The 63,315-nt window shown below is 43.0% G+C and overlaps 3 protein-coding genes across 4 annotated transcripts; 1 reads left to right on the forward strand and 2 right to left on the reverse strand.

Moving 5' to 3' along the window:
• Positions 1 to 672: 672 nt before the first annotated feature.
• exosc6 (exosome component 6) lies at positions 673 to 2,489 on the reverse strand. The gene is made up of 2 exons (XM_034588875.1): positions 2,141 to 2,489; positions 673 to 1,388 (listed from the first exon to the last, which is right to left on the reverse strand). Exons 1-2 carry the CDS (start codon positions 2,419 to 2,421, stop codon positions 842 to 844), a joined length of 828 nt encoding a protein of 275 aa, XP_034444766.1. The 5' UTR covers positions 2,422 to 2,489; the 3' UTR covers positions 673 to 841.
• A 417-nt stretch (positions 2,490 to 2,906) lies between these two features.
• On the forward strand, positions 2,907 to 16,842 carry aars1 (alanyl-tRNA synthetase 1). Of its 2 annotated transcripts, none has more exons than XM_034588467.1 (20): positions 2,907 to 3,044; positions 5,335 to 5,492; positions 5,611 to 5,799; positions 5,959 to 6,104; positions 6,702 to 6,893; positions 7,353 to 7,497; positions 7,951 to 8,096; positions 8,232 to 8,340; positions 8,879 to 9,029; positions 9,897 to 10,021; positions 10,919 to 11,063; positions 11,147 to 11,349; positions 11,987 to 12,100; positions 12,188 to 12,394; positions 12,494 to 12,678; positions 13,638 to 13,746; positions 14,224 to 14,337; positions 14,424 to 14,630; positions 15,053 to 15,166; positions 16,059 to 16,842. In XM_034588467.1, exons 2-20 carry the CDS (start codon positions 5,349 to 5,351, stop codon positions 16,236 to 16,238), a joined length of 2,925 nt encoding a protein of 974 aa, XP_034444358.1. In that variant the 5' UTR covers positions 2,907 to 3,044; positions 5,335 to 5,348; the 3' UTR covers positions 16,239 to 16,842. The 2 variants fall into 2 exon arrangements, with proteins under 2 accessions (XP_034444358.1, XP_034444359.1); XM_034588468.1 differs by having other exon boundaries at positions 11,147 to 11,325.
• Positions 16,843 to 21,950: 5,108 nt separating this feature from the next.
• On the reverse strand, positions 21,951 to 36,869 carry st3gal2 (ST3 beta-galactoside alpha-2,3-sialyltransferase 2). The gene is made up of 7 exons (XM_034587278.1): positions 35,021 to 36,869; positions 29,256 to 29,315; positions 28,665 to 28,798; positions 26,403 to 26,582; positions 25,832 to 25,877; positions 24,860 to 24,979; positions 21,951 to 24,722 (listed from the first exon to the last, which is right to left on the reverse strand). Exons 1-7 carry the CDS (start codon positions 35,360 to 35,362, stop codon positions 24,549 to 24,551), a joined length of 1,056 nt encoding a protein of 351 aa, XP_034443169.1. The 5' UTR covers positions 35,363 to 36,869; the 3' UTR covers positions 21,951 to 24,548.
• Positions 36,870 to 63,315: the final 26,446 nt, after the last annotated feature.

Raw genomic sequence — 63,315 nt, forward strand, 5'->3', positions numbered from 1 at the left:
TTATGGTGTAACAGTATTGAAGCAGAGCTCCATAACAAAGCATTAGGTTGTTTCTTTTTATTCATTACACAGAAAAAGCACCTGATGTCATTTATTTCTTTACTTTTGGAAAATGTTTGGATATCGAGGCAGAAGTTACAGACATCCAAAAATGTGTCCACTGTATATTTGAACCAGACCTTCTCCAGTACTGGATTAAATATGTGACCATAGTTTGGCAGCTCTGGCTGAGGGAGTGGAGCGGTTGTCCTCTAACCAGAAGGTCGGCCGTTTGATCCCAGTCCACATCTGCATGCCGAAGTGTCCTGAAGATACTGAACCCTGAATTGCCCCTCAGCCAGACTCAATCTGACCCCTATAGAACCAAGATGCCTTGATTTACTTTATTTCATAGTGTGATGTTTGTGTTGAAGAGCTTGGAGCTTCTTTTATGACTCCAAATCGGTTAAGAAGACAGTTCTTCAGTCTCTTGAACCTCTACTTAACCTGTTTTGGCTGAAGCGTTAAAATGGCTAAATCCGAGATGCGGTCTGTCGTACAGCTTCAGGACAAAGCACCATTGTTTCAGAGGCTAGTTTCTAATAAGTTTAAACACATATTAAACTTTAACCTTCAGCAAAGCTAATGGCAGAGTAACAGCTCCATGTATTATGAATGTTTATGAAATCTTTGAATTTGCAAAAGAATGTGTTTATTTTCTTGTTGTTTTTTCACTTAGTATTTTTACATCATGACAAAACATTCAGAAAATATCCCACAAGGTCAATCAAATTTTCAAATGTGTGCTCCAGCAGTAAATATCAAAAACTATGAACCAAGCAGTTAATGGTTAATGAGTCTCTCAGCTCTCTGATGGTGGGGGGGCAGCCCTGCGTACAGCCTTGGCCAGAGCTTTTTGGATGACCGGGTACAGTTTGTAACATCCCTCGATGCAGGTCCGAACTCCTGCCGTCAGAGTCTCTTCAGTCATTTCTCCATCCGACTGCAACCCAGAAATCTGGTTCAGGCTCGGGAGGAAAGCAACAGTCAGATTTCCCTGATTCTCGCTGTTGACCGAGCTGCAGCTGTTCTGCTCCGTGTAAGACGGGTCGACCACATAAGAGTCGCCGTCCTGCCGGATGGAACAGCCGAGCACCAGATCGTACATTTCAATCCCTGCGTCTGCGAGAGCGAGGGAAGCGCACGTGACCGCATGGGCCAGAACTGAGCCGCTGTTCTCGAGAACCATCACGTTGACGTCGATCTGAGATCGGGGGTATTTCTGGAGGCACACCGCCGGCTGCAGACTCTCATGCAACATCTGGGATAAGTCTTTATCCTGGCTCCCCTGAATCCAAGAGCCCCTCTCTGGGCAGGAAAACGGAGCGAAACGCATGTCAGTTGTTAATCTGGAAACACAGAGAAACACAGAGGTTGATACAGTGGATATCACAGACAACACACATTGTGGTGATGTGAATGAATGAGGGTGAACCCAGCTGAACACAGGTTACTGTCAAAGCAGTAAAAGTTCAATTAAAAAAGGCACAATATGACATTTACTGCCACTTGTGGTCTCTCAATTAAAACAATGACATTGTGAGGTAACATGAAATCATGGGAGCGGTGCACAGAGCTCTCAGGATCTGCTCAGCTGACAACTTTTTTCTATCTGAGATGGACCTTTGATTTCTCTAAGTTTGAACACTGCTGGAAAAAAATTGGGATAATGTAAGTAGATTAATCCACAATATGTAAATAGCAGAGGTCAAGTTGTTTTTAGACATTTTAATATACAGTTATACATAGATTTGTTTTTACAGTACAGCAGCTTACGATACTTTTACTACTATTACTTCAGCAACTACTACACTAATGGCTTCTTATCATTACTGTGCATGTTTATAAAAGCGTTTACATATTAAAACAATACAAACACGACTATAACTTTGAATCATTTAGGAATATTGATATTTGTTTGGGGTCTTTAAATTGTGGCCACATGTTTAAATGTCTTTTTCAGATCTTGGGACAAAGTTGTTCTCACTTTAATGAAACTTAATGACCACACAGGACCACGTTAGGCTGCAGGTCACTGGACTTAACGCCTTTTAAAACGTGTGTAACTGTCTGTTGAATAAATGGATACGTGGCTCCAGACCTTCCACACTTCATGTCGGTCTCGTCCTTCCTCTCGGTCTCTTTGGGGCCGTACACGCAGCACAGCAGCTTGGTGCTTCCAGCCTCCATGTACGCGGAGCCCTTGGCCTGGCTCACCAGCCCGCACCGCACGAACACGGGCCGGACGTCCACCTGATCCCAGCGCCGGCCGTCCGCTCGGGGGCCGAGGGCCGGAGAGGCAGCAGCCGCGGGCTTGCTCACGAACAGAGACGGGCTCTGGGACGCCTCCGGGCCGCGAACACGTTTGGTGTCGGTCGGCATGATGCGGAGCAGGGAGACGAACACACTTCACGGTAACAACAGCGTGTGCGCGGGTCCGGCACGAAAACCCGTCCCATCAGAAACACCGCACGCAGAGTTAGTTCCGCCAGATCGTGGAGATGAAATTACATCAGCCGTGGAAATAAATTAAACCTGCGTGTTTTATAATAATTATTATTTATCATCATTAATAATTCACAATTTATGACAAATAAATGATGTGATATTTCTTATAAAGACTCGGCTGTAAACACAAACACGAATACATTTAAAACTATACATAATTACTGACAAAAAACATAATTCAACTCTTTAATATTTAACGAAAATACACTTTTATATCACATTTCTTAATTAAATACAACATTGTATTGACACTCAAGTCTTTTCCATTGCATCAGCCGAACGGGGGGAAGTGACTCCTGCAGCAGGGGCGGGCCTGGCCCTGATCGACAGCCCGCTCGTCCAATAGGAATAGGAGTATTCCCGACGTGTAGGCGCGCTAGACGAATCGGATGTGAGCCTGGGCGTGTCCTGGGCCAGTGTGCCGTCTCCTCCTGGTCGTGCAGCGTGGAGCTAACCGGGGCTAACAGCGACTCGTCCTGACACAAGAAGCGACGTCTGTGAGTATCACCCTCCTCTGACCCGCCGCTGGGATCCATGACCTCCTCGTTGAGGGTTAATAATGTGTGTTTCTGTCACGAGCCGAGCGGACACGTCTCCTCCGGGTGGCAGCTGCAGCCGGGCTGGCTAACTTTGAGCTGGCTAACGTCAGCTTGTCAAGCTAGTTGCCTCAGTTCACAGTCAGCTGGTGATTTAATGAGTCAATGTGCTGGTTTTCAGAAGCACACTCAGATTAATGATGTTTTCTAACATTTTATATTTGTATTGTGATTATTTACACCTGAGCTGCTGATTCTGCAGGAGAGAAATGACAGTTTGGTGCTTATTACCTGTGTTAGTCTGTTTCTGCTGCTTCCATCAAGTTCATGTTTTCTTTTAAACAAAGCAAAGGAATGCTCAGCTGATTAATCTGGATTTTGACTCATATAATAATGAGTAGTTTCATCATTTGTCAGAGCAGTGATTGTTGTTGTCTTCGTTTTGATTTGCATCCTTTAAAACCTGTATAACTCTCAGCTAATCTCCTGTTGGGTCCTGTTCTGTCTTTACTTCCAATAGTCATTTTATTTGTGTAGCGTTTTTTTAACACTTTTGACACTTTACAGATTTGAAAAGACAGAAATCACTCAACTTTATTGTCACTTCTGAAGTTCAGGACATAGACAGGATTGAAATGCAGTTTCTCTCTACGAAATACAATATACAATACACATCGTAATCACACTCTGAATTGAGTTGAGTTTCACCTTTACGACACAGTCTGTTCATTGCAGAGGCAGAAGTTTCCATCCCATCACCCCAATGTCTCGACTTCCTCTGGTTGCCATCAGGGTGGTTTGGTAGTCAGGATGGGGACGGCGCCTGTTTACCGTCCGTGTGCCGGCCCCAGAGAGCCCAATGTATCAGCTGGGTGGTTTCCTTCGCCAGCTAGTTCATAAACCAGTGCGCTGATGGGAATTTAATTCTGCTGCCATTAATAATTATAGGGTAGCATTCTGTTCTTGGTGACGCTGTGGTTGTAGTGGTTTGATCCAAGACAACAAATATGAAGTGATCTGAATCATTCAGGAGTGTTTGGGGTTATATTTGTGACAAATGAGGTTTAAAAATCTATCACATGCAATATCTCAGTGAGCTTTTCAACCAGACTTCTTCAATCTCTGAATTAGAAAAATAAAACGCCAACACCACGGCACACAGGGGAATTGGGGGGAAAAGCCAGGAGACACAAATAAAACACATTTTAATGTCTTGACAGAATTTTACTAAAGATATTATTTGAAGAGCTAAAAGATGTCACTTGTGAAGCTAGCGACTGTATTTCAGCTCTTTTAATAAACATTATTTATTAAAAGTTTGTTAATTTTACAGTAAGATAAAGAGGAAAGCCTTCATTCTTCAGAATGGGAACAGCAACGCTTGTCATTTTACCTGATGAATAAGTTCAGGTATTGATTGATTATCGTAATTGTTTTTGATTGCCCTCGACTGCAAGTTGCACTTTTCCTGCTGTTCTTCACAGCTGTTCATTCAGGCCTGTCTCTACTGGCAGCTCTTAGGGGCTCGGCACTAAAGCTCCATGTCACCAAACAACTGGTATCATGCAGCATTCAAGCCTCCAGGTCGTTTTTCTCCATTTCAGATTCAAAAGCTTGGAGATCAACCGTAAGCTGAATGATTCACTGATGCAATACTGCAGTAATATTACAAAGCTGTGTTGTCAGTCAGGACCAAAACTGACTGTCAGTTTGATTGTAGTGCATCGCTGCAAGAAAAGCCCCAGAGGCCTCACAGGATTCCTGAGCTGCTGCCGGTTTATGAGAGGAGCCAGAGGCCAGTTTGTTAGGAGGGAAATCACAGAGTAGAATATCTCTGCTCAGACGGCTTGTCAGAACACGTGCACTTGACAATAGGGCAGTGGCCAGCAGAGGAAGTCGATGGACAGGGAAGTAATTGACAGAATTTCAGATTTGAGGTCCAAATCGTTTATTCAGGAAAAAGTTTTTCTTTGTCTGTTTGGGTTTCGGACAAAATAAGACGCATGGAGATCTTACCTTGTGCTTTTGGATAAATGCCATGGGATTTTTAAAAATTATATTTGACGAATACATATTTTAGTTTTAATAGAATAATTGTGTTCAGCACTTTAGTATGTAAACATTCATTAAATGATCTACACATTAAATACACAAGACACTGAAACACACAATTTAGATTTTCAACATTTCAAACACTTAAGGATTTGTCTTTCTTTGTTACTGATTTGAGTTTTTTGTTCTTTCAAATCAGAAAGCTGATTCAGAATGGATTCCTCTTTGAGTGCAGTCGAGATCCGTGAGAAGTTCATTGACTTCTTCCGTGGCTATGAGCACCAGTACGTCCACTCGTCGGCCACCATCCCACTGGACGACCCCACGCTGCTGTTCGCCAACGCCGGCATGAACCAGGTATCCATGGGTCTCCATGTCTTTCTCAAATGTCTCTGCCTCTCTCCTACATGTTAACTGTTTTGACCCTGTCTTGACAAATCACAAATGAGCATTTTCTTCCTCTCCCTTCTCTCAGTTCAAGCCCATCTTCCTCAACACCATCGATCCCTCCCACCCTATGGCCAGGCTGCGTCGTGCCGCCAACACCCAGAAGTGTATCCGTGCAGGAGGCAAACACAATGACCTGGACGATGTGGGTAAAGACGTCTACCACCACACCTTCTTCGAGATGCTGGGGTCCTGGTCCTTTGGGGACTACTTCAAGGTATCGTGTTGTCATCCTTTCCAGCTTTGTCACTTCTGTGTCACCTTTTACAAAATTGTAATCCAACTCATACTTGTTGAGATTAATATTGATTGTAATAAACTTAATTTGGTCACATGGTCCGATCCTCTAACTTTATCCCCTCACCTGCCTCTGCAGCACCTCGCCTGTAAAATGGCCTTGGAGCTGCTGACCGAGACGTTTGGTATTTCCATAGACCGACTCTACGTCACCTACTTTGGGGGCGACGAAGAAGCCGGCCTGGATCCCGACCTGGAGTGCAAACAGATCTGGATCGATTTGGGGTGAGACCAGCTTGATGATGAGATGTATTTTTATTTCGGGTGCTATTTGAGTAACGTTTTAGATAATTATTTTTTATTCATTATATTTATGCACGAGCGCTGCACAATAGCTGCTGTATATCTTCTTAAAGTAATTGCATAATGTTGTGTGATCGTTGCCCGGGGGAATTTCCTTTCTTCTCCTACCAAAGTCCCACCGAGACACCAGACTTCATCCAGCAACAGCCTAGAAGATGATCTTTTTATCTCCACTTGTCTTCATCTCATACCTCATCTCAGACCTCATCTCATCAGTTTTAACTCTACATGAACCCTTTTTTCTTGGTGATTCAATGATGATTTTGTAATAACAAGAAGAAACCTCGTGCTTATGCCTCTGGGATTAGATTTTAGAGCATTTTACTTGTGTATATTCATCCTATAACTAGTTGAAACTCCTTAACACTTAAAACTAACAAGTTGTTAGGTCAGGTCAGGTCAGGTTCAGAGATATAACAATGTAATTACTGAAGCACACATGATCTAACTTGTGTTTTTACCTTTTAAATAGAACAGATATAATGAAGTTTTCTCTCTCTGTGCTTGTGTTTCTCTCAGGATGGACGAGGCTCGCATCCTGCCCGGCAGTATGAAGGACAACTTCTGGGAGATGGGAGACACTGGTCCCTGCGGCCCCTGCAGCGAGATGCACTTTGACCGCATCGGAGGCAGGGACGCCTCCCACCTGGTGAACATGGATGATCCCAACGTCCTGGAGATCTGGAACCTGGTGTTCATCCAGTTCAACAGGTAACAGACTCACAGAGAGAGAGAGAGAGATGCTGATGAGAATAAATAATCCAAACCAAATTTTAAACTGATAAATGTTAAGTCTTTATTCTGGGAAATAATTTGTGTTGTAATTCTTAAGATGCAGTGAAACGTTTCTAGTATTTCTAGTCTCCATACAGCTGATTGTGTTTTCAGCTCATAATTAGCACCTGCTCTGCTTGTTCTCCGGGCTTGTAACCAGTTCAGTCAGTTTCACAGCAGCAAGCCTAAATATACACCCAACCAGTTATAAGATCAGGAGAAGCTGGAATTTGGACTCACCTTTTTATCTGTTTTGTACAATGTGCAGAGCAGCCACTAAGTAAAATGTCCACACACTCCAAACATTTTTACAGTTCCTTTTAATTGTGTCTGAGGAGATGTTTGTTTTTGTGTTGTTTACAATCTGTGTCTGTGACTCGTGTCTTCGCTGTTCAGAGAGTCAGAGACGGAGCTGAAGCCGCTGCCTAAGAAGAGCATCGACACGGGGATGGGTCTGGAGCGACTGGTGTCTGTCCTGCAGAACAAAATGTCCAACTACGACACTGACCTCTTCGTCCCTTACTTTGAAGCCATTCAGCAGGTGTGGACATTACCGAGAATCATGTAACTGAATGGAAGTATAAACATGTGAATGCAGAATTTCACAGGAAACAGTAAAACCCTTAACTCAGCTCTTTCCTCAGCACTGGAACTTGGCAGCTTCAAAAAGAAAATTGTGATTAGAGTGCAATTTTCTTATTTTTTTAAATATTAAAGTTGTAATAAATAAATAAATGAGTTCACATGGCAGATGGACATAAAATATTTTTTGGTGTTCATATTTAGGATGAGAATAAAATTAAAAGTAAGTTTCGTACGTTTAAAAAACAGAGACCAAGCATAAACATTAACAAAACAAATATCAAGATGTCTGGTATACAAATATAACAATTTCCACTTAAATAACATCCAGCAACGTGACTGAAAGGCTGTAGGTGCATACAAGGGGGAAAAAACACGGTTCCAACACAATTTGTGCTTTTTATTCTTCCAGGGAACTGGTGCTCGACCTTACACTGGTAAAGTAGGAGCTGAAGATTCTGACGGTATCGACATGGCCTACCGTGTGCTGGCTGACCACGCCCGCACCATCACCATCGCCTTGTCCGACGGCGGTCGGCCTGACAACACGGGAAGAGGGTGAGACACGGACAGTTCAGAGCAGGACGTTGAAGAATATAAATCTATACAGCATCTGTAGAAAGTGGAAAACGAGTGTGTTTTGTAGTTTACTTTTAACGCTGTGTTCTAATTTACTGTTTCCATCATGTGTAGCTACGTGTTGAGGAGGATCCTGCGTCGTGCAGTCCGTTACTCCCACGAGAAGCTCGGAGCTAAGCAAGGCTTCTTCTCCTCCTTGGTGGATGTGGTGGTCACGTCCCTGGTGAGAATATATTTCTTCTTGACTTTATGTCGGTGTATCTATGCTCGTTAAAGTGTCAACAGGCCTCATCTTACATTTATATATAAATCTCACTTACCAACAGGATTTAACGTTGTGTTTTAAACCGGATGTTTCTCGGTCTCGATGGAGTCAGATGTTGTTCTTATTAAACTGAGCGGTCGGCTGCTCTGTGCAGGACGCTACCTTCTCTACGCTCTCTGAAGACAACGGGGGAGCAAACAAATCATTTACCAGTGGTGCTTCACACTCAGGGGAAGCAAATACTTGTTATTGGTTTTTGACAGTAGTTAGAATCTGGCTCTCAGAGCTAAAAGAATAGATTATGGAAAATCTGCCGTAGTTGATGATAATAATGGTACAGTATGTTGCACTGAATCCAGAGTTTCACCACTTATCTCTTTAATAACTTTTGTATAACGATGTGAGGATTCAGTGGCTGTGCATGAACGACCCCTAGCTGTGGATAGTAGCAGTTTCTATTATTTAACTATCGATTTTGCTCTCCTCTTTTCTTCAGGGCAATGCTTTCCCAGAGTTGAAGAAAGACCCAGAGATGGTGAAGGACGTTATCAATGAGGAGGAGGAGCAGTTTCTCAAAACCCTCAGCAGGGGGCGCCGTATCCTCGATAGGAAGATCATGAGTCTGGGAGAAAGCAAAACCATCCCAGGTGAAATGAGAGAAATGTTGTCACTCATATTAGTTCACATTAACATGTCCCACCGGATTGGGAGAGCTCAGATCAATGTTGTGTTTAGAAACTGTTGAGGGGTCGTTGGATAAATATCATTTCTCCACTGATTCAACACCAATTATGTATTTATTTTTCTCACCACCTACATCACTTTCTCTCTCTCGCTCTGTGCTCCTCTGTCTGATCGATTTGAAACTATTGAAAATTCGTGTTATATATATATATATATATATATATATTTGCAGATATGTTGGTATTGAAAATCCTTTACTCCTTAATATCGGTATCTGTGTCGTCTCCTAAAATCGATCAGGCTCTTACCTCCTATTGTTCTCGTCTCTTAATCAAATTTGAATGTTTTTGTTGACACTATGGATCAATCTCTTCCTTCATTCATCTGATGGTCACGTACAATGTCTCAAATCGTTCGTATTCAGGCTTAAAAATTACTCCAGTTATGATAAGAAAAGGCTAAAATCCTAATGACTGATCTTTCACACCATGAATTCAAATTCAAATTAATGCACGTCCAGCTTTCCTTGGAAACGACCTCCAGGGCTGTTCGTCGACACCGTATTGAATTTTATCTACCTCTGAATTTTTGTCTCTGTCCCGAGGGTTAGACCGCATCATTTGTGCGCTCAGCCAAAATGAGACGCTTCAAATACGAGCCTAACAGACGGTGTCCTTGCAGAGAGCGCGACAGAACCGATGACTGCATCGCTTTGTATCAATAACGTGTTCACTGTTTGACTGGAGGACACGAGTCTTCAAGCACTGTTGCTTCAGACCGACACCTGTCCTGAATATCAAGCAGCATCTTCTCTCTGTGTGTGCGTCCAGGCGACACTGCGTGGCTGTTGTACGACACGTACGGCTTCCCCCTGGACCTGACCTCCCTCATCGCAGAGGAGAAAGGCATGGCCGTGGACCGGGCTGCGTTTGAGGAGGTGAAGAAGGCAGCACAGGTGAGGAGACGGTGACGAAGGACTCCTTCTGACATCCGCTGATTGTTTGAATTTGGCCCTGACTGCTCTGTGAGGGGAAACTCCACCGAGCCGTGTTATGTGTCTGCTCCTGTGGGAACACGGTTTTGCCTTGTGTCAGCGTTCTCCAGTATTGCACTGTAAGTTAGAAGCAGCAGCCGTGCACCTGCTGCTTGGATAAATCCTCATTTACTTTACAGCCCCATTCTGATCCATTGTTGTTGGATTCAGCAGGAAGATGAATTTCTCTTCTGTAGCACTGCAGCCTCGTGCAACACCTCACAGTTAACTTCTGCCTGTATGTGCTCACCAAGCACTTTATTAAGAACCTGACTAATACTTGGTAGGGCCTCCCTCTGCTTTAGAATCAGCCTCAGTGCTTTGTGGTATGGATTCCACAAGACGTCCATACAGGGATGAACATGGTCATCAACATTACTCAGAAGGGGATGTGGAATTCAAACGTTAATTCATTTTCACAACTATTAAATCCAGTTCATCTGCCACAAACAACTATTGTGCAGTCAAAGACTAATTTTCTTCTCGATTGTGATGTTTGACTCGAACATTAACAAAGTGCGTGGTGAGCGCACATGCTAGCATTGCAATTCTGCTCCGATACTTTGCTTTTGCTGTGCATAGTTTCCTCCTCCTGCCATTTAGACTGAGTTACCAGTTTGTTAAATACACTTGTAGAATCTGAGGTCATTTAACACACAACCTGCAGTAAATCTCAACTTTATGAAGTTTATTTTTAATATTTAACTGTAAATTCAGTGTAATCACTCTAGTTTCTAGTTTCCACTCTAGTTGGTAAGTTTGATGACGTTGAGGAGTTTTTCGTTATGAGTGAGTAACAACACATGTTTGTTTGTGTAGTTGAAGTCCCAGGGTAAGGGAGCAGGAGACCAGGACCACATCATGTTGGACATCTACGCCATCGATGAGCTGAGAAACAAGAACGTTCCTGCTACAGACGACTCTCTCAAATACAAATACACCTCTGACGACAGCGGCAGCTATGGTGAGTGGGATTCACTTTCACTGGCAGACTTTAGGTCTGTGTTTTCAGGACGATAACGTACTGACCTTTATTCTGTTTGTCAGTGTTTCAGCAGGCCTCTGCTACAGTGCTGGCCCTGCGCCGTGACCGCGCCTTCTGCGATGAGGTGACCACAGGTCAGGAGTGCGGCGTGCTGCTGGACCAGACGTCCTTCTATGCCGAGCAGGGCGGACAGACATTTGATCAGGGCTTCATGCTTCGGGAGGACGACAACGTAGAGGACGTAAGTGCAGACTCGGTGGCGGAGGTGTGATATTCCCAAACTGCACTGCGGTCACATTGCAAGTACAAATATCCAAGTTCCTGCCAAAGCTGGAACAAAAACCCCTCTTTGTTGACTTTTAACTGGGGAGAGAAGATAATTATAATATCTTATCTTCAAAGCAGACACTCGGTTGGAGTTTAGCAGTTGTTTAAATGGGACTGCAGCGTCTGATAGCTCGTGGAGAATCGTGCCTGCAGGCAAACAGACTCCATTCTGTTCGACAAAGGCTGAAAAATAAAATACCTAATTTCTGACTGAAGAAGAGTGAAAAGATAATAAATTGTTCTCGTCTTTGTCCCGTGAGCTCGTATGACATGAAGACACATTCATATCACAGTTTCCAGAACGCTGTCTGTCAAAAAGGAACTGATGAAGTAAATGTTTCTTTTCTGTCTTGATTTGTTCTTCCTCCCATTTCTGCTGAGGATGTGAAGATTTGCTGAACCTTATCTGGCTTGATAAACCTTTTGTTCTCCCACTCACGATCTTCTAGCAATTCAAAAACTCTGCCTTTTAGTTTTAAGAAAAGTACATTTTATCTTCAAGTACTAGAACAAAAGGCACAAAGCATCAGCCCAGCTTTCTAACTACACTGACAGGGTTTATCTTCTGTTTGCAGAGGATGGAGTTCACGGTGAAGAACACACAGGTTCGAGGAGGTTACGTCCTCCATGTGGGGACCGTCTATGGAACGCTGAAGGTCGGAGACAGCGTCGTCTTACAAGTAGATGAGGTGAGGTATTACTTCTCATTTTCAGGATCTGTTTTGTTGCCCGAGTTGTTTCTCTGACAAACATCCATCTACGTTCTCTCTCTCCAGGCTCGACGCAAACCCATCATGAGCAACCACACCGCCACACACATCCTAAACTTTGCCCTGAGAGGAGTTCTGGGAGAGGCCGACCAGAGGGGTTCCCTGGTCGCTGCTGACCGCCTGCGCTTTGACTTCACTGCTAAAGGGGCCCTCAGCACAGGGGAGGTCCGCCGGACGGAGGAGATCGCTTGTGCCATGATAAGAGATGCTAAGGTCTGTTTGGGAAAATACACAAAATAATCACTCACCAGCGAATAGAAGTCAACCCTGACCTTTCACATGGTTTTACCTTTTGCCAAATCAACCATCCAGCCGGTGTACACCATGGACACCCCCCTCGCTGAAGCCAAGGCCATTCAGGGTCTGCGTGCCGTGTTCGACGAGACGTACCCCGACCCCGTCCGAGTCGTGTCCATCGGCATCCCCGTCCAGGACCTACTGGACGAGCCCACCAGTGCTGCTGGCTCCCTCACCTCCATCGAGTTTTGTGGTGGAACGTGAGTACGATGCTTTATTTCTTTTCTCGTGTGTTTCTGCTGGTGATAGGGGATGAAAACCAGCTCAGTCAGCATCTCTGTTCACTTTAATTCAGTGTTTCAGTGAACTGGAAAGAGCTGAAAGCAAATATCCAGGGTGAGATGGTGTTTACAACTTGATCTCAAGTTCTCCTGGTTCATAAATGGAGGATTTTCGCAAAAAACAAATGCTAAAGCTGAGATATCTAAGACACTAGTTTAATAATATATTTCAATATATAAGTTGTTTTTACTCTAATATTTACTTTTGGGTAAATTCATTTTATACATTTTGTAACTTTATGCCTGAAAACCTCAAACTTTCTCTTGTGTTTCTGTAGTTTCAGGCATTTGTGTTTAAAGTTTTCAGTGAAGTTTACAACATTTTAACACTGAGCTTCTGCTTTGATATAAACGTGTGCTGGTTGCTCCTGTGTACGTTCTTAATGTCCAACAACACAGAACATGACAAATAAAGAGTCTGCTCCTGTCTGAAGAAAACATGAATTGGATGAGCTGGTCTTTACAGCGGCAGACGAGACCTTGAACATGTTCTCGATTAGCTGAGCTCCACTGACTTTTACAGTGTCGGCTCCCGGCTGTGAAATTCACCTAAATGCCAGGACGTCTCTGCTCCGACACCGATTACAGCCAAACTTTTCATCTAATCTGATTACTGGGAAAAGTCCAAACCATTTTCAAGCTGTGTTTAGAAATTGAAAACTCTGAGAAACACACAAAGTTGTTTTAATTGCAAGTTTTATAAACCTGTTGTCGTGCTTCTAGATGTTTTTGTGTTTTTGAAATGTGCAGCCACTTCAAACGATCCCTGTTCCTGCTGCTGTAGCTTTGTAATCGTTCCTCGCCGCGCTGCCTTTCATCTGCCGCCCACTCTTGTGAAACGCTGTTGGTAATGTGTTGTTGGTGTCTGCTATCTACAGCCATCTGCAGAACTCGGGTCACGCTGCGCCATTTGTCATCGTCTCAGAGGAGGCCATCGCTAAGGGCATCCGCCGCATTGTTGCTGTGACAGGAGCAGAGGCACAGAAGGTGGAGAAACACACATCCAGCATTATGCTCGTATACACACATCCACCCACACTAGTAGACAAGAGTTTAGCCTAAAAAAAAAAAAGACATAATTTTCCCACAATGCATGTGTCGAGTTGTGTTAACCTGCCTAATTAAATTGAAAATGTCTCTCAGACTGAGGGACGACATGTTATTTTTGTCCCTGGTGACGAAACGCACTCCGGTAATGAAACTTTAATTAAGCTTGTTTTTGACTTTAGGTTAACTGGGAGACAGAAAGAAGCATTTTTCTCTTCAGGCCTGAGGACAAATTAATCTTTACTATTTTTAGACAATCGCTGTTTGATCCTCCGCTTTATCTTTTTGCCTTTTCCTCCTCTGCCTCACTCCCACCACTCCTCTTCTTTTTCTTTTTTGTCCTCACCTCTCCCTGAGGTTTTTGCTCTCTTCCCCTCATCCCTCTCTCACACTTCTGTGTCTCTGTCCATCCCTCAGGCCCAGAGAAAAGCCGATGCCCTGCTGCAGTCTCTGTCCGCACTGGGAGACAAGGTGAAGCAGCAGACGTCCCCGAACAAGGACGTTCAGAAAGAGATCGCAGACATGACCGAGGTAAGAGACATTGTTTCTTTTGTGCCAGGACAAACTTCAGAAGAGAGAAAAGCTTGACTGTGGCATCACGTCCATCTTCTCTGCAGTCGATAGGCACAGCAGTGATCTCCCAGTGGCAGAAGGACGAGATGAGGGAAACCCTGAAGGGCCTGAAGAAGACCATGGACGACCTGGACCGCAACTACAAAGCTGACATCCAGAAGAGGGTCCTGGAGAAGACGAAGGAGGTGATCGAAGGCAGCCCCAACCAGCCGCTGCTCGTAATGGAGATGGAGAGTGGAGCCTCAGCTAAGGTGAGAGTCGGGGCCGAGTCTAATCTATCGACGGTGCTGAAAACCAGACTGAAAATCAAACAGGTCCTCGTAAGAGAAGACCCTACACAGAGTAAATCCATAATTCAAACTCTAAGACTTCATCATCATCCTGAAGAAAAACAAATGAAAAGTGCAAACACTATTAAAATTCACTTAATGTCTGCAGCATCGCACATTTTCTCCGGCGGCCTCATAGCTTATCTCCTTGTGTTGTTGCCACAGGACCAAACGAGCGCTGTGGCCCATTAGTTCTGACCTTGAGACATCAATAGTGCTGATTAGGAGACTTGTTATTCTTTCTACCTTCCGTGTTTCTCCTCGTTCCCCCCTCCTCCTTCTTTCCTTTACATTTATTCTCTCTCCTCCTCTTCCTCCCTCTCTCCCCCCCCCCTCTCTCTCAGGCTCTGAATGAGTCACTGAAGCTGCTGAAGTCGAACTCCCCTCAGACCGCTGCCATGCTGTTCACCGTCGACCCTGAAGCTGGACGGATCACCTGTTTGTGTCAAGTTCCTCAGGTAAGACGTCCACTCGTTCATTCAGACCATGAATTGTAAATAAAGATGGACGACGCGTCTCCCTCCATCCAGAAATGAAGCCAAAATATCCCTAATACGAAACTGCCATGTTGTGGCAATGACGTTATTTGGCACCAAAGTCTGTGTAGATGGAGCCGCTCTATCAGGTCCCGTCACGACTGAGCTGTCAATCATATCATGACGTTTCACCCTGTTTCCATAGCATCAAATAACGAATTAAAACCAAACGTGTACTTTGACTTTTTGAGACTAGGTCAATCTACAGGATTTTAACCTTGATTTTTCAGTCACTGATGAGTTTTGGAAGTTGCCAACAAAAGCCTCAGATCAAAGGCAAATCAGTGGGTGATTCGAGGGAGGGGGGGGGGGGGGTCGCCAATACGTCGCAGACAGGTTGAAGGTGAAGAGGTGCTGCCAGGTTTTGATTTCAATACCAGGTAATAACGTGCGTATGAGGGACATGGAAACACTAACTCAGTGCAGCTTATATTACCTGCATCAGGTCCGGGCTCGGATCAGCCACCTTTAGTTTTCTCGGGTTGGGAAGAAAATCGAACAACTGTGATGTCCACTGAAGCGTTTCACCCCCTCGATGTGTCGCTCTGTCGCAGGATGACACAGAGGACGTACTCGTCAAAAAGATCGTGTTGTGTGTGACCCCCTGTCGCCGTGAGTCGAGCAGTGTGAACTCACCACAAGTGCATGTTCCATCTGCTAACATGGAGGAGGCGTGGTTTAGGATATATGCAGCAGCCATCCACCAGGGGATTTTGGGGGAGCCGTCATGTCGTCTGTCTTTACCTACGGTCAATGATTCAGTGTAGTGAACAGGCTCCTCTCTGATTAACCTTCATCACCTCCTCTCCCTCAGGATGTGGCCAAGCGTGGTCTGAAGGCCAGTGAGTGGGTTCAGGAGGTGTGCCCCCTGCTGGAGGGCAAAGGAGGCGGCAAGGACATGTCGGCACAGGCCACGGGCAGGAACATGCAGGGCCTGCAGGAGGCGCTACAGATGGCCAACGAGTTTGCACGGCTCAAACTGGGAGAAAACTGAGGAGAGAGGAGATGTCGTGGAAACAAGGTGACGGTTGAAGAGTCTTAACTGAGTTAGAATTAATCAAAATCAAATTGCTTGAATATAAAAGATCCTCACAGATAACAGATGATCTAAGAAATGTGTTTGTGTCATCATTGAATGCTCGAGGGAAAGAAAAGAACTTGATTTCACCTCCTGCAGCTTCTGCACAGCTCGGCTGAAGAAACAGAAACTCCTCAGACTCTCAGTCGGCTCCTGATTCACTGAAACTTTCATCTCACCCTCTTCATTTAGAAACAAACTCAGTCTGTCCTTTGCCGGCCTCTGATCTCTGAACAGTGGCTCCGTCCACCTGTGTGAGTTCTCTCCTGTGATTGGTTGAAGTCGTACAGTAGCTGTATGATAGTCGTTCTTCTCGAATATTAAGCCATTCTCTGACATGTGTACTAACAGGTTTAATTGAGTAAATTCATTCACTGTATAAAATGATCACAAACGTGTCCCAACGATGTAAAACTTCATTTAATATTGATTCAGTGCAGAATGTTGTGTCTGTTTTCATTGTAGCTGTTCCAGGTCAGAGAAATGTCACGTGATGGAATAAATGCAATGATAAATTCAACGTGTCTCTTTTGTCTCTCTCTCACACACACACACACACACACACACACACACACACACACACACACACACACACACACACACACACACACACACACACTCATAACCCTTGCACTAACCTTAACTATAACAACTACAATTATTTACCTGTTTTAAAATCATTGCTTAAAACATTTAAATTCCCTATTTTTAACTGGTTTTATTTGACGTTGTTTATTTTTTATATTTTCTTTCTTATTTTTGTTTAGTTCTCCATTGTTTTATTCCCATGTGTTTTGTAAGGCACTCACCTTATCTTAACCTAGACTTTACTCCAAATGGTCCTCACAAAAATACAAGTACACACATATACACACAGTTTACACTGAAGGTGGAGTACTGGATTAATCCTGCTCACCTGCGAGTTAATCAGACGTTCAAGCTGAAAACATGGTTCAGTTCTCAAGTGGAGCAAAGCTGTAAAGTCGAGAACTCAGAGCTGAGGTGGAGACAGATGTTGTTTCTCAAGCGGTTCAGTCACAAAAGTCTAATGTTAATTTAGAAAATAAGAAGCAGCTTTAAATGTTTGTTTTGCAGTGGAACGTATTAAATCAGTGATTATTTCCGAGCCTTGTTCATTTCTTAAGCTTCATCCTTCTTTCGATTTTCTCTCAAGCGAAAAGCAAATCTACAGCAGTGGATTAAAGTAAATGAACCAATGGGTTTAATCAAACAGGAGAAAAACTCCCATTCAGATGTTAGTTTGAGTAAAAATACAATAGTTTAAATGAAGTACTCAAAAGTAGACATTACGCAAAGCTCGCCTATTTTAACACGTTATACTTATCATATTTGAATATGTTTGGAATATTAGTGATAATTTCCTGCTGATTTTAATGTTATACACTTGTGTAGTTAAATTTACAACATAGTACATTTTATAAAATTACATTTTGTGTATGAAGCGTTAATCTGAAAATCAATGTATTGGAGTAAAATGTTTCCTGTAAGGTAAATACTGTGTTAGTCGTTGGAAAGATGTGGCTCATGAAGGTCAGGGAAGAAACTATAAAATACAAAATTAAACATGCCATTTTCAAGATTATTTATGAAACAAACCAGAAATCTGTCTTATGTTATTGTCATTTTTATTATGTTGAATAGATTTTGTCTGTAAGTTTCACACCAAACTGCTTCTGTATAAACTCACAAACACAACATCACGTTTCATGAAGCTTTTATTTACAGAAGCATTAGATACAAAGAGTCTGATCTCGTCAGACAGATGTTACGATGTGGTCAATACACACGCGTCCGTCCCACTGGAGAACGAGACGTTAACGCCGGGATGAGACAGATTCAGACATCAGGACACGATGGAGACATTTCAAACAAACTGAGACAACAAACTCTCTGAACTCCACGAATTCATTTCCCCCCGACAGGATCCGTTTCATGAGTGAAACCAAAACAGCTTCTGAACGTCTCGTTGGTTTTCATCCTGGTGATGATGGAGCAGCTCATCAAGTGACGGACGTGATCTCCATCATCAAAACAAACCATCATCACACCTCAAATGACATAGTTTGATATTTTGGGAAATTTACTTATTCACTTTCTTTTAGTTTAAGCTTGAAACCAGTCTGTGCCCCAAAATATGAAGCCAAAAGAAGGTTAGCTTAGCTTAACTCAGTCCAAAGCTAACATAATCTATTTATTAGTACCTCTCACTAATTAACACAATCTTTTGACGCCTTTTTATTGTACATTTTTATAATTAATACTAGATTTCATGACTGTCAAAGCTAACTGGCAGTGGCCTTGCACAATATGACCTCCATGTGTATAAAGATGGATGACGAGAAAGGTGAAGCCAAATCATCTCCATCATCAACATTATAGTTAAAATGATATAGATTCACATTTAGGGGAAATTTGCTTGTTCACTTTCTTTTAGCGTTAGTTTGAAACTCTTAAGTCTGTGCAGGAAATATGAAGCTACAGCCAGGAGAAGGTTAGCTTAGCTTAGCTTAGCTTAACTCTGTCCAAAGCTAACAAGAGTACATTTACTGGCACCTTTACTTCTTCCTAGCAAAAACATCTTGATCACCCCCTGGTGGTTGGCTGCAGTACAGGTCATAAACCCTGACTCCTCCATGTTAACAGAGGGTGCACGGTCAACTTGACTTTGCGAATGGTGAAGTGCGTGTTTTGGCAGGATCACTCCAGCGCCACCTCTGGTTCCAAACAATGTAGGAGGTGAAGATGCGTCGTCCATCTTTATAGATATTATAGCGGTATCAGTCTTCCACTTACTGGAATGTATTTCCTAAAATGTGAAACTATATTCCCATAAAAGCACATTCTCCCTCTGAGCAGGTGTGGATTCAGATTGTTCCTCGTTCTGTTTAATTGACCCATAACAAATACATTGAATGAGTTTAATAGTCGTCTTTTATTCCAGGAAAACTGAAATTATGGTTTTATATATATATGAGTCATTTCCATCTGCTGCTGTGCAGCTGTGCAAAGCTCTGAAGCATATTTCAGGCGAACAGTAAGTGGCCGACGTTTGTGGCTCTGCTGACAAAACGGTGGAACCTGGATCCCACCGATCGTCAAGAAGAACAGGGAGGACTTTTAGTGCGGGGGTGCTTTTACAGATTCAGGCCCAAAAGGGAAAATCAGTCCAGTTTCAGCTTTGAGGGAAACAAGCATCTATCACCACGATCAGAGGATTGAACCACACATTCAAACTTCCCCCGAGAAACTGCTGCTACCAGGACGTGAGAAAAAATAACAACAAACTAAGATTCATGTTTCCCAAAATGCTCTCAACCTGTGCAGCTCTTTATTTCACGATTTTACACTTTTTCAGAAGTTATTTTAAAGCAACACTACACAACCTTAACCAGCAGCTAAATACAAATTAATTTGATGGTAAATAGATTTGGAATATGGAGAATGTCTTCCTCTTTCATTCCCACTCAACATTCCCACATGAAAATCACGTTATCACTACACGTGGCTGCAGGGGGCGCTGTTGTCACATAGTGTTGCATTAAGCATCAACTCTGGTGGAGGAGAAAAAAGAAAAATCCGTGTGTTGGATCAGCGACAGGAGAAAAGAGCAGTTTTAGGTTATAAATGCTCCAGAGGACTCTGATATCTGTGTCATGTGCTGGAGGTGGAGAAGCCGTCCAGTCTAATTTCGGCTCAGCAGAGGGATCACCTCCTCTGTATCTGATGTTCAGCTGCGAGACAGGAAGCTGATAACAGCTGGAAGGTGTCGCCTGTGTGTGTGTGTGTGTGTGTGTGTGTGTGTGTGTGGGGGGGGGGGGGGGGGGGGGGGTCAGTGGACCGTTAACAGTTTCCCACCAACTGCAGGAATGTGTGGTTCTGGCCCAGTGTCCCCATGAAACCACGTTATCTCCACAACAAGGTCCACATTCATTCTGAGGCTGGAGGGAGCATCATGGGAAACACACATCTGTAAAACTCTACACTGTCCAAACCATAGTCTGTTTATAACATCTCCCCATAAGTCAGATGATTGCCCCCTGACAACAGTGTAGGACATCAACCTGTCCTCCTCCAAGTTAGTGGATGGGACACAAACTAGAAAGTTAAAGTACACTTCAAATACATTTTTCTCAAAGATTTTTCTAGTTAGTTCATATCACACTGATGTATGTTTGAGTTCTAATTAGATTTCCTATGCTAACGGGTGATTTGTAATGATTGAGACTGACTGGCAGCTTTTAAAATCTGGGATATTTAGGATTCATTTCAGCAAAGTGGGAGGTCGTCCATCTTTATTTACAGTGTTTGACCTTTAGATGCTTTGTCACCTTGTTGTTCACTTGATGGAAACAGATGTAGAAGGTTAGGACGTTTATCATGAGCTTTGATTTTTTAGCAGTTTTAGTAGATGACCCTGTGTGAATGTCGTCGTTATTCTCCTCCATCACCGTCTAGAAAAACAGAAAGTGCCTCAAAAGCATCGACCGTATGTTGAGAAACGTATCAACAGTGCGAACTGATATGAATTCACAGCACATCCTCTCCTTTAGCCCACAGCCGTCTTTAAAAAAACAGTATCAGTGTACAAAGCAGTAAGAATTGAAGAGCGAGGCGAGAGGCGCCTGTAGCCTTCCCCAAGCAGAAGGCAAAGTGTGTGTCTTCATGTAGACTGTGTGTGTGTGTGTGTGTGTGTGTGTGTGTGTGTGTGTGTGTGTGTGTGTGTGCAGCTCACAAGGCACAGCTCTCAGCCAGAAAACATGTGTATGTTTGCGTGTGTGTTTAAAAGAAATGCGATGGTAGCAGCGATGGAGCAGCTGCAGCTGTGTGACGTCCAGCAGCAGGACAAGGCACGAAAGCATGAATGATGTGTGTGTGTGTGTGTGTGTGCTGGTGTATGTGTGGCAGTGTGTGTGTGTGTGTGAGTGTGTGTGACAGAGAGAAAACACAAACATGTCCGCAGCCACACTGACTCTTAAAATGAGCCCAACTCAACACCAAAGCATCAAATCTGTTATGTGCAAAGTCGGATCAAAACACTGGAAGCAGAAAGTACAACGGTGAAACATGAGTCATGTGTGGTTACACAACATCATTAACAGGTAACACAATAAAAACAGCAACACAACTGAAAGTAGCATCGGAGGCACATTTCTACCCATGACCTGCTGGGGGCGCTGTAACGCCCCAACCCTCCTCACTATATGTATGTGAACAGAAGTGATTAAAACTTAAAACATTAATAAGGACGAGCGTCACAATGTCACGTGGTTTTATCCCTAAACTTCTGACGTCTGCTGTGTTTTTACATCTGCTGCAGCTGTTGACTCTCGAGCTTCCTACAAAGCCTCTATTCATAACTTACACTATCTCCCTTTTCTTTGTTACACATTATGAGTCAATAGAGCAATAAAGTGACTCTGTGGAGAATCTGTTTGTGAACAGCGTTTTCCAAAAAGGACTTAATAGATTTGTTTTAAAGTTAGTGGGGGGGGGGGGGATGACCCAAGGAAGACGCCATTAAATTGCGGATCTGGATCAGGAAGTGGTTACTTTCTTTCTGTGATAAAGGGCATTGAACTCAAACAGAGAAATAAGTGACGATGTTTCTTTTTCCAAACTTAAAGGTCCCTTGTGGAGTTTTTGTTAGATTTTGTTAGATAAATCATATTATATCCTGAATTGTTAGTATTCATGTGTAACATCTTCTTCTTCTCTACCTTTGGTGCATCGCTGCGTTTCTGCCACTTGCAGGTATGTGATATTAAATGCACATATACAAGAATAAATAAAACAGGCACCCACATAAAAAAAAAAAAGATCACTCCATAGCACTAATATTCATCGAAAACTCCACAGGACACGTTTAACTTTGAATGTCTTAAATGTTTGAATTCAGGTTTCCAGGCGATTTCAGTCAACTAAGACTTTTACCTTTTCTACAGTTTTCTGCTGAGCACATGAAATAATATGAAGAAAGTGTTGATTCATTCAAAAAGATAAATTTAGCGTAAATACTCAGGAAAGATATTAGTCATTGCACTTTGAAAACCACACGTACGTAGAACTTTGAACTGTTGAAACGCTGCTCTTCTCCTCTGCAGCCTGCGGCTCTGTCTTTACAAACACATCTGTCACATCGCGTTAACACGGATTTACAGTTTCAGCTCAAAACAAACACTTCTATTTTCCTGCTTCTCTACGGAACCGTCTCTTGGATATTTGTTTTCCGAGCCTGTCTAGCAGCACTTCCTTCACAAATATTTGTTCAGGCGTTCCAAGATTTAAATGACCAACAATGGAGGATACACATTTGTAAATGGATATCGTTTGCTGGTGGAACCGTTAATGTGCCACCTGGATGGAAAACTGAGCCAATAGTATGAATCCGGCCAAAGTGCAAACTTAACACTAAACAGTAGAAAACCAACAGCTGAAATCTGCAGTCTGCAGGAGGATGTGCCTTCATCGGGAGGACCAGAACAGGTAGTGCAGTTTATGCAGAACGGGGGTGGGGGTGAAGTCTAAGGCGTCTGGCGGCTACACCCCCTTCCAGACATAGCTGGCGTTCTAATTGGCTGAGCAGGGACCATAGGGCTGGTGGTTAATGACGCCGAGCTGCTGACTGAAGTTAAATAGGTCCCAGATCCAGTGGGAGTTTCTTTCACCTTAATCTGGGGCGAAAGCACTTCGCTGGGACACAGGAGGTTAGAGTGGGAGATGTGTGACAGGGAAAAGAAGCAGTGGTTTCTTTTTGTCTCAGTCCTTTAAGAAACCAAAGTGGTGAACCCAGCACTGTCTGTGTAGGAGTGTGAAGAGGATAAACAACACTGGGGAAACTTTTTAGTTTCATCCTATAAAACACTGGAGCAAGTGATGTGTTTCTAATGCTGGCTTTGTCAGACTGGCTCTTCATGCCCCAGCTCCCCAGTCCTCCTCCCAAATTAGACCCTCACAGACCACATGGGGATTTAACTCAGGTCCAGAAACCAGCGTGCCTCCATTCAAACATGAAATCCCAGGAGATGGACTTTTGGCCTCATTAGAGTCTCACGGAGTCAAACCAACGCTCTCCCAGTGAGTCAGGAGTCTGCTGCTGGACCTGTGGTTTCTGTGGCGTTGGAAATCAGGCCAGAGAAGCTGATGCTCGTGCTGCAGCCAACGTTTTTGAGTCAGAACAGACCAAAAGCAAAAGTCTTGAATAGATCTGCAAGGTACCGAAGCCTTGCTAATGCTTGTTTGGACCTCGGGGGGGGTTTAAAGGACACTCGCTACAAACCCACAGCAACCACCTGTCATCTCATAACCAATCGTTTTACAGCCCATCAGAGAAAGTCCTTGAGACGCTGTCTTCTGACATAAAGTGGAGTTAAGAGGCGAGAGATGTTTTACCTCGTATGTGATTTGAGAAGAACAATTCTCTCTCAAGTGACAGCAAATCAAAACAGGCCCTGGGGTCCTGGCAGAGCTGCAGCAGTCGTCCCGGTGCCCTCGAAATGTTTGACAGTACAATAACGTCTGAAAGCGCCACAGTTTTCCACAGTTTCCACAGTGTCCATAACCTCAATCTGGTCTGATCCTGGTGTTTGTTAATATCCACAGGTTAGAAGGTGATCTGTCAGTTCCCTGTCAGACACCATGTGGCCCCCTGGATCCTAATGGTGCAGTTAGGGTGGTATTTTCAGTATGTTGCATGGATTAAATACTAATTCCACTGGTTTGAGTCCAGAGGTGGGACATTTATCAGTGAGATCCATCCCTCTCCGGCTGTCTCGGCACTGTACACAGTCAAAGTCGGTGTTTGTGGTGAAGCTGCCCTGGGAAAGAGATCAGTGGTCTTTGTCTGTCACTCCTCACGCTGAGCCAGTTACCTCACAGTCAAACTTAAGGCTCAACACTCCCTTTAATGTCAGTTTAAAGTGAGCACAACTACTTATGGATCTACATGAATCTTAGGATCCCTGTTCCTTGATCCTACACCACGTTCTCCAATCAGAACCAAGACTGTTGAGCTATTTCCCAAACGTGAGGGAAAGAGAATTGGTACCAGTTCCCTTTTGACATTTCATCTTGCCTTCAGTTTGGATTTGATTGACATCGTCTGCAAACCAGAACTGAAAGAGCTAAGTGAAAGTGAGAATATCTAACACATTCTAAGTGTCTGTTTCCTAACATGAACCCTTGGATTCATGCTGCGTGACTTGCTGGTTATTTCCCAGGGAATACAGTGATTTTTTCGGCCTTGGCCAGCTGCTGGATTATCTGGGCTTCGTAGTCGGCATCGTGGACGCCCGTCTTCCTGAACTCTCCGGAGTAGCGGTTCTGCTCCCAGTAGTGGTGCCAGTTCCCCCGGCTGTCGGCCCCGAAACCGAACACATTCACCTGGAGGAGATGGACAAGTGAGTGTCAGGAGCCTGTGTGTGTTTACACGTGCATGTACAGAATCTGAGCTACGGTTTCAGCATTTTACAGCATGTTGGTGACACTGTGGAGGCAAAGTGAGAAAGTGAAGCGCTGACCTCATCACAGACGTGAAGGGCAAAGAAAAGCACGAGCATGCCCGTGGAGGGGTAGCGTCCATGATGCCGGGTCCAGTGGTCGTGGATGTATTTAAAGAACGCTGGGTTGAAGACCTGGACCTGGACGGTGGACAAACAGAAAAAAGAGAATACGATTAAATTGCTGCAAACAAACCAACCAAACAAGAAGTGGCTTCTGTCTGCAATGGGAATGGATTTTAATCTGCATTCACTCCCGGGTCAAATGACTCTGCAGTAGACTCAAGTTTTAATCTGCTCCGATCAGCCATGATGGAAACGTGACACCCTGTCGAACACACTAATTTGACAAGGCAGCGAGGTGAGAGCGCGCCCCAGTTGTCAGTGCTCTGAGATATCGTACACGAGGCTCCAGGGAGAAAACATAACTCCTCTACTGGCAATTGAAAAGGAGTCAATCTTCTTTTTAGTGGGTTTAAAAAAAACTTGTATAGAAGCTGCTTTTGTTGTAAAACAGGTATAAGAATCAAACTGAAAGTGAAGATGTTTTTCACTTTTACAGCATCGTCCCACAGTGTCATATTTATAAAGATATAGATTTCATATCCACGTCGTTCAGAAGAGTCCAACAGAAACACAATTAAAATAATCTCAAGGCTTTATGCTGCTCAGAGCGTCGCACTGGAGGAGGAAATCTTTTTAATCTATAGTTTAGACACTGTAAAAAACGGATTCTACGACCAGGTGACGATGTTCCCGAAGACGTCACAGGACGGGGATTTATTTGAGTGAATTTATATTTTCATGGATTAAAGAACGAGCGGGAAACGAAGGGAAGGTTTATAATCTAACTGTAATCCTTCATCAACCATGAGGAGGGGGTGGGTTTAATTGCAGACGGGGGGGGGTCAAAGTGTGTGTGTGTGTCTGCTTACATGTATGTGTTTGCACATAACTGTGAGAATGACCAAAACTAATAAGTAAAATTCATACCTTGTCTTTATCTACACGGAGGAACTGCTTCACTGGAGCGTAGGTACTGAGAGAGAGAGGGGGGGGGGGGGGGGGGGGGGGGGGGGGAGAGAGGGAGAGAGAGAGAGAGAGAGAGAGAGAGAGAGAGAGAGAGAGAGAGACATTGATTAAACACATCCAATCAGCACTTTAAGTGATTGCTGCAGCTATGAATTCTGGATAATTGACAGCTGACAGATTGTTCCAACCCAGTGACTCTCTGGCTTCTCATAACTTTGCTGAGTGTGTGTGGGTGTATACGTGTGTGTGTGTGTGTGTGTGTGTGTGTGTGTGTGTGTGTGTGTGTGTGTGTGTGTGTGTGTGTGTGTGTGTGTGTGTGTCTACAAAGTGAAATGTGTGCATGCCCTCCCACTCCACTCTACTCACTGAGCATGTGTGTCTCGGCACTCTGAAGTTAAATTTGCGTATTCCAACATTTTAGCGCCTCGTGTTTTTTTGTGCACATGCATGTTCGTCCACAAAATGTGTTAATCCATGCTTATGCATCTCTGTGTCTTATGTGGCTTATGCGTGTGCGTGTGTGCCTTCTTACAATCGAATCTGGCCGGTGGACAGAGCGCTGGTGATCCACACAAGATCCAGTGTTTTGAAGGGAACCAGCACGAAGCTGACGTTGGCAGCCAGGTTTTTGGCGCTCTCCGGGTACATGAAGTGATGAGTGGTGTGGCTGCCTGCGTCTTCCTCGTAGCCCACTGTGGGGGCCAGGTTTATCCTGGGAGCAAGAGGGAGAGATAAAACAGCATGAGAGAGGGATGTCTTCAGGTCGCGCATCATCTGTTGAGGCTGGGCAACGGAAGCTTTGGTTCAAACCCCAGCAGCAGTCGCTCATCATTATTATTTATGAGTATTATGCGGCTGCCAGTCCCAGTGTGAAATAGTAAATATGTGCAGCAGAACATACTGATCTTCGTGTGATGTTTTAAAGAAACTCTACTGCTGTTTAATATTAAACCATAATCAAGTTAATTCAAATGTACATGATTATAAAAGAGTTAAAAACCATTACAAAGCTTTATTTGATTTATTTAGGATTCACTGGATATACCCCGAGTTTCAATTTAAACATCCTGTTGAATTCATTTCCTTCATTATTAACAGCATTGAATGTATATATATATATATGTATATATATATATATATATATACATTCAATGCTGTTAATAATGAAGGAAATGAATTATATACATATATATATATATATTGATAATTACTGATATCAATAAATGAAAAAAAATACTGTGATTATATATTTAAGGTATCATGAAGTCACTGATACACATTTGGGGCCTTGAAGATCAACAGCAGCTTTGTGTCGATGCATTAATTGATGTTTCAGCCATTTGGAGACAGAACAGGACGATGGAACACAAAACTAACATCATCTTAAGAAGCTGATATGAAGAAAATCTGTTCTTACCGTAAGTACACAATGGTTCAGCATTAACATTTATTTAAATGAATGTTTTTGAGTTTAAACTCGTCTGACTTTGACAACATCTTTAAAACTCACTAATACGTATGTTTGTTTGGTCTTAAATTAAATTCAAAACTGTTGCCTTCATCATATAAGAAAAACATGAAATAGTTTCAGTTTCCTTGAGTTTCTTCCTCTTGTGCTGTGTCGACTTTGTGCTGCTGAGGATCATCTGCCTCTTGGACAAGTTGTTTGTACATTCACAGCATTATTCTTCATCCTTTGTTGACTTGTTTACAGCTGAGCCTCTCAGCTCAGTGAGCTGCAGACGTCTGCTGTATTTACTGAGTGCGTTGTTTAAGACAACATGAAGCTGCACCCGAACATAATGGCCACCGTGCACATCTACCCATCTGTGAACAAAGCAGATGCTGGTGAGACGGCAGACAGACAGGAGGTGGGCGGCAGGGGTGAGTGGGACCGTTGTGGGCCAAGTTGATTTTAAAATCAAATGAGGATCAAACTGCAGCGATGAGACGGCGTAACAGGAGATGGAAGCTGGAGGCGGCCCACGCAGGTCTCCTGCCGCTGCCACGCTAATGGAGGCTAATGTCTCAAGCACAAAGAAATACTCTGCACTCCTGCATCGTAACCAGCATGGGGCCTCGACTCAGACACTGCACGGACCAACATATAGCTGCTGTGTGTGTGTGTGTGTGTGTGTGTGTGTGTGTGTGTGTGTGTGTGTGTGTGTGTGTGTGTGTGTGTGTGAGTGTGTGTGTGCGTGTGTGTGTGTGTGTGTGTGTGTGCGCCAACTGACAACAATCACGCTCTGTGATCCAGGGGGAGGAGTCTGCCACACAGGGATTTATGTTCCTCAGTGTAAGTCCGAGACCCGATCTATACATTTGAGCCTCTGACCTCACCAGAGACCTCTCTGTCGACCAATAGGAGAGCTGGGTAGTGGGCAGCATTACACACGGAGATTAAATATAGTATCAGAGGAACACGTCAGCTGATCTGCATCTTGATTCTGTAATTTCCCTTTCGGATTAATAAAGCACTCAATCTATCATCTATCTTTAAAGTACATCTCCCCCTCGTGCACACGCACACACAAACTTGATGATGATGATGTAACTTTAATGACATACTGTGCACGGTATAGTTCTCTCCTCACATGAACTCTCTCCCCTCTCCTCTCCAGATGTCTCTCTCCCTCCCTCCTCCTCCTCCTCCTCCTCCTCCTCCTCCCTGTTTCAGCCTTCATCTTGGTATCTATCTCATCTATCTTTTGGGATTGCTCTGTCTAATGCAGCCCTGTATCCCCTCTGGTTTCTATCACTTCGCTCCTCTGTCCAAAGCCTCTATCCCCCTCACCTCATGATGTAGTTGTGTCCGTCTATAGTGGCGCCATACCCGGCCCCGCGGAGGTTTCCGGAGTTTCCCACCACCGCACAGCGTAGGCAGCGTCCCGGATCCCACGAGCCGTACGGAGACCTTCCGGGAATCACCTGCAATAATAGATGGAATATGAATAAAGCCGAACTGGATTGATGCTACACGTGAAAGTAAATAGGTCATTATTAGTACTGGAAGAGCAAGAGACAAAAAATAACCGAACCTACAGCTCAGACCAGATCGTAAACATACATCCTGGTCTCTACTGGGGTGAATTCTTCATGAGGCCCTTCATTAAAAATAAATAAGCCCCTTCCACCCTCAGGGAGCCAGACTGAGATAGTCAAAGACACATCCTTATGTGAACGCTCAGTCCTGTGCTTGGAGTCAGAATAGATAAAAAAGATATAGAGATACATTAAACGGGAATGAGCCGGGTCATTGATAAACCTAATGTCCAATAAAAGTAAATCTGCTCCCCTCTGCCTTTGCCCAAGAGTGTGAGGTAATGACTGGGCGGATTTGAAAGCACCACAGCAATGGAAAGATGAATTAATGATATAAAAATACCTGGAACAGCCTCAGCAGCACCTGCTGGATGCTGTGTGGTTTAAACTGGGGCTGTAACATCTAGAGAGAGAGGGAGAGAGAGGGAGGGAGGAAGAGAGGGAAGAGAGGGAGGGAGAAATAAAGTACGGTTAGGATGCGTAGTTTCTCCTCTGCAGACAAATTGGATCTGACAACAGACTTTAAGCATGTACGTGTGTATGCATCTGCCTGCATTCATGTGCAAATAAGCAGGTGCTTGTGCAGAGCTAGTGTGTGTGTGTGTGTGTGTGTGTGTGTGTGTGTGTGTGTGTGTGTGTGTGTGTGTGTGTGTGTGTGTGTGTGTGTGTGTGTGTAACAGCCATGTGTCAGACTGATGGGATGCAGTCAGCTCTGGTCAGAGGAGCAGAGACATTTCTGTCCACATGTCAAAAAAGAGCTGAATTTAAAAGGAAAAACAAATAACACAGTGAAGGAAAGAAAATAAGGAAACTGTCAAAAGGAAAAACAAGAAGTGCTTGTTTTTATCATTTTATCAACATGTCATGCGCCTGGTTGTCTACAAGTAAACTCTTCAAATTACAGCTAAATAGACGAGACTGTTAAAGTTTCTTTCCAGGGTTTCTCTCTGAAACGTCCCTGAGACCTTCTGTTCATGAGGGTTTTCATCTCGTGAAGGTCGTCAGGTTGTAGGTTGGGCGTTTGTCCCATTCTTGTAAATGTGATATCTCAAAAATGACTCAAGGGAATTTCACAAGATTTGGCACAAATGTTCATCGAGACTTAAAGAGGAAGTGATAACAGTTTGGTGGATTAAGGACAAAGGTCAAGGTCACGGTGACCTCACGAATCACAAAACTCAAAAATCAACAAACTAATGAAAAATTGTTGGAGGTGAACAAGTATTCGGCGTTAATTCTAATTCTTAATTCCTTCTGATCATGGATTTGAACGTCCACTTTTTTGGGGGCGGGTGCAAAGAGAACAATGACACAAACTAACAGATGCTCACAAAACAGTTGTTCAATTTAGAAGGAAAAATAAAAAATCTTGTTCCAATTCCAGCATCTGCCAAACCAAACAGGAAAATGGGCAGTCGTGCATGTAGAGACAGAAAGCAACTGCACACGCGCACACACACACACACACACACACACACACACACACACACACACTCCTTTTCACCCACCATCGGCCTTAATTCACTTTTCCCAAAACAGATCTCCTCCACTTGTGTTTTCATTCTTAAATCCTCTCCAGCAGTTTCCGTTGCCCTCACGTCTAATTCCCTCTCTTTAATTTCCCTTGCTCCCCTCTTCGTTTCTCCTCCTCCTCCTCCTCCTCCTCCTCCTCCTCCGGTCTCTCTTCATCTCTCTGGTCTCTCTGGGACGCCCGTTCACCTCGCAGCTCATCAGTGCTTATTTGAAACCACAAAGTCTTAAACTTCCCATTGCTCTCTCTCTCTCTCTCTCTCTCTCTCACTCACTTCGCCTCTCCTGTTGTTAGCTCTCTGCATTTCACTCTCGTACATCCCTCCATCCTTTGACTCCCTGCATGACACCAGAGGCAGCTGCACCGCTGCACCGCTGCACTTCAGGGGCTGCTAATGATGTTTTTTGGCAGCCATGACACTGTTGTCTCGCTTCCTTCCTTCCTCTCTGGTGTTCTCTACCTCCTGAAGTATTACCTTCCTGACGTCTACTTTCATTTAAAACAGTATTTCACACACAAACATCCTGATACAGGAGTCGTCTTGACCTTTAACTGGTTGTGTATCACTGGCGTAATAGCCCCACTCCAAAACTACATATATTTAAAATGGCTAAATTATAACTCTACACCTTCCTTCCACGTGTTGGGACTGGGATAAAGGAATATGCTAATATGGCCCTTGCCTCTGCACCCCCCCCACCCCCCCCACCCCACCCTCACAGCGCCACCTGCAGCTGAGGAGCCTTTTCCAGCTCCTAAGCTCCACCCACAAGATGACAGGATTGGTTTCTTAGGTTTAAACAAAGTACAATAAGTGTAAATTAAGAGATTCTTGCAAATTAAAAAGCATTGAACCACACATTTCTCGAGTAGAGATTTATTGTCATTAAATATTTAAACCCAGTAGCTGCCAGATGTAACGACAGATTGTATTAATGAAGGACGAGTCTCCACTTCTTCCCATTGTATGAGAATGAATCCTGGATACAGGTGCTGCAAATTATTTTATTGGTTTATTTCTTTAATTCTCTATTCAACTCTTATTTCTTTCTTTCTAAATGCTTCTGCTTATGTTGTTGTTACTATTACTCATGATGCCTTTGATTATTTTGCTGTTGAAACGCGATGTTCAAATAAACTTGCCTTTTAAATTTAGACATCTGTGGAAGTAAATGTTTTTTCTTTTCAGTCTCAATATCATGCAAACTACATGCATGCAAATGTTCTGCTGAAAATCCTCTACAGTTAATCATAATAAACCAATGAAGAGTTGTGTTGGAAATCCTGAGTGTGTTTAATATCTTCCCTAAAAAATAATTTGGACAGAAAATCATTGTTTTAAGTATTTATTTAATTTAATACTTGATGCTTTCTTCTCCTCAGGCAGGAATCCACAATAACACATTAATTTGGATTGAAGAGCGTGAACTTAATCATGCATGAGATCATTTATCTTCTGCTTTCTTACAGACACTGGCTGATTGGACTTGGTACTAAAAGCAACTCAAAGAAATGTGGAGAAAACAGACAAGGCCGAGACGTTATTTCACCCTTTCAGTCTCACCAGAGAGAAAAGCTATAAGTGACTGTGGAGCACTTACACAGCCTCCTTCTCCCTGTCAGTCAGGAAACAACCACTTTCTTACTTTTATATTATGTTGTCCAATAAGCAAACATTGGTTTGAATCTCTCTCTAATCTTATTTGACTGCAGACACTGGTATGTTACATTAGTTTGATATGGTCCTGTACGTTTCTTCTCTTTGCTCTAGTTTCATTTATTGTTTTCCTCACACATTGAATATTCTTCATTTCTTCTCTGTTCTTTTTCTGTCCTCCTTCTTCCCTATTTACCCACTTTATTAGTCAATCTGTCTCATCCCTCACTCGCCTCGTTTGAAACTGCAAGGTCATTCCCGCCTCTCTCCACCAGGAGGCACCCCGCGGAGGCCAGGACAAGGACTTTCTCCTCTTTGTTTCCAGACGACTTTGCATTGATTGTCTGTCTGTGTCTGTAAAGTGACCTTCAATGTGAGTTGCAGTTTTCTTCTATTGATTGAGATTATGTTTCTGAAGAATTGGTATGAAGGTTATTGGAAAATCTGTGGTCTCACTTGTTATTTAATATTAGGATGAAGTTAGCATTTGGCTGATTGCTATTGGAAACATTTGTGGAACTTAAAAGTGGAATTATTCAACATGATTTAAAGACAGATTAGGGATTTGTGTGGTCGAGATATTTTGTTAAAGATGTGTTCCTCTCTTTGTTTAGAATTATGAAAATCAGCATTCACATCTGGACAAATGCTTGCAACTCTCATTTCCTGGAGATTTGTGGCTCTAGTTAAAATCCTAAATCCAAAACATCCGTCCTTTTGTCATTTCATCACTCCTATCTTCCATTTTTCCACTTTCACTTTATCCAATATTTGATCTCCCCTGTTCCCTCCCCACCCATTTTTCGTCTCTTAATGTTTCCCCCCCCCCTCTCTGTGTTTATCACCTCACTGTTGCTGTGTGACCTAATGACTTGGCAGCTGTTGGCCTGTGTTTGCAGTTTTCAGTCATTTCAGAGCGGGGACTGAGGCTGCTGCTCTGAAACAGGACTCTGAACCAGCCGCTGAAGGGCATCCCATAATACTGGAAACGCCCACAGACCCACACAAACCCATCTCAAGTTGACTAACACACCCAAATGAATACACACCCATGAAGACAAACGCCAACACAAGTCCAACCGTAGGATTCTTTGATTAAGGCCTTGTCTCCACAATTTTTTATGGATATTTTCCCCTCCAATTAAACCCCCAAAAATCTGTCTATGAAATTAATTCTACAAAATATCTCAAACAAGCCTGATGGGCCAGTAGGTGGCGATAAGGTCAACATCAACAACCCGTCAAATACCAGAGAAGAACACAGTGAGCAGCCTCATTGAGCTTGTTCTCCTTTGCCGGTGGAAACTTCAAAACCAAGATCATGGCACAAATGATCAGGTGCGACAGACCCCTGTGAATGTTGGTAATGTGGTGCAGTGATGCTAAATGTAGCTGTAATAGGACAGTGCTAACCAAATGTAGTGAATCTGGTAGTAAGCTGTGATGAGAGTTTTTGAAAACCTGCACTTTTGAAAGCGTTTGTAAAAGTCTTTGTTCCAGTGACTTAAAACGTTCTTTGAGTGTCGAAGATATTCACATTAGTGTGGACTCGGCACAAGAGCGTCCCGTCCCTCTCACTCTCTCTCTTGGAGGATGGAGTCATTTCAGTTTCTTAGTCATTGCTGAGTTGTGCTTTAAGAGCCAACATAGAGAGCAGCCAACCCTGCGATGTTCCACTTCCTCACTAACACCCTGACATGTGACTGGCAAGGGGGGTTCATGAGGGGCATGTAGTTCTTGTGCGAAGGGATTGGTTGGCTCAGCGATGAGGAGTAGGGAGGAGAGATGTGCGATTATGATCTGTTACTTCCCCTGCATGATCAAGATGAACGCAACTGGTTCTTGCCTGGCTGATGCGTGCACTGCGTCAGAGGATATCGGAGCCTTTCACAACTTTCCCCTGTAGTGTAGCTGGGCTTTGCAGCTCAGTTGAGGGGGGGGGGGCTGCGCTGAACAGCCAGGTCTAATTCACAATAAATAGCAGCTGTTGCTGTCTCAGCATTTTGGGTCCCAGTGTGCGATTGGCCCGAGAGGCCCGGCCAATTCACATGTGGAATCTTGTTTGTTTAGTCCAAAGTGGTTTGAAGGAGGATTATGTGTCACGACTTATCCAGAGGCAAACAAACAAGATGGACACGTAGTGGTTAGTGAGCGCGAGAGGTGCTGGTAAACAGGTTCCGTTATCTTTAGACAGAGCCATGCTGGTACTTTGTTTTTAGTCTTTATGCTAAGCTAAGATAAACTAAGCTAAGCTAAGATAAGCTACCTGGCAGCTGGCTCTCTTCCGATATAAATCTCAGCTAGAAGACAAACAAGAGTTCCTCCTAAAATACAGTTATTATTGACTTGCAAAGTAGGGAGAGTTTATTTTGTCACTTTCCCCAATGTATTGCCTCAAAGACAATGTTACATGATTCCCAGTTGGAGAACGTCTACGGTTCTAAATCAACAGTGTGTTAAAAAGTCTCTGCAGCGATTCCCAAGGTGCATTTCTGTAAGAAACCACCAACCACCAGGCTTAAAACCCTGTGGTGGGCAGCCAACGGTGAACCGGAGGCAAACAATTATGATGTTGAGAAAACACCATCTGCAGCTTCAGAATCAGCTCATAACAATTCTGGATGAATTCAGCGTCTCTGGTGCAATGTTTAATTTTCAAAATGCTTTGTTCACTCCAGTTCTGATTATTGCCTCTAACTGGCTCCTTCTCTAAAGCAATGACGACTGAGGCTCATGGGAGCAGATGATGAACAAAACATTTCTCAGACAAACAATCAAGTCTGGTGTTGGTAACATTAACCTGTGGGAGAGTCGTGTCTTTCTATGTAACAGTGAGAAGATTTCAAAATGGAAAAACACTTGTGGCACCAGCTTCACAACTTTATCAGACATTAGTAGGTAAAGTGATCTGATTACTTACCACCCACCAGTAGTAGACATCAGACAGCAGCTGGATGTTGTCTCTGGTCCAAACAGGTGAGATATCCGGGTCAAAGTTCTCATCGAACCAATCAGAAACGCCAGGGTCTCCGACACAGCGTGGGCAGGCACATGTCTTCTGCTGCGGGGCGTCAGGTGCTGACAGGCGGTGTGCGCCCGCGTAGCTGGGCACGAGCTTCACTCGCCTCGACTCCTCCCACCCGGGCGGCTCCAGGTAGTTGAAGCTGACGCCCCCGCGGAGGGAGACGGAGAAGAAGAGCGAGGTGAGGAAGACGAGAGCCAGCGAGCCGAAGAGAACACAGATCCTGCGGGAGCATCTCATCCTGCCTCCTTTCTCTGCTCCGCCTCCTCCTCCTCCGGGGCTACCTGCACCTCCTGCTGCCCCGGCCACCCCTCCACTCAGCCACGGCCTGAGCTCGGAGAGTCGGGGCCCTCCCCGGGATAGACCCCCGCTCCAGGCCCCCCAGCCCCAGCGCCTGTCCCGCTGCAGAGTGGAGGACGGGATGCGGCCCCCCCATGGCCATGTCCCCACCCCCGGGCCTGCCACCGTCCCCAGCCCACTACCTCCTCTGCCTCTTTGCAACGACCACCAGTGGCTGGTCACCGTGGTTGGGACGACCTCCTGCCTGTGACTCTGGGCCACGGGATCACCCACGATATCAGACGCGTGAAACACACTCACACACTGATGGAGGACAAGGTGTCAGAGTCGATTTGTCTCACAGTCAAGCTGTGCAGTCAGCGATGCTCCGACGCCTTCTCCCCGTCTCCTGGTGGAGTCTCTCTCTCCCTCTCCTCCACAGCTATGTGCTCATCTCTCACACACACACACACACACGAGTCGCAGCTGACTCACATTCACTGCTTCAGAAGTCCTCTGCTTACAGTGTGAGGTGATCTCTCCTTCGCCTTTGAGCACAGACTCAGATTTCCTTGCACCTTTCTATCATTTGTTCTTCCTCTCCTTTTTTTCAACTTTCTAACTGTCCCCTCTCTGGCTTACACTGTCCTTATGTCCACCTGTCTGTCTTTCTTTCTCAGTAACAGCAGTGTCCATCTTCAGTGAAATCCCGTGGCTGAATTGCAGCAGACGCCTCTCGCCTCCTCTGCCATCCGTGTGAACGGAAAGCGTGGCGCTCCGTGCTCTCCCTCTTTTTCTGTCTCTCTCGTTTGCACTGAGGCGACGTAACCACAGAAAGCTGGCAGACTAGTTGAGAACAGCGGAAAGGGGGAGGGCAGAAGGGAGGAGGAGAGGGAGGAGGAGCAGTAAAAGGGAGGAGGTTTGGCCTGAAGGGTGTTCCATCACATCTCTAGCCATCCTCAACAAACAAAAAATACCTCTCTTCCCCTCTTTGCTTTCCTTTTCTCTGCTTGGTTCCTCTGTTGTCTGCCGTACTTGCAGTATTCGTTTTTCTCTCACGAGGTTCCCGTCACCAAGTATTTCTCCGTCTGAAGGTCTCTCCTTTCCCTTTTACTGCCTCCAGTTCATTGTGTGTTTTCCGCCTGTTTCTGAGCCGTTTGGTGTGTGGAGTTTAAAGCAGTCTTCTGTTGCCGTTCCTCTCCACACTCTCTTCAAACACAAAGTTTTTAAAAGTCGGGATAAAAAGTTTCAGCTCCTTGTGGTGAATGATGAAATCTTAATGAAAAAAGGGGCTTCCTGACGCTCATTCAACGGAAGAACAGCAGTTCCCACTATCGTCTCCTTGATGCCTGCGCTGCATTTGAGGGGATCTGCACAATTCAGAAAACATCCAACGACTAATCAACAAGTCCTTTCACTGCTCAGATGCGTCTCCATTGAGGTGGGGGGGAAAAAGAGACGTAGAAAGAATCAAAGTGTCACAAACGGATTGATCCACGTTCCTCTGATGGAGAGATTTTTGTGGAGATGGTTCATCTGGGGTAGAGGCTGCAGGGAAAGTGGTGGATGGAGTGATGTGCAGAGGGTGTGATGGGGAAAAACAGACAAAACCAATCAGCCCCAAATCTCATCTTCTCTCCAGCTGGCTTTCAGAGGACGGGGGGCAGAAGGGTTGGGGGGGCAGCATCTGTCCAGCTGGGATGTGTGTGTGTGTGTGTGTTTTGATGTAATGTATGAAGTTAGGCACGGGTTGCACACTGTCTGCCAGTTGCACTAATCTAATTGTGTTCTACAGCTGTGCGAGTGTGTGTCTGTGTGTGTGTGAACAACCTATTGGCTGGCGATACAGGTTTGTGGTGAGCTGGAGGTGCCTGCTGCTAATCTGCTGAACGGTAATCCTACGACAGAACCCCTGCAGCGCCCACTTTCTGCCGGCTGCCTGCCATTCATCTCATGCCCTGTAAACACCTTAACTCACTGACACAAGTTATACTGCTGTCTCTCTCTACTTAAATAACTTTTTAATGTGTTCCTCCAGCCCCTGAAGCTCGAACCACTGCTCCCATTAAAGCTATAAAATGGATTATTTCCTTATCAAACGTCCACGTGTGTGTTTTTGTGTCCGTCAGCTATCTTCTCTCCTCGTGTTGCCTGAAGTCGGGCTTCCTGTTCCGTAGAAAACCTGAGGAGAAAGAGAGAGAGAACGAGATGAGAGACTCATTAGCCTCATAGACCAGTTTGACTACTTTAATATTCCTCTTTTTCCATGTTGATCCCGTTTTAATTCTTCTCTTGCCTCAGTCTAACCCAGTTCACCACCAGGTTTAAGTTCTGGCTTCACATTTGACATTTTTCAGTCTTGAACCATTTGACAAGTTGGTATAGTCCAATTTTAGTCATTTACTCTCTTAAGAAAAACGTTTTAATCCATTTTTTGCCTACTTTTCCTCTCTTTGTTCTCCACCTCATTCTGACTCGTCTGCTGCTGTAACGAGTGAATCTCCCCAGTGTGGGATCAATAAAGTTTTATCTTATCTTATTGGATGATATCAGACAGTGAAATTTAGTTATCCAATGTCTTGGGGGAGATTTTATGTGGATATCAGCAACATTAATCCTGTGTTGCTTTCAATTCCTGTTTGTTAGCAACAGTCACATCTCTGACTGAAGGTAATGAAACACACGCACACAGGCCCTGATAGTTTCAGGAGTTTAACACTTTATCTCAGCTGTTTTGTTGCTACTTCGAATGCTCAGTGGGTTGTAGGTGAGTTTCCACAGAACAACACATTCACACACCCCCCTCTGCCTGTTTTGGGGTCAGGAGGTAAACCACACAGAGACACTTAAATATGACACTTCACATTTCATCTCACTTGCAACCTCCACCTTGCCGGTGGGATCCTTTCTGCAGCGAGCTTTTTACAAATAAATTTACAAAGACAACTTGTCTCAGAACCTCGTTCGTTGACCAACATTTCCCACAACACTGTAAAGATGCCCCATCATAAAACTCCTATACTCTTCAGGTGTAAGAAAACATGCTAGGTTGGTACAGACGCCAGCAGAAATCACATCATCATCCACCATCATAGGTATTAAACTATTTCAACTAAAATCATGACTCATATTGAAATCACAAGCATATTGTTCAGCCTTGTTTGCAAAAATGTGAAGTGCAACAGGTGAATCGTCTACTGATCAGGAGAGATTTTGGATGTCGTCGTTATTCTCGTTTTTACATTTGATTCAGTCATAGTTCTCATTTTCAAAGGTTTTCAGGGGACATTCATTTCTTTCATCATGAAAGAAAATAGGTTGCCACCAAATACATTTTGTCCTAGTTTTCATTCACACGATTAACACTTTTCCCCACAAACTTTCTCTTGTCCTGTTTTTATTGGTCCTGCAGCAACCTGTTTCTTTTTCGCTCTTCCACCTGCATCGCTTCTTTTTACACATTTCCCATCCTCTTGCCCGTCTTGTCTTTCAGTCTGTTCATTACGAGGAACGGGACGGGCTCGGAGCACGCTCCTGCTCTGCCCTGTTGTGTGTCTGTTGATTAAATTTTAAAATGTCACTATCCCTGAATTGGAAATGCTGAAGTAGACTAACAGGATACAGATTGAACGAGTCAGGCAGAATACTAAAAAGAGAAAGGAACACACCTCCCATGCAAACTCCTCTCAGATCTGTTGTTTCTATTGTCTCTGTACAAAATAAATTCTGGAACTACGAGAGAATATTGATGTCAACACTATTTTCTTACTTTTAATAGACTAAGCAATTTGTCGGTTCAATAAAAATTAAACAAACAGCAGAATTATCGATAACTGAAATAATAGTTAGATGCAGCCCTACCATTGTTTCACCATCACCCCCTATCTTCATTTTAACTGTGCAAAATTTGCCAGAAAAGCTCCGTGAACACACCATCATTTAGTTTTATTCAGGAATATCTTGTCTCACAAGAGGATGAAATATTAATTACACAGTGAAGACAGCCTGTCTCTGTTTCTTGCTATGAACCTTCCGAACCGTCCAGAAATGACTGATTCCATTTCTCTATTTTTGATGATTGCCATGGCAGCCAGCAAGTGATGTAGGGTTGTTACGGCAACACAGACCACAGAGTCCCCAACCTTGACCCATCTAGTCGGTACTCGAGAACTGGGACGGACTTCGCTTTCCCCTGGTCGACACATTTCTTTCTTTTAATGTTCTGTTTCCATATCTGCTGCTTATGGGAAGACGTCCATGACAACACACAGCCCGACACATGTACACCTCCAAACGCAGCCCTATCTTTCCTGCTGGTTTTTCATAACTCAACAGATGTTAGTGGACGTTAGTAAAACTCCCTGATGCACACAAATACACACAGCAGTGTATCCAGACCCCGACATTACCACTACTGTATCCAGAGCCCGGTAATAAGCTGGTTGGTTTTTATACCAGTTACTTAAAATAGAACATGTACAATGGCTTGTTAGCATTCCTTGCATTTGTTGTCAAAGCCAATGCATAAAATTTATTTTAAGCATGAAGCTCACCGCTGCCCCGTCGGTTAAATAACAAATCCTCCCAACGCAACTGAGCGCAGTCTTCATTGTGTTCATTACTCATTATTGCCGTTAATGGAGCCGACTGTTGGTACTTTGCACTGTATTTCCCACTGTAATCCATAATGTCCCTCACAGCTGTCAATGAAAACCTCTGTTAAATGATCCATCTCCACAGGTTGCCACTGAACAAATGCTCGTATCTGTGCAGCGATCGAAGCAACGCAAGAGAACACATTTAATCTGTAATAAAAAATAGTATGAATATCATTTGTCATCATCGCAGTATCGTGTTGCTAGATAGACACAACCTGCTCTTAAAACAGTAACAGGCTTATACCTGCAGCCTGCAGCTGGTGAGTCAGCCGATCAGAGACGTCACCATTCAGGGGGAAATGTGTGAGCTTGACTTCTGCATTTTTATGAACTCTTTCCTGTTTTTTTTTTAAAGATGCATGCCTTTAGACATGTGGTGTGTGTGTGCGTGAGGATGTTACACAACTTCAGCGAGTATCTGTTGAGCCACACAGCAGCCGACTAAGCTGAGGGCAACAAAATGTGAACTGATGATTGTTCGGGACTTGAACAGTGTGAGAGTGTGAGAGGTTGTGTATCCACGGTTCTGTCAGTTAGCCCTGAAACGTAGTTTTACCTGTGCTGTGTTTTCCTGCCTTCCTCTCGGTACATGGGACAAACTCCTCTGTGACCCCAGAATATAAGCAGGTGTTAAATACTACATGCTGTAGTATTAGCTGAAATAAAGAAAGAAAAGACAAGTAGCACTGACATGGCATTCACTAAGTCACTGGATCTCGTCTGTAGCTGCTCCGTGGCCAACGAGGCTAATAGATGCCACAGCCGGCCTGTAGATGTGCGTGTATATACGCTCTACTAATGCATTAGGGCGACTTTGCTTCCAGGTTTAATTACAATCTTTAATTACTTTAATCACTCGCTTTAAACTGCTGCTGTCCCCGAACGCGTTGCTGCCAAACCCTGTCTGGAAGAGTCGAATCTCGTCAGTCGACCAGCATCTTCTTCTTCTTCTCTCCCTCTCGTTCCCTGTCTTTCTTCCTCTCATCACATTATCATCATCATCATCACCGTTTAAAACACCAGCAAAATCCTGCTCCAGGAACATCTGTTAATAGCAGCTGTTAGCGTAGCACTGACCATTTTCAATTACTCCCCCCAATCACCCTGGCGTAAACCATTCTTTCTCCCTCTCTCTCCTCTGCTACTGTTTATTATTATGTATTTATGCTACCTGATTATTTCCCACTCCCCTCATTCACCTCCTCTGATCGTTAGAGAAAGAGTTGTGAGGATCGCTATGTGACACGTCTCCCCCCCCCCCCCCCCACCTCCACCATCTCGTTCCCTGTCTGGTGTCATTAACAGCTGAGGCCTTTATCAGCAGCAGTTCATCATTTTAAAAGTTCAAGCAGCTTCCAGTAGTTTTCTATCACTTCTCTCCTCGCTTCCCTTCTTTTAGATTTATATTCCCTCGACCTGTCTCGCTGTGTAATTTGTCACTGGTTTTTCACCCCGGCTATTTCGGCTGTTACAGGTGCCTAATGTACAACCCCCCCCCCCCCCCCCCCCCCCCCCCCCCCCTCCTCCTCCTCCTCCTCCTCCTCCTCCTCCTCCTCCTCCTGCTCTCTCTCCCTCCTCTTTGTATCCCGGCTGTGTATGTCTAGCATTTGGCAACCCGCAATGCTTCACTTCAATTTCATACAAGAGAGGCCACGATCTCCATCAGCATAAATTATAGATGCAGGTTTCAATGGACGATCTTTGTTTAATGTGATCCATGGTCCATATTTGTTATGCCGTCCTCTCTCCTTCACCCTGTCTGCACTTCTCTCTTTAAGTCGCCCTGTTATCTACAAGTTCTGTCTTGTTGGTCAGTTTGCACTTCACCTGACCCCCCCCCCCCCCCTCTCTCTCTCTCTCTCTCTCTCTCTCTCTCTCTCTCTCTCTCCCTCTCTCTCTCTCTCTCTCTCTCTCCCTCTCCCCCTCTCCCTCTCCCCATCCTTCTTTATCAGTGAGTGTTCGTCAGATAACACCGGCCGCAGCTGCACGAATCATTTACGATCACGGCGAACACAGATGCTCTGCAATGAGTGGAATTAAACGGCGATAAATGATCCCGTTCTCTGGACTTTAGTTGCTAATTTAGTTGCAAAATTTATGGCAAAACATTAAAATAGACTAAAATATTCTTGTATTTGACTTCGAGTAAGATCTGAAGTAGCGTTATTTTAAATGGAGGGTGAATCCATCCGATGAGTTTTATTCGCTGCCTTCAAATTTTCAAAATGTCTCAGATGTAAAAAAAAAAAAAAAAAAACTTCCAGAACAACGGAGATTTTATGTCATCTTTATGATCATCAATTTAAAGCTTTTCTGTTGCAGCAGAGTAACACAAGCAGTTTGGTTGTTTCATGGGGAAAATACAGAATGTCCGCTGCTCTATCCTTTAAATTAGATGGAAATATCAAATGCCATTATTACCCAATCATCTCTCATTACCTCCACCAACGCCATTGTGTTTTCACCCCTTTCCTTTGGCTTGGATTTGGACAAAGGGGTGGATCAAGGATTGTTTTTGACTTTCTTTACATTGTATTTTTTGACATTTCACCAATTTCCCAGGGAATAATCAGGCACATTAAGGGGACTGATAGTTATGAGTGTGACCAATTTGGTGTGGATCTAGTGGATTCAACGTACTGAGAGTAGGTATCCCCCCCCCCCCTACTTACTATAGTTATATATATGGTATATGCCTTTAGACATGAGGTGCATGAGGATGTTACACAACAAATACCATCAGCAAAATGCTTTAAAGTATTTGCTGAGCCATACAAGAGGCAAATAAGCTGTGGGCAAGAAAATGTGAACCGTTGAAATGAAACGGTGTGAAAAGAGTGTGAGTGATTCTACACATGCTGATGATTAAAGGTGTTTTGGAGACATTTTAGATGTAGGGTGAACAGCTAATGAGCTCTGAGACCAGTTAGAGAAACTTTTAAAACGACGTGGATCTTATCTTCGTGCTTCGACGTATTTGAGATAAACATCCTTTTAATTTAATGGCACTCGCCATCTTTCAAACACAAAGACAAAGCCGTGACCAGGCTTCAGCGACACAGGAGAGGGAGTAAGTGAAGACATGAAATGAAATATAGCAAGACGAGAAAATAATCCCAGACACAAAGAGCGGCCAGTTTGAAAAGGAAAAAGGAAAGATAATGGGTTATTCATCATCAAATTTTATAAACTGCAAGCAGAAAGCCTCACTCTGCAACTGGGCTGTAGTCATGGAAACACACTATCTATATCCTATGGAAGGAGATTATTCTTTCATTCCAGCCTTCAGTTAATTGTGTCGTACAGCCACTCTGATTACACTAAATTAATGTAAAAATATAGCCGTTAAAAATGTAATCAGCTGTCCTCATGAAGTGTTTTGTCAAGGAAGTGTTTTTAGATTCAAGAGCAATTATTTATCTTCCTCTGTGTTTTAGTTGCGAATTACCAATTGGAAATCAAGTCTATGAATTTCCAAGGATGGATTGTACCTGTTACAAGGAAACCGTTGGATTGCCCATTAAAAAAAAAAATCATATATCCTAGAAAATCCTCTCGTAACACAATGCAAAGGTGAATCTGAAGAACCAAAAAAAAGCCAGTGTCTTAATACCTAAAACAGAGAAGCTCTTACAGCTTTTACATTTAGTTTGAAATCACAGCCTGCCTGAAACCTCTGAACAAACTGATCCATTCAGATCTTATCGGATAGTTCAAAGGGCTGTCACATAAATTGCAGCGGACAAAAGAAGCTGGTGTAGTAACAGCTTTTTGTGGGCTCTTCTTTCCGTCTTTGGGCAGAAGCGTTTTGAATAATTCCAAACTCTGCGAGGTCCTGGTTTAGTCCTGTCAGCGTGATTATAATTAAGAAGAGACTGGGTCTTATGGCGAGAGATCACTTGAACACAGTGCTGCTGGATGGAGGATACTTTGAATGATAGTTTTCTAAATCTCACTTGTTTGCAGACATCTACGCTCGAATGCCAGCTGAACCTTTAAGGACCCTTTTTTAATGTTCAGTTTTTTCAGACCCTGTCTTTGTACTGTTCAGCATCGAGGTCATATCTTTGCTGCACTGAGATGCATTATATTGAGAGTTCTCTTTAATATTCTGCCCGTGGTTTGTAAATAGTAAATTCAATAATCAGTAAATCCAGACGCTTCCCGGAACAACTGCCACCCTGTTTAGTTTCATAGGCGTCAGTTTTTCTTTGTGCAGCAGAGATGTCCAGAAACTGGATTAGGCTTTCGAGTTATCTCCTCCCTCTGCTGCTCTCCCTCCTCGGTCTGTCCTCCTCCATGCTCCCGTTGTCACTTTTATTTTACCCCCGCTGCCGGTTCACTAGTGTGTCTGATTGATCTCTTCCCCCCCCCCACCCCACCCCTTTTACATCCATGTAGAAAAGGGACATTCTGTACATTTTCTCATCCCCTTCTGCAACAGGGCGGACAAAAAATTAGGAACACCTGCTTATCTAATGTGGTCCATCCACCTGTTAAATATGACCTTAAAAATAATGAAAAGCACTGAATGGGGCGATGCACTGTACAAACCCCAATCTGACAATGCCAACTTTTAATAGTATAATAATACCATTTCATAATTATCTAATTCACACCATATGATAAACTAAATATAATTATCTATTCAGCTCTCTAATCTTGTAGTTTGTAAAGGTGAATGCATTACTACACTGTATGGTGTCGTTTTCAAAATTTCTACCATATGGTCATTATTATATATGGCTCTGTGCATTGTTTTATGCACATTTGCTAAAACACTTTTGGGGATATTTTCTATTATCCTAATTTTAAAAGTTTTGCTTCAAACTATGCATTTTTAATAAGGACACTCAGGTTATTGGATGTTAATAAGGTAGGTGGAAACTTTTCTTTGCATTGGAGATGAAAGCACTGTCACTAGTTCCCCCCCCCCCATCTTATCATACGTCAAATGATGTCAGATCTAAGACACAGCCGAGGACTGCAAAACTCATTTGTAGATAAAATAATCCAAAAGTTCCAATATTTTTACGAGTGACATATTTAAATAGTAAAGTCCAAGAGAAAATCCCCCTGGAAAATCATTTGACATGAAAAGCTATTTTGAATAGAGTGCAACTCGTTTCTTCCTGCCCAGAGTATTTTCTCTGGTGAGTGTGAAAGAAGAATCTTGTTATTTTCAGTCAGTCTAGACTTTAATCAGCGGTGGAGCAGAGGGAGGCTGACAGAGCGCTGGTTGTGAGCAGGGCTTTCCACATGATATAGAGCAGCAGCTAGAGGAGGTTCAGGCCTCCGCCCTATAAATATAAATACCCTCTCATTCTGCTAAAATAAAGTTATTCACTTCCTTCCTGTTACCATCTTTCCTCTCACTCTTCTTCTCTGTGGATTTCCTCAGGTTTTAATTTAAAAATTAACTTTTACTTAGAATCAAACTGGGGGGAAATTACTCAATGACAGGGAAACCAAAATGTAGACCTACATGGACCAATCTACAGCCGGAGTACACAGAGAAAACATGTGAACTCCACACAGAAAGACACCGGGCGAACCGGGATATGAACCAAGAACCTTCTTGCACCTTACAGAGTGAGGTTTAGCTATAGTTTCCTCGTATGGCTGAGGCCTGATTCTTAAATAACCTGTTTTAGTGCGTATGAAGATCACAATATAATTAAAGATTTATCGTTTCACTCATATACGTTAAACCCTGTGTAGTGTGTATAGAAAATGCTCGTCTTTAAACCTTTCTCTGTGTGAAAGCTTTAGGAAATGTTTGATTGGCGTCCATTTATATAATTTTATTAGTTTTATTCAGTTTTACTGCTTTATCTCTTGTGTGGCCAATGTTCTTTTAGTCAACTGTCTGGTTTATTGTAATTAATTAATCACTTTGTAAAACTGTTAAGAAAAGTTTGTTATTATTATTTAGTCCACTTTTTTATTTTTTACTGTGCAATCTAACCCAAGCAGCACCTCGGATGAAGATGTCGCCTCTCAGTTTGATCAGTACACCGTTTTTTATCAGCAGTTATTTTGCTAATATTTGTCAAACCCTGAAGACAGCGCTGCGCTCTCGACTTGGCGAGACACAACATGAGGGGGCGAGATAGATACAAGCAAACGGGCGTATTACTCCATGCCTCCATTGTTTTGAAGTGTGTGGCCGTGGAAAGTACAAGCAATCACGATGTAGTTAATCTCATTTGACCAAAAACTAAAATAACAGAGTAGCAGGCGAGACTTGAATGAGCAGTCGGCTGTTTCACCTGCAGCTGCTGCAAATGGAAAGCTCTGATGTGAGGAGGGGGGCTGAGAGGAGATAGAGAGAGGAAACGTACATAACAAAGATAGACAGAGAGACAGAGAGAGAAGAGAGACCCCTCCAATAGCTCCCCGGTGGCCAATTAAAAACATCAGACATCTTTCTGTTGGAAGAATTCAAATGAGTAATGCCTGACTGTTAGTGTGCATCATGAATCTCTAATATTGTGTGAGGGTGTTTGTGTGTCACAGAAGCGCGTTTCGTCTGTAATGTTTTGCCAGAGTGAGACGGACAGAGAGACGGAAGGAGAAGGACCACTGAGAATAAGTGTGTGATCCAACTATTGAAGAGACTAAAAGGCCCTGACGAACACTCAGTCCCCTAAGTGCTGCTCAGAGAGGCCAGAGAGGTCACACAGTGTTTTTATTATGGCGACAGATTCCTGAATCAAGCCATGAACTGTTCCGAGCCTCTTTATGGCAACAAGACTCAACTTTCTTCTGTTATTCTTTCATTAGGAATCTGTAACAGCAAAGCCTCTGGAAATCAAGAAAAACATATATAACAGCAAAGTAGCGTGTCTGATTTAAGTATCCACAACAATCTGAGTGAAAATAAATGTCCATACCTAGAAAAGCTAGTTTAAAAACTCATATCTCATACATGTGGTAGATCGGGTTTTGTTTTACATCTCTTTTGCTTTGAGAGATCAAAGTAAGCGCTCCACAGATATTTAGCTAACACTTGTCTTTTCTTAACAGATCTGTAACAAATGTCATTGTTCCACATCGTGACATCCAAAAACTAAACGATCAAATTAATTAACTTTTAACGCACTTAAAACATTGTTTGAGCCATGAAATACGTTGTGCAGAAATGAACTGCCGGCTGCCTGAAGCCAGCTCAAGCAGACACACACACACACACACACACACACACACACACACACACACACACACACACACACACACACACACACACACACACACACACACACACACACACACACACACACACACACACACACACACACACACACACACACACACACACACACACACACACACACACACACACACACACATTAAAAGACTGAAAAACACAAGCCATTAACTGGCAAAGCTTTAATTTTGGCCACAATAATACCTCATGCTGACTGGGAGATGTTTCGTCTGAGGCTACGTCTCATTTACCGAACATAATTCCCCCCTTTGATGCCAGAACAGTGCTGTAAGAGGAGTTATCATCACAGGACGGCACATTAGAATAAATATACACAATTATTCATAAAGTGTTAACGCTTTGCTTTCGGGCCTGATCTATTTGTCTCTAATCTCACCACCGCATCACACTGCACCACTGCACTTTGATTAGTGTGATGAGATCCTGACAAACTCTGTGTTTCAGCCGAACCCGACCATCTCCAACACGACCGCTCTTCTCTGCAACAAGAGGTTCGTGGCCATTAACGGCGACATCGATATTCTGTGTTCTACACATTCCCGGGACATTTGCAACTTTTACTTATTAAAATAGGTTTGGTCACAAAGTCTCTGATTAAACGTAATATAATACTAATGCGTTACAAAGTGGGGCCTTGCTTTGTGATGGTGATTAGTTTGCATCACAACTCATTAAACGTTACAACACTTATCAAACAATAAATGAACCTAACGAGAACCAAACCAGCCACTAATGGCTTTTTCTGTGTTTTTGCAGTTCATCGGTTTTTATTACTCAGGCAATATTACACAGTTGAGTCGAGCTATGATTAAAACTAGAAATCACAAAACTCTGCTGTTGCATGAAGTCTTAAATATTCAGTATGAGCTACACTGTTAAAATGTTTGAAACACAGGTGAATTTCACATTTATATGAGAAAGGCCATGCAGGAATAAATAAAATACCTGATTAGCACAATATATGTATTTTGTTGGTAAATGTGTCCTGTAGCTAAAATGATCAGTGTTGTAAAACTGCAAATATTTATACATCTAGCTGACCCGTTTCCTCTTAGTTGTCTGAACAGTCTGGTTCCATTCCACAGTGCAAAGACATGTAGATCAGGGTTAAGTTAATGGAAGACTTTGAATTTTCTGTAGGTGTGAAAAGATTTTTTGCTTCTATATCTAAGGTCTGCGATACACTTGCGACCCTAAAAGAGCTATAGAACTAAATTAAACCCCACTGTATATGTTTGCATGTATATTCATGTACAGGACATGTGCTTTCAATGTATTTCCCATGCATTAGTATTAGGCTTAAACTGTTGTCCCGTGCTGTGACCTTCACCTTTGACTTTCTAAGTTAAATCCAAATTGGATTAAAAGTGTCGGAGTTATGTGACAGACAGACAAACGCTGGTGATTACAATAAACCCTCTAACCCTTATGATGGTGAGAAAAGAGCTTAAAGCAACAGAACTAATGAGGCATCTCAACACAGGAAAGAAACAGAGTAGGTAGGTACAGCTGCACACCTCCTCCTCATCTCTCATATGGAGATGCAGTTTGGGAACATGGAAGAATTTCCATAAAACACTTCTTTTTATAATTCCTTGATTTATTATTTTAACATATGACACATGGTGCTTGTGCAGTATATTTAAAGGCTCGTAGCACTGGGAGGATTAGCAGCATAAACAGGTTTAACCATCTCTTTGTATTTCATAACAGTCTTGTTTATATAGTAATTTTGCCCGAACCCTGTGGGCATTTTCCTGCTGATTAGCTGGTGAACGGCTTTTAAAAAAACGGTTTATTTTCTGGTGTCAAAGCAGGACTGTGTAGGACTGTTGTGTCAACAGCAGTAATAAATGTAATCAGACAGTTGACAAGCGTTTGCTTTGAAGCAACGCTCACTTCAAACGATGAGGGGAAGAGGCAGAGTCAAACTGAAAGAAAACAGGAAACCTCAAACCACAACAAAATGCAGAAGAATCACTGGATGTCAACACGACAGGAGGAAAATGTTCATTTCAACAAGAGGAACATTACAAAAGAACAAAGAACAAGTACTTTTACCTCATTAATATGGAAATATAAACATCATCACATCACAGTCTAATCAAACCATCTCCTCCATATGTACTTGAGGTGTATGAATGTTCTTGAGTAATTGTTTCCTCATAATTATGCCAAGTAGCTCATAACTAAGCAAACATTTTACGTGTCGTGTTCTTTATATGTGGCATTAATTCTAACTCGGTAGCTTGACGTGTTAACGACTTACTGGGATATCAGTGTCCCCTCGTAAATATGCAAATGTATGCAGAGAGAGCTATAAAATCTAATCTATTACCTCATATGAAGTTTAAGTATGAATTCTGCTTTGTATGATTTTTAGTTTTCACAAGAGTCACAGGCACCAGCATGATGTGGTGATGTCTCCTATATGTACTATGGGCAAAGTCACAGGTGAGTATATATTTCAAATCCTGCATTGTTTTCATCCGTGTTTGCTGACTAATATTCTTCTTCTGCCTGTATAGTCTGAACTATAGTGGCAGGAATATAAATCATGTAACACACGACTGCTGCCGGTGATCAAAACCCCACAGGAAGCTTTAAACAAAAAAAAAAGAAGTGCACATGACCTGAAATTCTATTACCTCATATCCTTTCTTGTTATAACATGGTTTATTTTAATCAGTCATCATCCTGCATTTGTTCTGATTCATTTTTATCCTTGCTCCACGGAGACAAGTCCTTTTACTCTCTTGTAAAAAAAAAAAAAAAAAAAAAGGACATGGCTTTCTCTCTCTCTTCTTAGTTGTTCCCTCAACTTTCTTTTTCTGGGATTTATGAGACATTACAGTCTGTATCTGAATCGGATAGCATCGCATTTGTCCAATCACCGGAAAAAATGGGTGCACTTAAAGAGCACTTACAATATTTTTTCCTCGACAGCTGCATAAAGGCCCCAGTGTAGAAGCCTATCACCAAAAACAATCACCTCTTCCTCCCGCTTTCATCTCCCGGCTCAATTTTTCCTCCCTTTTCCTTTTCCTCCATCCACCCTTCATCATTGTTCTTTGACCTGTTTCTGTCCCCTCGTAATCTCGCTCTCTTTATTGTCTTCCATTCTTCAGCCGCCCCGTGTCGAGGCAGTTTGTAAAAATCTTTATAAAACATGACTTGTATTTAAATTGGACTCAGCCAATGCGAGTTATTTTTGTAGCTTACCCTTCTTCAGGGAACACAAATTGACAGTTTGAATTATCAGAACTTGCTCTTTCCTCTCCTCCCTTTCTTCTCTTCAGTTGGATCCACCGCACGAGTTTCTTCTGATCTCAATTATTTGTCACAGCGCTGCTCACATTTGTGCCTGATATCACTCTCTCACACATGCGTCTCACGCCAACACTTTATCTCACAGATACACCGACACCAGTCATACCTGCCACACTGCTGTAGTGGAAAATTCAACTGACCAGTGTCTAAGGTATTGGAAATCCCCCTGACCAGGTGTCTAACTGCTGTGATACTGTCTACCTGACAGGATGGAACCCTTATTTGGCGGTGTCTCACTGCTATGACCTTGATCAACAGGGTGCATGCCCTTATTTGGTGATGTTTTTCTTCCAACTGCTACAGCGGACGGACAGGCACAGATGATCTCATGTCTTTCATGTCTTTTTTCATATTATGTTTTATGAAACGCCTCTTTGTATAAGTTCTGGCTTTTGTGAACTTGCGGCCAGTTCCATTTTGAGCACCCGTGCTTGTTGTGTAACCTCTGCAGAGTTTACTATTATAAAGACTCAAAGGCAACTCCAGTCTGAGAATTTCATTATTTCAAATCTCAAGATGAATTTCCATCACACTGCCTTACATTTAAGCCTCGGTTACATCCTGCATCTCGGCACCTCCACCTCTTTACTCACCTGTTTTTTGTCCATGAGCCTCTTATCACTCACACCCGTGCTGTCACAAACACATTCTTTCACACTCGCTCCCTGCTCACTTTTTAATCTTCGCTCCCTGCCGTATTTCTATATATATATATATTGCATTAAGGTGAATGCAACATGACCTACATGCACCTTTCAACCATAATGTTGATTTGTGTGGCTTTAAAATTAACCAGTACAAAGCTTTCATCCTGTCAATGGGCTGGTTCAGCCACGCTGGCAGAAACTACATTTCACTGCGAGTGTGAAATCCTACAATGTGCCTGTTAAGTAATTGGGACATTTAGTGCTGAACATCGCTGATGTCCAAACAGAAATGACTTATATTTATATGAAAAACTCTTTTTAACTATTCGAATTAAAGTAGAAACATTCCGTACCCATGCTGTGTTGTATGTGTACTTGTGCATGTGTACATAAAAAAAATGTGTAAAATACTACCTCCCTTTTTGAGGGGGTAAAAAGATTTCACTGGAACTTAATTTGTTCTTAGTTTCTACAGAAAGTTCCTGCATTTGAAACGCAGCTTTACTCGAGCTGTTGACCAGCCACTACTCTCCTTCCCCAAAAGAGCAGCTGTCCAATCATAGCTTAGTGACCAGCTCCATGCATCGCAGGTGCACGGCTGTATTTCTGCACATTGACTTGTCTGCATGGAGGATTGAGTGAATGAGTTTCCTACAACAATCTACACACCCAAAGTTTCAGATACCAAATCATCAAGGGAGGTGCAAGAAACAAGAAAGCCAAAGCACACAGATGGCACGTCTGCTTTTATACGGTTGCTTCATTTTTAGCCACGAAGCATGAACCAACCACTTGTCTCTGTTCCCTCTCGTCTCCCTGCAGCCCCTGCTAGTGTCTCTGGGCTCTTCCTCTGCTCCCCTCCCATCCTTTTCTCTTCGTTAGTCCTCTTTCCTAAAGAGAGAGACGAGAGGAATACAAAAGGGAAGACCAGGAGGAGAGTCCCTCATCCTGAGGCCCAGTGCCAGCTGCTACTGCTGCAGAGACGATCCATCCAAACACAGGAGTGAACGACGCTGCTTTGGACTCCAGCCCTCGTTGCAAACCCGAAGGGTATAAGCCTCTCCTCCATAGACCTCTGGACTGTCTGGCTGCTGTGTGACATCTATGCTCTGTCAACAGTGTTATCATTACAAGTGTGTCTCTTATCTGCCATGTACACAGAGGGCAGCAAGTCTCCCAGTCTCAATCCTCCCTGTTTGCTCAGTAATGTGTACAGGAGATAAAGTTACAGTAATAACACACATACCAACAATACCAGGTGAGGATGGGGAGGCGAGGGCTGCTGCTGCACAACAATCTGCCCCTTTTACCATCTCGCAAAGTCTTCTCCTCCAAAAAATGACACTATTTCTTGCTTGAACTTGCTAAACCGCTCCCGACAACTTCCTGTGTTACTGCTCCGTTAAGTTTTCAGAAGATAAATATAGAGGAAATGAACGCAGATGGACACAAGGCTCCTTCCGTTTCCAATACGAGCATCAGACATGTGGCACAAATGAGCCTCAACGTGTATCATGACACATTTTTTAGGCTGTAAAAGATCGTAACAAGCTTCTCTCTATTAAAATGTTTATACTTGTAAAACATTAAATAACATTATAAACGTTCACAAGAGTGGTTGTCTTCTAGTCGTTGTCATATTGGCTGATACCGAGTACCAATCCCATACCAGTGCATTAAAACTACAGAACCTGAACGACATATTTGACAGCTTGATGCGAATAAGTAATAAAGTAATAATAGTAATAGTAATAATGAAGTATATGATATGGACAGGTATGTCTACTCAACTGCTTCTGTGAGGACAGTTACTGTGTTAAAACAAAAAAAACACATTGTTCAGTTTTCTGTGTTCCATACCTCCATGTCGGAAAATACCAAATGTTGTTTTTAGTTTATACAAGGACTCCTCTGCTATTCTGCAATGAGATAAACTTGTGTCAGCAACACATCTGTTGTGTCACATATATCAAAGTGCTCAAAAACCCCAAACGCAAAATTGTGTCTAGACAACACGGCAAATCTTCTTCAAACGACAATGAAACAGGGCGAATTGGACATTCTTCTATTTTTTGTGAGCCATCTATCATTAGTCAGCTTTTCTATCCGCCACAACATGAAAGATGGAGCTGTTAACAGAAAACTGCTGCATCAGTTCACCGTGAAGACAACTCATAGAGAAAGAGAAAAGCTGCTTTAGGTTGGCAGCTATAATTACCAGGAATAAGCTCTGTGAGCCAGAGGCAGTGTCAGCTACCGAGAGGATGTATTTCTACATAAGTTGAAGGAGCATAGTCAATATTTTGTGCTGTGGATACAGAGACTGAACAATGGGGCAGTTTTCAAAGGCTGCTTTGTATACAGCTGAGTTTATGAAACAACTTGAGGCAAAGTGCAGTAATATGAGCTGAGTCATCTGAGTCATTATGTCCCAGAAGGCGAAACATTTCTATTAACAATTGTGCTTAGATACAAAATTATGAGCACAGAAAGTAACTCAACTTTAACCGCACAATAGGGATTTAACGTATGAAAGCCATATGTCCCAACTGCTACAATAAAATCACAGGATGAGCATCGGTTACTGTAAGTGCTGATTTAATTTGCCTCACACGTTCTCTGGATAACAAACGGCTGTATAGAGTTGTTTTGGACACTTCGCACGTTGCATACAAATGCATTTGAATCTGTCAGTGTTGCCACGGCGATAAGTCAATAAGTTATCCTCACATCAATATTTGTGTGAGTCAACCATAACTGTTTTGACCTCGATTCCTGCTTATTTGTTCATTTCTTTGAGAGCAGAGGGGAACGCAAAGAATTGTTAAATGTAAAAGCTACAGCAGTGGAGTGAGAGGAGAGTGGTTACCGTTGGTTACGAGGGACACGAGGGGGTCGTAACTTTAAAGCCCAACTTGTTATTTGCATCATAGACTGATGAACCACCCAAAATCAAGTCAAAGTTTTTTTCGATTCCCACCTGGTGGCTGGCTGCAGTATAGCTTCTAAATCCAGCCTCCTCCATGATAACAGATGGGACTTGGACCAAACAAAAAATCTGATCCAGAACCCATCGAATGCAACTAAGGGTTCTGTCATTTTAGGAAGTCCTTATCACTGATGTATGTTAGTGTTCATTTTCCGGCTGCATTTGTTGCATTTTGATTCTATAAAAACAGGGCGAAAGGTCACGATTGACAGCTGAGACTGACTCGTGGTTGGCCGAGATTGTAAATCGGCAGGACCTTGCTAATGTTGCTCCATCCCCTCATTGATACGGCACAGAATCTGGCTCCAAATACCCAAGAACACAGTGTTCATCTCCAGGATATCTTGGCTTCATTTCTGGATAGTAGGGGGACGTAGAGAAGCATCGTCCATCTTTATACATCTTATGATTTTAATATGTACGACAGCTATCATGTCATGAATATTCAACCACTGTAAACTTCTTAAATTCCTGTCAGGTGGCGACTCAGAGCTGAGCCTTTCTGATTTAGGGGGAAGTCTGTGAACTAGGTCTCGGCCCTACACATTTCTTGAAAAGAAAGAAGGAATCTCTCCCCAGGGTGCCCTTTTCGTGCTCAACAGAGAGAATGAGTTGGTGAGAGGAGACAAAGGGATAAGAAGGTTTCTGGGAGACGGATAAGATGAAGCGAACAGTTGACAGACAGAAACCCTGAGAACTGGCCCTGTCTGAGCTGCCGTACTACAAAGAGACAGACAGACAGGGAGAAAAGAAACACTTTTTTTTTTTTAACCTTTAGATACAGAGCTGCCAGAGAATTCTTCACAAGTTGGATCAACTAGAAAATGCTGCAGAGACAATCAGTGACACGAGCATTTCTGATCACATTATGTTCATTACTCATGGGGTCATAAGATCAGTGCGGGTACCAGTAATGATCGCGGCGGTGGAGCTGATACCGAAATAGCGACGGTTACATCAGCTGCTTCGCTATCCGGCGCTCCAGGATGGGACGTTTTAAAAGCTGATCATCAGTTAAGTGAAAGAGTTATTAATGCAGTCTAAACATGTGCTCCCGGGTGAGGACAGGCCATTTAAGCAAGGCACGATAATCCCGAGAGAACAAAGCCCCCGGATGAGCAGTAATCTGACGTGATGGGCGGTTATGTCTGCCGCCCTACCACCCATGTGGAACAAAGAGGAGGCCGTAACACGGGCTGACTCGAGCTTCGAGACAGGTCCACACTCTTATACAGCCACTGTGACACATTGCAAGGCACCAGTCAGATATTGCTCTGCATTACATAAAAAAAATCAATGTTCTTTGTAGCCTGACAACTGGTACACACTGGGTAGTTGCTCTTGCTCAGGGGCTACTTGGGGGAATCTGGGACTGTCACCGCCGAGTGATGTAAACAGCTACCTGCAGACAAGCCTAATCCTGCTGACAACTGTGACAAGTGAAATTTCCTTCTTTCTGTGATAATACACCAGCACAATGCACAGAGATACGATCAGACAGAGGCAGCAAAACACAGATCAGTACGCCGTGAACAACTGTAAATACATGGCTCTGAACAAACAGGTTCTTTATCAGTGAAGAGCAATGACATGCCCACAGACAAGGCTGCATATATACCCATGCAAAAAGTTGACGTAAAGACTTTTTAGTGTAATCTGTTTAATTTGTACTTTCAAAGTCTCCTATTCCTGCTCTAGACTGAAATGACCTACAGATGCAGGGTTCACAGCAAATGTACTATCTTCAGTGCAGAAGCCTCCTTTTTGCTGCACATTAAAAGCTTTTGACTATAGCGAATAATGGGGCTTTTGTTGTGAAGCAGCCACGAGAAAATGCTAATGAGTTTCTCGCTGAGGTTGGCGTTGACTGATACTGATCACGCTCATCACGAGACAAGCTGTACTTTTGGTTATTTTCACCAGACAACATGCTCCCACTTGTGGGAACCAAAACGGATATTTAGGCTTTGACAGGACATGCTGGAATGTATTTGACTATTTTTATGCTGTTTGTTCTTGACGGACAGCTGAAGACTAACTTGATTTTAACAGTATATGCTGCTGCTTTCTCTCCACTTCATCCTTTAAAAACCATCACAACCACTTCAATTGACTCTGGTTTGCTTTCTAAAAGGCACAGAAAGAGATGAGAGGATCAGAGCAGACAGTCCTGAAAACTGCTTCGTACAATTCAATTACACAAAATACTGAATTGACTCAACAGTCACGCCAGCATTTAAAACAGGTGCATTTGTAGGGAAATCAAGTCATTTAATCAGAAACACAATCATTGGATTCGCTCAGTAAATCTGCACAAATCAAGTTAAACCACCACCGATACTGGATTTATTAGTATGTTATATAATGTGGAACACACTACTACATCATAAGTGTGTTAACTAACCAGGTATAGTAGCTGATCAACTACTCTAGCTCCCCGGCTACCCTGCTGAGATCCATGAGGATGGATGGACTTTCAAATTTCTTGCTGAGATTTACAATAAAAGATCAATACCACTCTCATATCACTCCATTAAAAATAGGGGTACAGTCAGCAGGTGGTAAGCTTCACATAAAGACTGAAAAGCAGGGGAAAAAAAATCCAGTCGGCTCTGCCCAAACACGCAAATCTGCACCAATCAATAGCAAGGCTTCCCGAATGTGTTGGTCTTTGAGGGAATGGAACGCGGAACAGTGCAAAATGGGGGAAACCATGATCTGTGTTGCACCTTCCACTCTTATTTAACCTCCACTGTTGCGGTATATAGACGACTCCACTAAAGAGGAATTGTTTAAAGACTCCACCTCATCAATTTGTCATTGAGGCATTGTGCGTAAAACAGTTTGAGCCGCATGAGCTCAGGCCGCATGAGCTCAGGCTGCATGAGCTCTGACTGCAGTAACTCACAGCAGGATGGAAATTATTGATTTCATTAAAACGTGACACAATGAACCCAGTCAGGCTAAAGTCGTTTGGCTGCACTTTAAACAGACACAAAAAGCCACACATGCCTTTGGCTGATGTTAACATTCATACTTACAAACACTCTATATGAAAACCATTGCATCGTTAGCTAATCTGAGCGGCTGCGTTTATTTTTGTATATTTCTCAATGTCCATTGCTTAGGATGTGGCCCATGAATCGAGACAAAGCTCCTGACTCTTTCTGCTTAAACAGGCCACCATACACCTGACAGACCACATCTGTCTTATACCCAGTGTGTCTGTCACCTACGCTCTCCTTTCAGTAGAAGGAACATCAGTTTGACAACTCCACGCCGAGCGTCTGCTTACTTATTCTGTGGATGTTGCTTGTGAGTGTATCGTACAATTGAGCAAACTCCCATTGTGAGTAATGCATGTGGAGAGGAGCAGAGAGAGAGAGAGGAAGTATCAATAGGATGACCTGTGTGTTAACCCAGTTTGAAATCCCTCTGGAGGAAAAGTGACGGGAACTGTCATCGCAAAAACTAAACACAAAAAGAGAAGAGAAGAGAAAAGAAGAAAAGACGATCGGTTTGTGTGGCTCCATTAAAACTCTGTCTGTTCCCTCGGTATCAGATTAACCTAGATGAGGCTTTTTCCTGATTAGTTCATTAGACAAACTGGAGAGGGCCTCTGATCCGCCACTGCAGATTTCTGATGGTACGGTGAACATCAACGGCGCCACACTCAGAACAAGGTGCGTGACCGTGATGGTGATCTATGCTCGTGTGGTTCAGCTGAGTTCAAACTCAGGATATTGAATCCGATACCTGTGCATTGATTTCATCGAGTGGGAAACGCTGGGACGTTCATAGAGTTTTGCTGAATGTTTGAAAAAGTTCCAGTTCATTTCAGTACTGGTTTGTTTTTGGTCTACTTCATCCCCTGAAACTTTCACAACCATTTAACCATCGCAGGTGGCATTTCGGTCCAATCTGCTTTAAAACAGCACATCAAGAAAAGTACTTAGAACAATTCAATTACACAAAATACTCTGATACACAGAATCAACTGTTTGGAAAACTTCACAAAAAAAAAGACCAGGGCACGACAGCATCTAAAACAGATGCATTTTTTTTAGGGGAATCATTTCATTGAAATCAACACAATCAGTGGATTATGGGGGCAAAGTAAATCTGTACAAATGTTGGGCATCAAGGTCAAACTGAAATTTAACACGAGAAATTTGCACCAAATTAACCAGCGTCTTAATTGGATTCTTTAGTATGTTATATAATAGTTATCACACTAATCATTTGTGTGTTCAATAATTAGCTCCAGCTAATGTGAACTATTCCATCTCTCCAGCTCCCCCTGCTGAGCCTGCTGCCATGGCAACCCGACCTCGGTTAAGTGGAAGAACATGAAAGGATGGATAGACTTACTGAGTTTTAGATGAAAGGATCAATACCAATCTCATATCTGTCCTCAAAAAATGAAGGTGCAGCCGGCAGGCGGTTAGCGTAGCTTCAAACGAACACTGAACGCAGGAGAAGAATTAGAATATAAGATGTAGATTAAGTGAGCATTAAAGGTGCTGGTAGGCAGGTCTTTGTAAATTTAAGAAGAGCAAAGTCACTGTTTACCACTAATTCCAACCCTTTTATGCTATGCTAAGCTAAGCTAACTGCCTCCTGGCTCCAGCTTCATCTTGAAGAGCCGAGGATGGTATTGATCTTCATCCTCTCGTCTGGTAAAGTATGGATTAACTCTAGATTTATTTGCTTCATAATTCAAGAGCACTGTTGAAGCTGTTACCAAAGCCTGTGACGTGATGAATTTGCTTGAATTAACACAGCGCATGGATCTCTCCGTAAAAATGTGGCATCCATTTTAATTTAAATCGTACTTTCTTCTCTCCGCTCCATGAGCAAAGTGGTACAAAATCTCCCTGTCGGCCATCAATGGCTACGTGTGTTTCCTCTATCAGCGCTAACAGACACCATTGATTATAAACTAGACAAACAGGGTGGAAATAAATGGACCGACACTGACTGTGTTCTATTGGAGAAATAATTAGAGACAGACATCAGGACCGTAACACTAACAAATGTCAGACTGAATTGATTACCAATCTTTTACATAAATAATGTGGCACTACGCTGCAAATTACGAGGTTCTCTTCGGTTTTACACTAAGTGGTTTTCAGCGTTTGATTCAAATACCTGTGTGGATAAAGGTGTTAAACATGTTTGAGCAAGTTAAGCAGTTTACAGTGATTGGATTGAGTGGGTGCTCTCATGTGTGTGAGAGAGAGGGAATAAAATACAGTCAGTGTAAGTAGTTTAAAATTACAGGATTAACTGAATGTTTGTCCTTGGGTGTGTATGTGAGCCTTTGAGAAAATAAAATAAAAACATGCTGTTTTTGTGCTACTACATGTGGTTTTACAGGCTGGGGGGGGTTACATTAACACCCCCTCTCACCTTAACACAAGTTGTCCATGAGGGCCCATAACTCCCATCAGCACTGAAGGCCTTTTACCTCAAGGTTGGTTCTCCAGCTCATTAAGCAGTAGATTTGAGGTCTCAGACACACTTTACCTTGAAAAGGCCTCAGGGAAGAAGTTTGGAAACTAAACCAAACTACTAACCTCCTTGATTGTTGTTTCTGAACCTGCACTTTACTCAAGTAATCCTAATCAAAAAGCCCAAGCTGCATTTGGTAGAAGTGGCTTGAGCCTGGTTGGCTCCACCGAGGAGGTTACGTTTTCGTTGCCGTTTGTTTCTCCGTCTTTTACCAGGATTACGGAAAAAACTACAAAACCAAATTTCTTGAAAGGGTGGAATATGGGGCCAAGGTTGTTGTTTTTCTTTGGGGACACATTAACAGATTTCCCAGAGAGTACTTCACAGATTGATGAAAGAAACAACCATTCACCTTCAGGGGAATGATACCTGTGAGTGTGTGCAATTTGGTGCAGCTTGATTTAATTTAAGGGGACTTTTGAGCCTTGGCGTAGGAAGCTGGTTTGTTTCTTTGTTGGTTTATTCGGTAGCAGGATTACACATAAAATACAGAACCAATTGGTGAAGGAATGGATCCTCAGCTGGGGAAGAACTTATTACATTTTGGTGTGGATGCGGGTAAAATGACAACTAAATGATTTAGGATAACCGATCACTTTTTATATTTCTACTTTAGGACGAGACAATCGTGTGTAGCATTCTTCAACCTTGGCGATTAGCAGCAGGTTAACAGCCATCCCCTGTAATGCTGTGCTGCTGGTTAGTTTACCAGTATTCAGGCTGCAATTGAAAACCATCACTTTAAAGCCACAGCAATTACAAAAATGAGCTTAAAATATTTGACTCACCGAACAGCAGCACCTGCACTTTGAGTTGGAAAAGCTCTGCCATCAAATCCAGAACAGACTTTTATTCTTAAGTGCTTGTATAAAGCGTTAAGTGTGTGCTGTGCTCCCGAAGAGACAGAAACAACACTGTGCGGTTGTTTTCAGAAGTGTGAACAGTTAGTTTTGCTGTGTACCGACGCTGTGGGCTGCTGCTGCTGCGGTTGGCTGGTCACAGGCCTTGAGACGACTCGTGTCATTCTACTGAGGGGATTTACTTTTCAAATCTGTTCTCAGTATTCTCAGTATTCAGCAGCAGTAGAATGAGGGGTGTGTGTGTGTGTGTGTGTGTGTGTGTGTGTGTGTGTGTGTGTGTGTGTGTGTGTGTGTGTGTGTGTGTGTGTGTGTATAGACGCTTGGTTTAAAGGTAAGAATCCTATTAGGAACCTCTTGGCTCAGTGCTTAGTCTGTCAGCTGACACCTCACCTTCCTGTACTAAACGTTAGTCCGACTCGTGACTCACTCTCTTGATCTGATTTGTAAACCGCCTGAAGATATATTATTATATTCATGATCAGAGTGTGTGGAAGTAACGTAACAAAAAATGATCTGGCAACATCGAGGATGCATATACTGTATATCTAGTCATTAAGTTTAATTTAGTTATATTTCAAATCCTTTTTTTATTTATTATTCTGGTATTTACGTCTTTGTTTAAGTCTGTACCAGGGTTTACTCTGATAGATTGTGTACGAGAATATATAATCAGATGTTGTGACACAGCATTTCACCAGTTTTAAACAGTTGTGTTTGTGGTGAAGTGAAAAAGAGAACACGACATGTCTGAAGCACGTGAAGTGGTTTCTGTCTCGTACATTTTTCATGAAGTGGCACTTTCCTGGACATCCAAGGTCATTGTTGCTTTTCATTTCATTTTGCAGGCAATTCACATTTTTTGTATTAGAATAATTGCATTAGTGCTTTGTAACCAGGGCTGTCCTAGAGTATCTGCATGTGAGCTTGTCACGTGTTGTTTTAACAGCATCAAATGGAATTAAGTCTAATGAAGAATCATGCGGGTGAAAACAATGTTTTCCTTAGATTGATTTTAAACATTGTCACGTTCTGATTAGTAATAAAGATAAAATATCCCGGCGACCTCGTTGTAGTGGTCGTGGAGTGGAGCTGTGGTATCGAGGTCCTGCCGATACAAGCACTCGACCAATCACAAGTTAGTCTCAGCTGTCAATCCTGATGTTTCATCCCATTTAAACACATTCTATTATCATTTATTTTAAATAAATATATCCTGTATTTCTCATTCATTGTATTTGTTGGTTTGTTTTTCTGCATTTTCATGTTCAAACAGGAATTCCCCCACATTTAGTTTGTAGGCACACATACTCATACACACACCAATGTGGGTATTAAAAAAATCCTCAAGTTAAATATTAACCATGAGAGAATTGTAAAAACGTCTACTCTGTGCATTAGTAAAAAAAAAAATTGAATCTGTGTGCAGATGTTTTGCTGATTTAGACATTTCTTTACTTGTGTGTATCTTAACAGCAGAGTTTTAATTAATCCACTGACATCATCCACTTAAGCACTAGCTTTAAATAACTAAACAAATTAATTGTTTTCCAGCTTTACTGATGAGGAGAGAGGACGGAGGAGGAGGAGGAGGAGAAGTTACGGGTTGATAAATTCCTCCAAGGACAACATAAGGACAATGTTCCCACTGAGGGCAGATTAAATGGCAGATTTTGGGCTGATTAACTCCCAAATTTAAATTTAGAAACAGTAGATTTACAGTGATTAATTCTGTCAAAGTCTGCTCTCGCACTCTTGGTAAAAAAAAAAAAAAAGGTGGCATACATTGGATCTCAACACATTTAACAACTGGATCCAAAATGTGGAATTACATATAAAATCATACGAGCATTTTGTTTTTAGCTCACGTGATATGATACTGATGGTTGTTGCTGTTGTCCTTGATTTTGTGTCAGGCTGCTGGTTATTTTTAACACTTGCATGATTAAACCAGGGGGTCATGTTGAAGATGATTACACTTCTCACCCCAGATTGCTAAACTAGTGTGAGAATGTCCCTGCTAACATTTAAGCCCCTGGGTTTTTCTTAGAGGATAAAGTGTTGTTGTGTTCTTTTTTTTAAATGTGTACACATGTGATGAGAGGAGGGGGAAGATGACGGAGGAGATTTGATGATGTCAGTCGAGTTTTAAAGAGGAGAGGAGAGGAGAGATGAGGATGAGGATGAGGATGAGGATGAGGATGAGGAGAGGAGAGGAGACAAGGGGAGAGCAGACAAGGGGAGAGCAGACAAGAGGATGAGGAGAGGAGAGGAGAGGAGAGCGGCAGGCAAATCAATGGAGGAAAAAAGAGAGAGACAGAGAGATGAATGAAGAAGGGGGGGAAGAGGAGAAAAGTGAAGGAGAAGAGCACATGGGTGTCAGGTGCATAAAGGAAAAGGAGACGACGGATGGTGAAGCGAAGGTGTGGGGGGGGGGGGGGGGGGGGGGGGGGAAGAGAGGAGAAAGAAAGAGAAGGAAACGCAGCAGGAAATGATATTTAAATGTCAAGCTCGACCCAAGTCGCTGCATTTAATGTCACGTGGGATCAAAATGTCAAAACGATAAAGTAGACTGCGGCACGTGCACACTGTCACTTCCAACTCCTTCTAGGAAATAGTTTACAGGACTTTTTCCAGGAGTTTTTCTCCGGACAATTCATACTTGAATAACTTGAACACTTACTTTTA

This window comes from Hippoglossus hippoglossus, chromosome 6, assembly GCF_009819705.1.
Source record: "Hippoglossus hippoglossus isolate fHipHip1 chromosome 6, fHipHip1.pri, whole genome shotgun sequence".
In the NCBI taxonomy this organism is placed as follows: Eukaryota; Metazoa; Chordata; class Actinopteri; order Pleuronectiformes; family Pleuronectidae; genus Hippoglossus; species Hippoglossus hippoglossus.

Coding starts and splice junctions, on each gene's coding strand:
- exosc6 (XM_034588875.1), bottom strand. CDS start 2,421: ATGCCGACCGACACCAAACGTGTTCGCGGCCCGGAGGCGTCCCAGAGC. Junction 1,389..2,140: donor ACCGACATGAAGTGTGGAAG/GTCTGGAGCCAC, acceptor CTGTGTTTCCAG/ATTAACAACTGACATGCGTT.
- aars1 (XM_034588467.1), top strand. CDS start 5,349: ATGGATTCCTCTTTGAGTGCAGTCGAGATCCGTGAGAAGTTCATTGAC. Junction 12,101..12,187: donor TCGTCTTACAAGTAGATGAG/GTGAGGTATTAC, acceptor CTCTCTCTCCAG/GCTCGACGCAAACCCATCAT. Junction 15,167..16,058: donor GTTTGTGTCAAGTTCCTCAG/GTAAGACGTCCA, acceptor CCTCTCCCTCAG/GATGTGGCCAAGCGTGGTCT.
- st3gal2 (XM_034587278.1), bottom strand. CDS start 35,362: ATGAGATGCTCCCGCAGGATCTGTGTTCTCTTCGGCTCGCTGGCTCTC. Junction 28,799..29,255: donor TGCTGCTGAGGCTGTTCCAG/GTATTTTTATAT, acceptor CTATTATTGCAG/GTGATTCCCGGAAGGTCTCC. Junction 24,723..24,859: donor CCCTTCACGTCTGTGATGAG/GTCAGCGCTTCA, acceptor CATCTCCTCCAG/GTGAATGTGTTCGGTTTCGG.